Here is a 72,089-nt window from a genome sequence, read left to right on the forward strand (position 1 = left end):
GAGAGGGCGAAAAAGCAACTGACCGCCCACCCCCTTGATTTGTGCCCCCGCCGCTTTTAGTGGCCAGCTTCACACAGGGTGCCTGTCGGTATGCTCTCTTTTTAGGGGTCAGCGACAAAGATATAAGAGTGGCCGGGGGGGTCATTGGGATTTGGGTGGCAAGTCGGGAGGCGCGGGGTCGGGACAGCAGGCGCTAGGACCCGGCGGGATTTTCGCGGGGGCCGACGGAGGCGGGGCGGTGGCGAAGGACTGGGAGTCGGCGCGCGGCGAGGGCAGCCACGAGTTTGCTGCCCGGGGCTGCCGTAGAGCGGAGTGGAAGCCGAGCGGGCGCTATATAAAGCCAGGACAGGAGCCGCGCGCCGGTCAGTCGCTCCCCTTTCCCGGGCTGCCCGTCGTGCAAGGGACACGCGTGCGCTTCCTTCGCCGCGTCCAGGGCTCGCGAAGCTGCAGTCTCTCTTCGTCTGGCTGCTGCAAAAGTTACTCGCCTCGGCGACTTGCGCAAGGGAAAGCGGAGGCTCCCAAGCCTGGCAGCCGCGGTCTCCTGCCCAGAGAGCTAGGCGCGCCCTGCAGCCCCTCAAGCCGACTTTGCCCGCGCACCTACCGCTGCCGCTTTCAACTTCGCCAGCTTCCACCGAGGCTGTCCTGGGGAGGAAAGCGGGAAGATGCGCCTTCGCTCGGAACACGGTAGTGGCTGCTTCCGCCGCAGGTCGCTTCCCTGGGAAGTCCGCACGTGCTGAGGCGCCGGCTTGGTTTTGGCAAAGGGCGGGTGGTCGGCGGCGCGAGCCATGGTCCGCCGGGACGCGGGAGGCATCCCCATTGGATGAGCCCCGCTCACATGCTCAGCCCCTCTGCCGGCGCCCCTTGTGCACGGGCTGCTGTCCTGAGATGCGGCGCGCTTTGCGGGCGCCGCCCGTCTCGGGTTGCTGAGCCTGGCAGCCCTTTGGAGCCAGCCCTTTGAGGGATGGAGCAGCCTCGGCCCTGCCAAGAAACTCTGGACAGCCTGAATGTGTTCCACACCAATGACTCGTATCATTCTCGTAACTGCAGTGAAGAAGTGGCGACCTACCAAGATGCCACCCCTCTCTCCTGGAAGGTAGTGCTGACCATCGTCCTGGCCTTCATCACTTTGGCCACCATGCTGTCCAACGCTTTTGTCATCGCCACAGTCTACCAGACTCGAAAGCTCCACACACCAGCCAACTATCTCATAGCGTCTTTGGCCGTCACTGACCTCCTGGTGTCCATCCTTGTCATGCCCATCAGCACCATGTACACTGTGACTGGAAAATGGACCTTGGGCCAGATAGTCTGTGATATGTGGCTCTCTTCCGATATCACTTGTTGCACTGCTTCCATTCTCCACTTGTGTGTGATTGCCCTGGACAGATACTGGGCCATCACTGATGCGGTTGAATACTCGACCAAAAGGACTCCTAAGAGGGCAGCTGGCATGATTGCTTTGGTGTGGGTCTTCTCCATCTCCATTTCGATGCCCCCCTTATTCTGGCGCCAGTCAAAAGCTGAAGAGGTGGCAGACTGTGTGGTGAACACAGATCACATCTTGTACACAGTCTATTCCACAGTGGGAGCCTTCTACTTCCCCACCTTGTTACTGATCATCCTGTATGGGAGGATCTACGTGGAAGCCAGATCTCGAATTTTGAAACAGACACCAAAGAACACGGGCAAAAGGTTAACCCGAGCTCACTTAATAACTGATTCTCCCGGGTCAACTTCATCAGTCACTTCCATAAACTGCAAAGCCTCAGAGGCTTCTAGCGAAACAGGATCTCCCGTATATTTGAATCAAGTCAAAGTGAAGGTGTCAGATGCCCTGCTGGAAAAAAAGAAACTGACAGCTGCCAGAGAACGGAAAGCTACCAAGACACTGGGGATTATTTTAGGAGCCTTCATTGTGTGCTGGCTGCCCTTCTTCATCATCTCCTTGGTGTTGCCTATTTGTAAAGATGCTTGCTGGTTTCACATGGCCATCTTTGACTTTTTCACCTGGTTGGGATACCTTAACTCTTTGATCAACCCCATCATCTACACCATGTCCAATGAAGACTTCAAACAGGCATTCCATAAATTGGTACGGTTTCGATGCACAAGCTGACTTTTTGAATGCAGTTAAGTATAATTCTCCAGGGCAGGAGGCTTGACTGCATTCTGTGCATCTGGTTCTGCAGGTAGGTGCACCCTTCTTACCATGTTACTGTCTCTCTGGAAAGCGATACTGCAATGGTAAAGAGGAGCTCAGTGCAGAAGAGAGCCATGCAAATACTGCGTACCTATTTCCTTAGGGCTGAAGTCGCTCTCAAGCAGTGTCTCTCTGAGCCCATGGTTAAAAAATGCTGCCATATCTTGTTACGTTCCCGCTAATGTTGCAAAGGAAGTAGTTTTGGCCTTAACATTATTGTGTCTTCTGGATTATGCCTTGTAGAGCCACTGTGGTAGGAATTGGAAAGCTTTCGGACAACATCTTTGGAGAGTACTCCATCCAGTGTGACTGCTCATGAACTAAAGTTTATCATCCAAACTCCTCTGCTAGGAGATCTTTGCCTCTCAGCCATCTGTATGTTGAAAGCTCCTTGCTGATGTTTGTCACCTTTTTTCCCCCCAGCTAGCTTGTTTTAAAGACTATGCAGAGTGGACTATAAACTGTGCATGCTGCTCAAATCCTTAGTTTTACAGAGCGAAGATTTGGAAGAATTAGCATTGGTAGTCTGATTATAATGGCGCCTGGCATGTATAATGGGTTTGATTGGTGTTGATCAAGCAGGGATGGGGTGCTCTAATAAGAAACCAGCATGAGAGAAGCAACTCATTCCTGTGTGGGATTTTTTTTTTGTATAGATGTGTGCCACCTTATCTGTCTAACAATTTGTCAAATTGCAACTAACAATTCAAAGAAAGTGTGTGTGTGTGTGTGTGTGTGTGTGTGTGTGTGTGTGTGCACGCCCTCCCTCACACTCTGGTGCCAAAGCTTGCAAGCTGCTTTCCATTTTTTTTTGTTGGGCGCTATATGTCCCTGACATTTTTGCATATTTAAATAAGTGACTCACTCTAATCCGCTGTTATTTCACATACTGAATGCATACAGTATAGTTAAACAAATCGTGTTCTCTCCCTCCTTTCTTTAAAAGCTGTTTGTGCTCAAAAGCCAATATTGTATGTCTGTCCTAGGAATGAAAAGTTGATGTTTGATTGGCATCAGCAAAGAATAAATTGCCACAGTTGTGACTAAAAAGATACATTAAATGAGCCTTAGTATTTTCTTCTCTAAATACGAGATAATTTTCTCTTGCACAGATTTCAAATAGAGATACTTCCCAGTTTAAAAATCTCTTCCTTTTAGTCATCCTAGGGGACATCATCTGCTTTTAAAAATGCTCTCTAGTAAGAAACTTCATATACACACACACAAAATTTTGTATTACTCTCCATTCCCTTTCCCCTCCACCTTCTTCCGTAAATTTGATAAATTTGGAGAGAATGTTTAAATGCTATAAATGATTTTTCTGTGAGAAAGGATTTTCCTAAAGACAGACCTATTATCAGTATTTAGACAGCTGTAAAACTTGTCCTTCCTTCTGTCTTGTCAAATACTTTGATTAAAAGGTCAGTTTTGGTACAGTATCCACTACCTGGGATCAACTTTGCATTTTGCAAATTCTGTTATATGCTGTACTATGTAAAACTTGTAGCAGACGGTGGTGATTTTACTAATTGCCATTTTTTAAAGAGGGTCACATTCTTCTTAGAACTGGTTTGGCTATTCAGGAAGGCCCTAATCCCAAATACCTTTGAAAGAAAGTCTTTCATTTTTCCTCCATTAGGCTTTGGTTCTGATTTAAGAGTGGCATCAACTCTGCCTTTCCCACTGCTTGAACCTAATCCACATCTTTGTGCATTACAAAATACTCACTTTTAATACTCTATCTATCCATTGCCTTAGATGGGAACAAATCTGAAAAAAAATAAAAAGAGTCTTAGAAGTGGAAAGTTTGTCTGAAAGCATAAATTGTATTGTGACATAAAGCTTTCCGGCAGAGACATACTTTAATTTTTTTATTTATTCGCAAAATACGAATGTCAAGTACTCAGTAATTCTATGAATCTTTTCTTTTTTTTGACAGCAGACTCAAGTTGTTATTGCAAACATTTGCTGCCTGTAATTTCTCTTATCTAATGTCCATGATGTTGCAGAAACATCAGTGCCCCCAGATTGGTCTGCCACAAACTCAGTAGAGTGACGCACTAAGATGTTGTTCTAGTTAGTATAGATATCAGCTGCAATAACAGCTTGTGAGGTTTATGTTTTGACTGAAAAAAATTGTCAGATTCCAGAGTGCAGCATCTTCCAGTGTGAACCTACCTGGCGCTAGATTAGAAATTATTTGTTTTGCATAGTAAAGATAATAGACAGAGGTAACTGAAATAAATAATCCAAACTACGGTATATTCCCATGATGGTAAACATAGAACCATAAATTGAACAATGGACATAGAACTATAGAAACATAGAACTGCATACTGAATAATGGGCAATCTGCCATTAATTTATACTACCAGTTCTGCCACCTGAGGCAGGCTCTGTTTGGGCCAGCAATAAAGTAACATCTTTTCTCACCCTCTGGAAAGAGATTTTCTAGAAATCAGGATACCACTCACTCGAATAGTATGTGCTTTCTGCGGTCCCATAAGAAGTCAAACAGCCAGCCAAGAAGCAGGCAAAAGTGGATCAGTGAGAACAGAGGATCTGTTTGTTTCTTCTGCTCTGTTCCCTAGTTCACCATCCAACATGGAGTTCCGCTGACCTTTTTCTCATTGAAGCAAAAACAAAGTCATTAAGAATTGTGTTATTGTACTTTGTACAGAACTGTTAATGAGCATGGTGCTTTACAGAATGGATTTAAGAGTGAAAGATGTTATGCTCCTTGGGGTAGGAACCTATCTAAATTTTGATGATGGGGAGGGGGACAAGATGTAAGGTAAAGGCAACAAAGGGGAGGAGCAGGAAGATAAAAAATGTGAACAAACATTCTGCTTCAGCAACTAAAGCACAATTGTAATATGATTAAAACAGTAGCTTCTCAGTTGAAAAGGGAATGGATAACAAATACGTTATTGATTTTGCAAGCTTCATTTTTAATTTTTCCCCTGATCTGTATGGCTGAATACAAAAATGTTCAGATGTCTGTATCTGTGTATTGTCATGTTTGTTTAGTTTTATCCCTTTTACTTGAAAGAGTTGCTAATCTCACACTGAAGGGCCGGAAATGAAAATCAATGTACTTAAAATAACCATATGCTAAATGGTATGACTTCAATCAAGTTGAAAAGCAGAGGTGCATTCAAGAAATATAAATTTCAGAATGGCAGATGCTAGAGCAGTGAGATCTAGATCGCAGACAACAGCACTTGCACACATGGCTGAGTTTGCAGCAGAGTATGCAATCGACAGTCTATTTCCTAATAATTGGTACTGCTTGCACTACAGTTCTCTTCAAAAATGAAGCACCTTGCGCTCCTTTTTTGGGAACATAAGAGGAGAAACGTGAAAATCATATCCATGTCCCCCCATCAAACAACCTGGAATAAAAATAGCCATTTAATGTCGTGACTATATAGGGTTTTTTCCCATATTGGTGTCAGTTGCACATCCTTACCTCACCAAACACTGAGGAATCCAGCACCATTGGAAATGCCTGTCCTGTCTTGTGTTCTGATGCTGTAGAATACTAATGGAGGGGTTTTTCCTCTGCTACATCATCTCCAAAGTAAACCCTTAACAAAATCAGAATAAACTGATGTTTCTGAAGTTTGATCCTGCACCCTTATATATTTTTACTCATTATTTTTCTAAGGTTAGATATGTAATCTCTACATAAGCCCAGCAGTCAAAATTAAAATTCAGAACATGTTCCATCTGCTTTGATAGGATTGCATTTTGAGTGTTCCTCCTAAATGTAACTGAAAATCAAACAATAAAAAAGCTTTACTGTGTTCTCAAGAGTATGTGATGGAAATGGTGTTACTAATGATGGGGATATTTACTGGTTAATGTTTTTCACCATATTGTCTGTTTAAGCAAGGCTTGGCTGATGATGATGATGAGTCAATAGGAAATTTTTCGATGATTTCAATAGTGATCAATCAGATTTTGTGTGCTTTTTGTATGTGCGTGTGCGTATTTAAGGGAGATTTTGAGTCTTGAGCAATGCTTTATTTAAAGTATAACTTTGGTACAGCTGAATCAGACTAAGACCACCATTTAACAAAAGAGTATTTTATTACTGAGAATGAAAATGCCTTCTTAATTACATACAGAAGAATTATTCTCACAGTGCTTCACTAAAAATACTAAATTGTCTTCAGGGTAGTTGACAAGTATGATAAGACTTTTATTCCTCTTGACTTTCAGTTACTTAAATACCAGGTTTTGCTCAGATGTGAGAATTTCTTAAATAACATTGACATTTACTTCTCTGGCCAGCCAAATGAAAATCTGAGATTTTCATTCGTTGTGCACTCAAGAGTTCTATTAGCTGCTCCTGGGTCATTGTTTTGATTTTTGCAGGCATGGAGGTGGACATCCTCCTAGCAGTGAGATGCACCAAAATAACAATATATTCACAATTTTGAGCAGTCGGCATTCTTGCTATATAAAGCTCAATACTGACATTACAGCCTCAGTCCAGATAAAGTTAGTTCTGCTTAAATCCTCCGTTCAATTAGTTGAAAGTACTTTTTTCTGAACTAGGTTCTACAAACTCAAGTTCATTGTTCACATAAGAACAGTTGGTATAAATCGTGTGTGATCATCTTAATGCCACCTGTTTCTTTTCACAAGTAGAACTTCTATAAAAATAACACCTTATCCCTTTGAAACTTGGAATAAAGGAGTGTCTGTCAAAGACAGACTGTTATTGTAATCCTACATCAATACAATCCTGAGAGAGGTTTCCCATTTATCTAAGTGTATAAGTATTCACATATATTCAATCTTGCCATATCATTCATACAAAGGAGACTGTTCACAAGTGAAATTTAAAATACATGAACGATGCCTAAAGATAATTAGCTATGAGGAGTGCCAACTACCGTGTTTCCCCAAATATAAGACAGTGTCTTATATTAATTTTTGCTCCCAAAGATGTGCTATGTCTTATTTTCAGGGGATGTCTTATTTTTCTGTGTTCTGTTCGTCGGGCATGCTTCCAAACAAAAACTTTGCTACGTCTTTCTTTTGGGGGATGCCTTATATTTCGCACTTCAGCAAAACCTCTACTATGTTTTATTTTTAGGGGATGTCTTCTATTCGGGGAAACAGGGTAATAAGAATATCTTCAAGAGTTCTCAGGCACAATTGTTGAACACTTGTTCTAGTTTTCCTATTAGAAAAGATGCACATTTTTCAAAACACAAAAACAGACTTGTAGTGAATTAGTTAAAACATATTTTATTTTCAGTTTTTTTAACCAATTTTGTATCAAGTTTTGTTTATGTCTGTAAATCCAAGCAAATCATAATTTAAATTAGAATCTCATTCCTGTTTCTGCAAGGAAAATAAAATGATAAATGTGGGAATAATTATAATCTGAGAAAATAAAAGCTAGTGATTTTCAAAGTGAAACCGTAGAATAAATGTCGTAGATTTAATCTAATGTATTAGTTCACTCTTTACTTTCTTCGCTATCTTATAGTGCACAGCTGAGGGCCAGAATAGATGTGATGGCATCCTCTTGGCAGCCACAAGGATGCCTCTACTATTTTAAAGTCATTTAAACATGTTGGAAGGGCTTGATCCTGACTGGAATCACATTGTGATGGTCTGAGATCCTCTTATCCCCCCTCCCGCCCCCTTATGCCAACATGGTGTTCCCCGTGACTCTTTCAGTATTTCAGACGACTTGGAGGGGAACACAAGAGGGCTACACTCTGGGTCATTCAGGATCAAGACCTCATTTTTGAATGACTTGAAAATGGCAGTGGCGGCCTCATGGGTGCCACGAGGACACTGTCACATCTAGTTTGGCCTGAGTTCTGATTATTAGCAGATGAATTAGCAATGCAGAAAATCATATTGTTTAAATATGGTCTGGCCTATTAAAAAGCAAAGTCTCTTTTCTTCACCCACTGAAAAAGATTGTGCTCAACATAGTACTTTGTATGCTAGTATCGAGTTTGATAAACTGACTGAACTTCCAAACATTTTAAGTCTGGTAGCACTGGAAAGTGTTGTCAAGTCACAGTTGATTTGTGGCAATTTTTTTCTAAACAAAATATATTTTGAGGTGATTTGCCATTGCCTGTTTCCACATGGGCTGAGAGGGTTCTGAGAGAACTGTGATTGGGCCCAAAGTCCCCCAGTAGGCCTCATATGGAAGAGTGGGGAATCGAACTCGGTTCTTCACATCAGAGTCCACTTCTTTTAATGGCTACAAGATGCTGGCTCTTGTTTTTTAAGTAGATAAGTACAACTAAACTTATCATTAAAGGATTTTAGCTTCAGGGGCAGCATTTCAGTATGCCTTGTGTGCATGACGCAGACAAGACCAGTTACAGAGGTGAGGACTTCTGTGGCATAAAATAATTTTGACAGATTTAATATTTCATTCCTCTGCATCGTTGTGACACTGTAAGCAACACCTTCTGAAATGTCTCGTCCTCCAATGTACAAGTGCTAAAGATACATACAAGAGTCTTCTGCTGCATTCGGGCACCTGGGTCTGGTCCTCCAGTCACTGTCAGTTTGGAAGTAATGTAGGGAGTGCTGCAGAATACTGTGTCTGACAATCTGCATTTTGCTGGCACTGTGGATCAATTTCTGGATCTCCAGCTCTGGATCCATTACTTATCATATGTACCTTTGCATAATTGGGGAATGCTTTTAACTTAGGTAAGCATTTTACCTCACTATTTTTAAAAGTTGCAAAGAAATGCACTATATTTTTTAGAAGAAAAAAAAAATAAGGCGAGGGTGAAATAAACATAGAAAAGTTAACATACGACAGTGATCATCTTGATATAACTGCTTCAGCATTCGGAATAATTATTAATAGCACAAAATAAATTGAAACGCCTAAACAAAAACATGAATTACAGCTTGAATAGAATCAGAAAGTCCTTTGTAATTATATCAGTAAATTAAGATCTGGACCTTAAAGATAGTCATAGAAGCTCCACAAAGCAGCATGGTATAGTGGGTAGTGGTTGGGATCTGAGGCCCCTTCCCCACAAGCAAAATAATGCACTTTCAATCCACTGTCACAATTGTTTAAAAGTGGATTTTGCTATTCCACACAGTAAAATCCAGGTGCAAATTGTATTGAAAGTGCATTATTCTGCATGTGCGGAAGGGGGCAGAGAAACCTTCATCCTGTTCCTTTGCTGAGCTCACTAAGTAGGTAGAAGTTGCAGGTCATTGCGTTGATCTGAAGAAAAATTTAAAACAAAGGCAAAACAGTAACCTCTGTTAGGAGTGACCAAAATAACCCTGGATGGAAGTCTCCATAATGCCAAATGTTAAACAACAACAAAATGTGTGTGGTGTGTGTGCAGGAAGGGGGTGGGGGTGGGGGAGATGTTCAGATCATAATATTAAGACCTTGTGTCTATATCCTGTATAGCACTCCTGGCATGGTGCTGTGTAGTGTTGGAATTATGCTGCACCAGAATCTTTCAGGAGGAAGAAAAAGGAGAAAGAAGTCACTAACTGAGAATGTAAAAATGGCAAAAGCTTTTCTCACTTCTGCTTTCCTTACACATGCTTATAATATGTGAAATGGCAAAGAACTGTGACTATTCTTTAGATGTTCCAAATTAAATGGAGAAGGAAGAAGATCAAATGGTTTCTGATTTTTTAAAAACTTATTTTCTACAATAAAAACAGATTTTAGCCTAACTAACCTTGTATGTATAGAGCACACTGAATGGAAGTCATCTAGAGTTACACTCTTATGCACAACTGTTCAGAAGTAAGTTCCATGGTATGTAGTCATACTTCAGAGTACCTTCACACAGTACTGTCTTATCAAGTTCCTAGTTTATACCGAAAGGTATGTCCCAACGTCTTTGAGTTTAGCTCTTCTAAGAGACCTATCAGTAGTGCTTGGTAGTTAGTGTTCAATAGGCCACTTTATTTCATACCCCAGGTTTGATGGGGTAAGGCAGTGAACAAATTGTCTGACCAAAATAACTTGCAATCTATTTAGGTTCATGGTAGCCGAAACTGTGGAGACTGAAGCCAATATAGACAGCTCTTTCTTGGCTAAGCCTAATGATGTAAAAAGGTGGGAGGAATAAATGAAATTTTCTGCATATTGGGAAGGAAAATGCAATATTAAGCAAGCATACCTTTATGCAGAATGTGAACTAAGTCATTGGGGGGGTGGGGGGCTCAGCATTTAGCAGAAACATATTTTCTTAACGTAAGGCCTTTTCTCTAACACAATTGTTGCTGTCAACAGGAGAGATTAGTTTGCCCTCTGTACCTCAGCAAAATATTCACAAAGCAGAGAATTCTAAAATTTTTGAGTTTCTATTAAAATACCCAAAGTGGTAGGTAAATGTTTTTTCAGAACCTGCATGAAAGTGCACCTTTTTAAAAAACACGCGCCAAATCCACATCAGTGGGGAGGATCAGGGTTTCAATCTAGATTTAATTTCCCGCTGTTGGCAGAGCCTTCCAGCCAATCAGAGCACAGTGGGCTGTGCACGATTTGTGTGCAGCCCTTTTTTTGTTTTGTGCCAGGCTACATGGAAACATGGCAGCATGGAGCGTGATTTCTGTGCCAACTGTTAACTAAAATTACACTTTTGTGCCAGCACAGCTGTGTGGATAAAAAGTACCGAAGCCATGCATAAATGTAGCTTAGTGCGAAAAACAGCTACGGTTCTATCTACGCATGTGTGTGGTGACGTAGCTGTGCAAAAAAAAAGTTTTTTAAAAAATTCCCGCCCCAACACAGCGCAACAGCCAATCAGGACAAGGAAGAAAGAGCCACTGAGCAGATCGGGTGTGCGATTGCACGATCATGGGGAGTGCTGCACTGTATGAAAGCGTGATAGACATGGATGTCCTCATCACACCCTCACTGCAGTGGGGAGGGTGAAACCATGATGAAAAGGTGCCGTTTCTTTTGAAACCTGGTTGTACCTGAATTTCTTAGCGGGAATTTGACCTAAGTGGCAAGATCATATCTGAGATATTATTCATGAGGCCTGATGGTGCATGGCAGTGAACTTATTGTCCCTGCTTCGTGAGTGCACGCCCTATTGAAAGGATTCCCTGTTCGCTGACATAAGAATGTTTCGGCTGAAATGGACAGAGAAGATCACCAATAGAACAAGATCTCTTGTGGAATAAATTTTTCAAGCACTGCTTACAAGTGGGATTGCCAACTTTTCTGTTTGCGCAGTGTTGCCATGGGTCTGATGGGGCATGAAGAAAGCAGGATAAAATGTGTAAAAGTTTTTCCTTGGTGTGTTCTTATGCTTGAATGTGTTGCAGTTCTCAGGTATCTTTTATGCAATCTGGAAAGGCAAGCATCTCTAGTGGAAAATGATTGTAATCCCACAGAGGAAAAAAATGGCTCCCTACTGGTAATTGGTGCCTCTGTAAGGATAGGATGGTGCATTGAAAAGTTGTCCAGCTGCTGACAGACAAGAAAGACAGGAACAGTGTGGTGTACTCATCTTAGCAGCTTAGGACAAGTTGAGTGAAGATTTGTGCAGCAGCCATTCTGCACTCTCCAGACAGTTCTTCTCTTTCTCAGTAGTAATTATCTTTGCGAAGTGTATATTTGAGAGGGAGGGAGGATGAAGTGTGGTCATTAGCACAGTACTCACCTATCATGCCATGTAGAGAGATGCATTGGAACGCTGACTTAAGTGACTGCACGATCTGCTCCGTGTTATTTGGATCTGATATTGCAGGGAAGAATGAGTCATGATGGTTGACTGGCAATTCTAATAAGTAGAATGTTTTGTGCTCACCAGCAAAGGCAACTGTACTCTTCGTGGCCTTCATCTATGAAAATAAAAGCATGCCTTCTGTGTAAAATGAATATTTAACATGTGTTCCACATGAGGAATGGAGCTTGTTGTCAGTCCACGGTTTCCCTATATAAGGGGGTAGGGATTCGAGAGGAAGGCACTGAATGCCCCTGTATGTGAGTACTCTTTGTATTTTTGAATTATTTTGAAGTTCGCTTACACTTTTAGGAGTTTTAATATCACTAGTGGTATACTGTAACTGCAGTTAACTAGAATCCTATCTGCTATTGTAGCTCTTGGTAACAGGAAAGAGCAAGAAACAGTCTAGTTGGGCTTTTTGTGTTAATTGGAAATTAGAGCTGTTAACACAATTAAACAAATCTTACCCAGTCCTGAGGGCTGCTGAGGTGGAGGCGACTGGCCACCAGCACAGCAGTGGCACCACTGGTCCATTCCCTAAAGGGAACCCGGAGAGCTTGGGAATTGGGAAAATCCCTATCAGCAGGCTTTCAGGGGCTGTGACTGTTGCAGCCTCTTTCACAACAGCATCACTGTGTCCATAAGACACCATAGGAGCCTGTCAGTATAGCTGTGATGGATGGGAGAACCAACGAATACAGGGAGGCAACTATGGGAGCCAGCTCCAGGAAAGTGTGAGCGGGTTGGTGGGTGGGACTCACTGCTGGCAGGGTTGCTAATCCTCCAGTGCGGACAGGATATTCTCACCCCCAGCTCTCATTTGTCACTACCACTTGGTGGCAATGGGAGAAAAAAATGGCCATCAAGCCTATGTGTGATGTAACCTCTGGGGAAAACTTTGAAGTAGTTTTGCTGAAGGCTCTATGGTTTTACAGTAGAATTTCTGGGAACTCCTAGAGAGGGGTGACATCATTTCCACGGTTTTCCTAGAAGTGACACCAAGCTGTTCCTGATGGCTGCCCTCCCCGCCCCATATACCTGCCTCTTGCTCTCTCACTAGTTGCTAGGCTGGGCCTGGAAACCCTACTGCTAGGCTATGCCCCAAACCCGCAGCACACACCACACTCCAATAAAGGCGCAGACCTGCCAACCCTACCACTGTGCTACACCCACAGCACCCCATAATACCACACCAACAGCACCACAGGCCTCCATCAAGCAGACTGGAAGCAGCAGTACCAGGGCATATCCCACATGTAAGTAGCAACCCTAAGCTACTTACCCAGGAGTGACTCCCCCAAAAAGCAATGATGCTTACTCTCCACAAAAGTGGCACAGGGACAGCAAAAGGCACACAGGGTATGCCATGGGTGCTGGGCAGTCACCAGTGGAGGTGCTTCCCAGAATTACAGCTATGGTGTGGTGGCTGGCCTCAGGGTGTGCCTTAACTTCAGGGTGCTGAGGCTGACCTCCTGATCCCTAATGAAGCAGAAGGTGGGCCACAAGGGCAGGAGCTGACATGAGACCCTGGATTACTGCTGACGAGTTTGCAGGAGCCCCTCAATGCCTGGCTGCTGCCTGTCCATGTCCAAAATGGCAACTACTAACTGCATGAAGCCACACCTATTGTGGCTTTATGTGGTCCTCCAGAACACAGTATTCCTCCCTTTGTGCTCGATTTCTAGCCACTCCATTTTGATGGTCATCCACATGGATAAAAGGGTAAGATGAGCTGTGGACCCCATGCAAGAGAGTTTGGCAGCAACTCCACATCACCAGACCCACCAAGGATCTCAGTGGCTGCAGCATAGGGGGCCAGGTTAGGGCATAGCACAGCTCCAGCAACCTCCACCCATATCCTGCAGCTCCACCCCACCACCATCTGAGGACATAGAGTCCCACCCACTACAGCAGTTTTCCATGACAACTCTCTCTGAGGAGTCTCCAGTGCCCAGAATCTGGAGGATGACCACCCTGACCTCCATGGTACAAAGTTACAAAGATGACGCCAGCAGAAGAGGTCAGAGCAAAGGAACCTAAGATGGCAACAAGAAGCAATACATCAGTTTGCAGGGTCAATCATGCCCCAACTCATTGGCTGCTTCCATCCTTGTCTATCCTTTCAGAGGGCACGGTGGTGTTGCTACTCAAATAAATGGAGCATTCACAGAGCACCTACAGTTCCCAACAGCACCTGGCTGAAGCTGTTTTGCCTGGACAGGGTGGCCTTCCAAGGCCTCTGAGAGGAGTTCGGCCAAGTGTTACAGAACCAAGCATCTGCTCTAATATTTCATGAAATCTTATGCTAGAGTGAACTTTGTTAGTCTTTATTATGCCATTGGATTTCTGTTTTATAATCCTATGCAGAGCTGGTCCTATGTAACTACTTTGACACTAATGGTCTTAGACTGGAATAACTCTTAGTACTCCAGTCCTAGTCTCCTAGTAGTGCTATTTGAAAATGATGTTTAAAATTGTGATTTTACTGCTCAAGCCTATTTTACTAATATTTATAAGTGACTTGGTATTAACTTCGGTTTTCTATTACTGTCATACTACTGACAAGTACTATGAAGCTATTGAAAGGTGAACTTTTTCACACCTTACTTTAGAGGATCATCATGTCAGTGTGCTTAGATTTAGAGAAATAAGAGCAAAAAAATTTGTGCCAAAGGAAGAATGCTTCACAGTGGCCCTAGACAGGAAATAAAAGATGTTTCTCTGGGCTAACATAGAACATTTTGCACATGTAGAATAGAAGGTTGGCAAAAGGCTGATCTACTGGGAAATTGCTTCTTTCTGTGACAAAGAGGCAAATAATTGAATCTTAACAAGGGTACTGTAACAAATTATTATTTTTAGTATTGCTAGGTGACATTAAGAGCCTTCCAAATGTGCGGTTGCTGAAGTTCCGTGATCACCAATAGATATTTTTTCTATGGAAAAAAGAGAAGCATAAAAAAGGTAAGAGAATGCTTCAGAAATAACACAGATGAAAGAAAGTGAAGTAGAATATTATATTGAGAGAACAGACATTTTCCTAGCTGAATGAGTAGGAACACGGGGCAAAATGAACAATAAAAGTATAGAATGGGGGAAAAAACAATCCCTCTCTAATTCACAGATTCATTTGGTTGTTGTAAAGTTCCAGGATCCATTTGAAATGGGAAATCCCTAGTGCTTAGTCTGTTGCATGTTGCCGGAACTCAATACTGCAATAAAAGGTGAGCTTTTGTGAATGTTACTTTCTTAACCCCAAATTGGCACATCTGGGATTAGGGTACAAGCTTTCTGATAAGAGGTGTTGATTTCTATGAAAAGTTTGCCCTGGGACATTTCCGCTTAGAAATTAATCTCTGGAAAAGTGAAGCTTGTCACTATGAGATTCTGTGCACTGGTAACCAATTATTGGGGTGTACATCTTCCAGAGCTAGTCATTTACAGTAAGCCAAAAGCTGCTTTCTCTGAAGTAGAAATTGCAGAAGGCAAGTTGGTAGGGAGTGCAGGAGCCCTTTGCAAGAGCAGTTTTTGTGGGTTGAAAATTCCATTCTCCAAGGCTTTCAATATCAGTTCATCACTTTTATGGAATGATGCAGTCATTTACCACTTCAGACCTTTGAAACGGTAGATGCCCTTAAAGTCAAAAAAGTTTTAAAAATTAAAAAAAATCTATATATATAAAAAGCTAACAGTGTTTTTGTTACTGATGCCCTAACGCCGAAACGGCTGGACGGATCAGCCCCAATTTTTCACATGACGTTCCTCCCTGTTGCGGGCAGGTAATTGGACCTTCAAATTGCCAAAAGTCCATACCTGAGCCAGGTAAAATGTCTTTTTCCTGGCACACCAGGCCACGAAGCTGGCTGTGTTTAATTTATTTATTTATTTATTCATTTATTTTTTCGATTTATAAACTGCCCCATCCCCTATGGGCTCTATGGGCTCTCTGTCACCCTTAGAATGTTTGTGCAGCATGTCTGTGGCCTGAGGGGTTGGTATGCCCTTAGAATATCTATGCAGATGGCCAGAGATGAGCAGTGAAAACAGTAAATAGGTAATACTGTTAGGTAATACGAGTGGAAGTGAAACACATACACACTTTGCTGTGTGAGACGTCAGATGGGGTTCCCCCCCTCACACGCAGGTATCTTTCACCCACTGCTACCACACAACCCACATACTCTCATACACATCTAGCTCATCCTCACACACCTCACTCTGCCCTCCCTCACATCCAACCACCACTTATCCACTTCCTCACCCATATTCGCCACAGCTCTCTTTTACTAAAAGCGATCTGGAGTTTGCCTTTTTCTACTGAGAAAATCCACGGGGTGAGGGCGAACCAACACTCCTGGCTGCGATTCTTTTGCACATGGCCCTTTAAGAACCCAGGGAGCTGGCCTCGATCTGAGCGCCTCACCACCCTGCCTCTGCTGCCTGACTGGGATAGCCTGCTTAGCCCAGTTCTGCCTTACCCAAGCCAGGACTGTGCATGTCAACCAGCCTCATGGACAGCGGGATTCGCACTCTGGGCAGTTCCGTTATGGAATGGAAAGGGTTATACCTTATACTAAAAACCAAGACACCACCATATAACAATGTGAATTGAAAAGAGAAAGACGGATTCCATTTGACCACCCCAAAAGGCTATTCTGCGGATCATTGGACCTGTGTTGATATCTGTGTGGGTTGCAGACTGTGATGAGAAGGACAATTGCCACAGCAACGTGTGGCCGGGCCCCGCTAGTTACAAATATGTATCTTTCAAAGTAGTGGTTCTATTTCCAATGTCTGCTTTGTAATAGTAGTACACTGTTCTAGTACATTGTACATTGTTACGTGGTACATTGTTTTGGACTATTTATAAAAATCCAAGGCAGAAATGGCTGTTGTTGTTGGAGCAAAGACCAATGAATGACTATAGCTAATGGATGAGTCATACTTTTACCCAATTAATGCTTTCATCAGCAAAAAAGCTTACACATTGCCTTTTGGAAATATCCACAGAACTTTAATGAACCTTGCATTTAATATAGTCCATTTCTGCTGCCCTAAAGGATGATAGAGATGATCTGTGCCCGTTTCCATAATTTGGGAAATACATTGATTGAAACATAAAGTGGAACCATATTACATTTTATAGCTAATTTGTGAAACCAGGTTTTATTATGCAGATGATTGTTCAGTTCCTAGTTTACCTCAAAAGTGCAGTTTCATTGCCTGCACTCTTTCCCCACCTTCTTCAGAGAGGATTGGCTGACATCCTGGTAAGGCACTGCTGGGAAACAAGCCAGGATTAAACCAAGAGGCCCACATTCATAAACAAAACCTTAATCCAGAATATATGTGACTCGCAAACCACCTTAAAACTCATGCTTTCAGATCCTGTTGTGGTATACCCTGACTAAACATTCTTGCTTTATACAGTAGTATTTAATTTAGTGCTCACAGGCAATCACTTCTCTGATTCACACTTGGAAATGAATCTCATTGATTTCCTAGGGCATGGATCTAAGTGTTAATTTTACAGTGACAGCCCTACATGAAATCAAAGAGTAATAAGAATATTAACTTCCCTACCAATAGCAAAAACCTGAATTTGGAGTCACATGTTGTCAACAGAGGCTCCATCTCTGCAAGCTAAAAGCCTAGAAAAAAATCCTTCATGTATTACTAAAGTTCAGATTTGCACGCGCCATTCATTCAGTGAGCGCTTATCTGCTCAAGATTACTATGTGTCTTAGAAGGATGGTGTCATCCCTCCTAATTGGAACTGAGATGTACCCTGAGAAAGACTAATTTTGTAAGGGAAGGGGGGGAAACTTGCTCATTGTTAATAAGGCCTAGAAGATTCTGATTAAAAATGTGCCTTCATTGGTCAACCAGTCAGCCTAACCCATAAATCCATACTCAGTGTTACCCAATTACCTTTCCTCTTGATTCTCTTCTTATCCTCCACTCTACATGCGTGGAACTTTACATATGCACTTGAAACATCTAGTTTCTGGTGAGAGTCTACTGTGATATTTAGAAGCTAGTGTTTGTTATTTTCTGTTGTGTAACTATTTGAACCTTGATGCATTTTACTGTTATTTTAAGTTGGTATTTCGGAAGATTCGCTTTAATAAATTTTTAAAATATTTTTGGCATCTTTTGAGTTTCTGGTTCAGAGCCCATAGTGCTCAAAGTTGCTACCACCCCCAGGGCTGGGTTAGGTCCTTGACACATTTTCAGTAAGTCGTAATATGGAAGATATCTTATGAGAACTGAGTATGAGGGAATAGCTTTTGTCGTTTCTTTTGCTCCCAGATAGTACAAGGACATATCTTTTCATGTGTCCTGTGGGGGACCTTCACACATTTATTCAAACAATTCCATATCCCACTTATGCTGGAGATAAAGGAATGCCAGTCACTTTGTCCTTATCTGACACACCGTACTGGATGAATTTTGGCATTTGCCAGAAGAATGTTTAAAAACCTTTAATGTGTTTATTTTATTTTTATAGAGAATGTATGGAATTACAACCAAAGGCATCAGCACAAACAGAAAGCTGAGCCTAGCATTGTTCTAAAGATAAATCGGAGAGATAGAGAGCAAAAGAGAGACTTTGGTGTTGTGCACAGTATTGCAATTAGACTGGAGAGACGTGAATTCAAACTTCCACTCTGCAGTAAAGGTTTGTAAGTTGGAATAGTCTATCTGACAGGACAGTTGTGAAGCTGTGAAGATAACAGGAGTCGTCTTTTATATGCCTCCTGGAGTTCCTTGAGGAAAGGGCAGGATACACAGTCATTAAATCAATTTAAAATGATACCATGTAGAAGCTTATATGTTGTTCACTTCCAGCTTTCCACCAGTGACACAGTAGGCATTGTTAAAATGAAATTATCACTCCAAAATAAAAAGGATGCAACACTTTGCATGTCTATTGTTGTGCATGGGAAGACAGAGTAAAAAGGCCCTAAATCACCTACTATTGCAAAAGGATTATATGAAACTGCCCCTAGACAGAGAAGTTTAAATGCAGTGGATGACTTCATGATCTTTATTGAATGTTGGGAAAGGGAGGGAATAATATATGATAAATGCTGAGAGGTTGAGATTGAGGAGCACTGTGTACACAGTCTTCTCTCTCTCTCTCTCTCCCCCCCCCCCTCCATACACACATTGAAAACTTTTACTTAAAGGTAAGGTAAGGTGGATGGGTGGGTGGGTGTGAAAGAACAGGGCTGGATTGCCTGCTAAGGAAGGCTGGGAACATCTTCCTTGTCTGTTGTCAGTATTTAGCCTGGATGTGTGAGCCAAAGGGTCAAACAGCTCTTGGCTCTTGTAACATCTGCCCCTACCAGAGTTGTGCTACTGACACGAGCATTTGCCCAGATCATTGGAATATTGTAGTTTATATATCTTAATTTGACAGCCAGCATAGTGAAGTGGTGGAGAGTGGAGGGCTCCAATCTGAAGAACCAGATTTGATTCCCCACTCCTCCACATGCAGCCTGCTGGGGGACCTTAGGCTAGTCACAGTTCTCTCAGAACTCGCTCAGTCTTACCTACCTCACAATGTGTTTGTTGTGGCAGGAGGAGGGAGAAGATGATTATAGGTCACTTTGAGACTCTTTTCAGTAGAGAAAAGTGGGGTATAATTACCAACTCTTTTTCTGTAACTTTTATATAGTTCTTGTGATTATTCTCAAGAAGCTGAGGGGCAGCATACATGGATTTAACTCCTTCCCTTTTCTCTCTGCTCTCCATAGTTCTCTCGATTCCATCTCTGTCATCAACCACTTGTTTTTGTTTTGTTCTCCAAACAAGGCCTGTCCGCAATCCTCATCTCTCTGTGGCCTCCATTCTTTCAATTCTTTTTGGACTTTGTTTCTGGCCCCGTTTCTCCTTGTTTTATCTGGGCACAGTGGCAAAGCAACGACTCCTAAAGCTTTCAGTCTAGAGCAATTCACACTAATGAATGAAACATAGACACACACAGGTTATGCAGAACTGGCAGAAAATTCTGCCATAGAGTGAAGAACATGGTACATCCTCTATCATGTGATTCTGAAGCTAGGAAGGAGGAATGGCGAAGGGGTAATGACAGAGGCATCCTCCAAACCATAGTTCCTTTGTAATGGGTTTGGGCAGGCTATAGAAAATGTCCCCTAGTATGGGAAAGGATATAGACAATGTCCATTTTGGAATTCACCCAGCGGGTATAGAGAGGGTGAGAAGACTGCAATCATCTTGCAGCCACAATGGATAGAGCCAAAGAAGACTAAATATACACTCCAATTTAAACCATGGTATTGGAACTTAATCCAGCTTCCACTAAAGGGGCAGCTGTCAGGATTAGATGATAAACTGTGCCATTAAAATATGTTGAAAAGTATACCATTGCAGTTTTTATTATCCAGACAGAACTGCATTTATATTATATTAGTGCCAATGCAGCACTGCTTCCTGCATGCAGAAAAAATGGTTTTTCACAGATTGGTCTTCACAGCAGTCATTTTCACAAAAGATGCAAAGTGTCAGGCTAGTCTGCATCACCTGCAAATGTTGCTAATGCCAGATAGGAAGTAGAAAAGAACCATTGTCAGATCAAATACATATTGAGATAAGTACAGGTTTTACATCTGAATTACAGGTATGGGAAATGCAAGGAGTCACTTTGTCATTGTTATTATTATTATAGTTATCATACCATCAGGTTCCTATTCCAAGCAACTTGCATAAAAGCTACATAGATGCCACTGTTTATGACCTCATAGTAACACTGTGAGGTAAATTACAATGAGAGGGAGAGACTGGCCAAGTTCCTCCAGGGAACATCATGGCTGAATAGAATCACGATCCTCCAGATCCTAGCTTTAATCACTGTACCACACCTATAAAGGACTAAACAAGAAGAGACAGTAGAAGGTCAATGAACAGATGCTCCATTTTTTAAAAAAATTCTGTGAATCATATCAGACCTCAGGAAGAAGCTCTTTTTTTCCATTAAAGGAAATCTTTGGCCACATTCCAGCACAAATTTGTTTTCGATGGACTGAAGATTGTATTACTCTGTGCTGGATTGGGAACTTGGTATTTACTCCATATTTTTGAAGTACTAAACGTACTTTTCAACAAGGAATGTTGGCTTTTTTCCCAGTGGATGATCTTGCTGTGAAGCCATAATGTCTAATCTGAATTATGGCACTTTGTTACCATACCATTAAAATATAGATTACAACTATATTAAACCATACATTATCATTTAATATATAGATTACATTAAACTATAGATTATCATTTATTATATAAAGGGTTGAATGGTTGCAATAGAGCCAGCTGAACCTGAATCCACTGAAGATGGAGTTCCTATGGTTGGGTCAGGGTGGATCAGATGGACATGGCCAGCTTCCAACTCTTGATGGTTTGCAACTAACACTAACAATACTAGTCAAAAGTCTTGGAGTGATTCTGGATGTCTACCTGTCTATGGAGGCCTAAATCGTGAATGTAGCCTGCCTGGCATTTTACCACCTGCGCCAAGCGAGGCTGCTAGCCCCCCTATCTGGCCTAGCCTAGCCTAGCCATGCAACAGTCATCTTCAGGCTAGACTACTGCAAATCACTCTATGCAGGGGTACACTTGAGGCTGCTTTGGAAGCTCCACCCGGTGCAGAATGCGGCGGCACAGGTGCTGGCTGGGATACCCTGGCAGGCCCATAACCAACCAGTGCTCCACCAGCTGCATTGGTTCTAGGTGGAATTATCAGATCCAAAGTTGGGTACTCATCTTTTAAGCCCCTTTAAACCGTCTGGGGCCTTTGTGCCTGTGGAACCACCCCTCCAGATACACACTCAAAGAGCCTTATGCTCAGTAAATAACCTACTGGTGGTCCCTAGCCCTAAAGCAATTTGGCTGTCCTTGACCAGGGCCAGGGCTTTCTCGGCTGGAATACTGTTGAATGGGACCAGGGGCCTGTGGGCCTCGTCACACAGTTCTGCAGCGCCTATCACATAGCGCTATTCCACCAGCTCTATGTTTAAGGACAGCAACATTACATCAGTTTGGCCTTCCCTTTCCTCCTCTTTTCCTTCCTTACTATTTTTATTATTTCCCTTTCCCTCCTTCCCTCCCCCCCCCCCGCCCAAGCTAGTATGAATGCAGTTGTGGATATGGTCTTATCATCCCTCCCCTAAGGATAGTGATTTGTAAATATGAATGTTATATGATTTTAATGTATTATGTTTTTATGTTGTATGAGGTCCTGAGCCCATTTGGGGAAGGGCATCTTATACATTCAATAAATAATAAAAACAAATAATAATAATAAATTATGAATTAATTAAAACTGAAGTTTGAAGAAAGCATGAAAGAAGATGGGGAAAGGCTTCTTACGAAACCAGAATCTCTATTCATTATTCAAATGCTTAGCAAAAATGATATGTAAAACAAAACATTTTAACAGAAAAGAACTACTCAGTATTTTCAAACATTATAATCACAATTCAATCCAAATGCCAATACACGGTAGTCATATCTATTTTTTACTGAAAGGCACCACACAACATCATATTACCTGACATTTAGACAATCTTGATAGAATGGTTATATCTAAACAGATGGACAGCATTTGTTCCTTTCTGTATGGAAAAACAGTTGTGGAAAGTTTTTCCAGTTAATAGTATATTGTCTAAAACAGACTGAACTTGGGGTTCATTTTGATCTCATTCTACATCCTAAGAAGTAAGAGCCACTTCCCAAGAAAAACAAAAGTCAACAGGCATCCCTTCACCATCAAGTGTGTGTAAAAAGGGCTGAGTGAAAGTGCTTTCTATCTCACATTACCATTATAGGAGGCACTTCAGTCCCTGAAGTGGAAAAAGCTGGGAAAAATATGATTCATTGGTTTCCCTGCCTTGGTATGGTAGAAGACTGAGTAGGCACCCGTCTCAGCAATGGCGAAACTGCAACGGGGAGGGGGGACGCTGAACCCCGGATGTGTGCTCTTGGCATCATGTGGGGGTGGAAAATTGCCCCCCAGCATGGGCAGGGCATGGGCGGATCAGGGCAGGGTGGAGGCAAATCAAAGTGAGGGCGAGACATGGGCAAGGCAGTATGGGGTGTGCGAGCAGGTTGTGCCCCAGGTACAGTTTCCCCTCCCTCAAACCCTGCATCTCAGCAGCACATATGTTTTCTATATAAATAAATAATTATGTCTATGTTATATAATAAACAATTATACTATGGGCAAGACCTAGTTGTGGCTTGCATAATTAATTTCTGCTAGGTTGCACCTTTTATTTCAACCAGGTGGAACTGGACACAATTAAAGCAAAAGTCTATTTTCTTTTTTTAAAGCATTTTAATTAATTGTAATTTTATTTGACAAACAGTACCAAAAAGATAAAAAATTATTTACATGAAACTTGCTTTTCTTACATTTTCCAACTATTACAATTCATATTATTACAATTCATATTATTATTTCACAAGTTGAGGAAACATTTCATTTTACTCTTCATTTTGATCATCTAACAGCATATATCTACTATATATTCTTATTCATACCCACTTATAATTTATTTATGAGTTTCTAATTCTACAGTTTACTTCTTTACTTTTGTCCGCTTTCCACTTTGAGGCATATTCCACTCTGGCAGCAGACACAATATAGTTAAATAGTTCACTGTACCTTTTTGGCAGCATATTTAATAGCATACTCTTCAAATCTAATAGTAATTTGATTTGAATATCTTCTGTATCTCACTATGAATCATTAACCAATATTTTCTTGCTTTCTTACAAATCCACTATCTGTGATAAAATGTTGCATCTGTAATAGCCTGTATACAATTATGCATTTGTTATCCAAAATTATTCAACACTGTCTACCCGAAGTACAAAGTCTTCCATTAATACGCCAATCCAGACAGTCTGCCAGGCAAATTTAAAAGGTAAGTTTGGCAGAGATATGCTATAATCGTTTCTCAGTGTTTCCATTCGTGATGTTATTTAAATTCTTTAGATTTTTATGAAGCAAGTTCCAGTATTTATCAAAAGTCATTAACTCGGACTGGACAACATAAGAATAGTGTTGTTTGTCTTCCCCCACTGCATCTTGATGGAATCAGCAAGTGAAGAGCCATAGTTTAAACCAACTCAATTCTTTTAATTTGTATCTGTCAATATGGCCCTTAAGAGATACTTAAGGGGACTGGGAGTTTTTCTACTCCTCTGCCTCACCCTTTAGGTCCACAAAATGGGAGAGAAGCAAGAGCTCATAATGAAGGGAACTCCCTGACTGTCACCACATTGGTTCTCCCATCAGGTCTATTTTTCACAATGCTGTCTAATATCCACAAAAATAACATCCCAGTTATGCCCCTGAGACCCTTAATCTGCAGAGATCCCCAATTTGTTATGACTTGTTTCCCTTCTATATACATGTACACCTAAATGAAGGCCTAGAATTTATAGAATGAGCCTGAGTAAAATTTTGGATCAAAAGGCACTGAGTCATGCTGAAGAGGAATCATAGAATCATAGAGTTGGAGGAGACCCCAAGGGCCATAGTCTAATCCCCTGCAATGCAGGAACACATGATCAAAGCACTCCTGACAGATGGTCATCAAGCCTCTGTTTAAAAAGCTTCAAAGAAGGAGACTCCACCGCACTCCGAGGTAGTGCATTCCACTGTCGAACAGTCCTTACTGTCAGAAAGTTTTTCCTGATGTTTAGGTGGAGGATTCCCAGAATCCCTCTTAGGATAGTTTTTTGCATGATTGACAGAAAATTCCTTTCCTTGCTTTAACCTTTGAGAACTCCTGGAGAACAGGAGAAGTCCCAGTGGACTGGAGGAGGGCTAATGTTATACCCATCTTCAAAAAGGGGAAAAAGGAGGACCCTAATAATTAAAGGTCCAGTGAGCCTGACATCAATACCAGGGAAAATTCTGGAGCATATCATTAGACAGACAGTCTGCCAGCACTTAGAAGGGAATACTGTGATCACAAAAAATCAGTGTGGGGTTCTGAAAAACAAGTCATGCCAGACTGAGCTTATTTCTTTTTTTTTGATAGATGACAAGCTTGGTAGATGAAAGGAATTCTGTGGGCACAGCATACCTTGATTTCAGTAAGGCTTTTGACAAGGTGCCCCATAATATTCTTGCAAGTAAGCTAGTGAAATGTGGACTAGGCAATGCTACTGTTAGATGGGCTTGTAATTGGTTGACTGATCCAACCCAAAGAGTGCTCATTAATGGCTCATCTTCATCCTGGAGAAAAGTGACTCTCCCTTTCCACATAGACAAAGAAATTATTTTCAGAATGCATGTGCATTCAGTACATTCAAGCTGAAAAAATACCTGAGAAATACCTAACCAGTATTTTTCAGGTATTTTTTTGAATTTAGGTATATTTGACCTGAAAAATATTGGTATGGGATGCAGTTCCAGAAAGCTGGTTCAAAATTGAACCCTAATCATAGATGAATAAAATGGCATAGGTTTCATAGTTGAAAGAGCCCTGAGGTGCAAAGTGTTTAGCTACATTGCTGTAGTCCAAACTCTGCTCATGACCTGAGTTCAATCCTGATGAAAGTTGGTTTCAGATAGTTCAGGGTTGACATTCATTCTTCTGAGGTTGGTAAAATGAATAGCCAGCTTGCTTGCTGAGAGTAAAGCGTAGATGACTGGGAAGACAATGGCACACCATCCCATAAACAAAGTCTGCCTGGTAAACATTGCAATGTGATCTCACCCCAGGCGTCAAGAATGACGCAGTGCTTGCACAGTGGTCTACCTTTACCTTTCTTCATAGTTGACTTCAATGAGGTGCTTTGAAGATTTTGTTTTTGTAATGGTTCTCACAAAAGAAATGCTACCGCATCGCTTATAAAAAGGGACATGGTAGACTCCCAGTGTCATATGGAAAGATAATTTTTGGAAATATAATTTTTCCCCAAGCACTCAGATTGTCCTGGCACAGCTATAGAATGGTGATGCCACCCTTTACTTATCACTTTTGTCTGATATGTAGATTAATAGCTGATTTGATGGGAGAAGAGGAATTGTCTGGCTTCTGCTACTGAATGCTGTCGGAACTGTCGATAGAATATTACTTTGCAATCTAAAATGAGTCCCTTTTCTATAACTGTGGAATAAAGCTAATTGTGCTTTGAGCTAGATAATACAATATTTTCACCAATGGAGTGAAATCAGTTATCTAAATACTTTTTAGTGTTCATAGTTAAAACACAAGAGAATTGATTGCAGCACTTTGTCTGTTGAAGTCTCAGTAGGAAAGTTTCTTAACAGAGTAGGAAATTATGGGTGGGGAGGAGAATGGAGAAAATTGCCACTGGCTTGCTTCTGATTCGGCTCCCAGGATCAAACCAATTAGTGTCAGCCAGAGTAACACACAGTTACAATATCATGGTGTTGCTAACAAGCATTAAGATCAGGGGCAATACAGAGGGGCAATAAAGGGGAGCAGTACAGAAACACCAAAGAAAGCAGTTACAAGGGAATCACACTAGGAAAATATGCAATCAGATAGAATTTGTATTCCAGCTAGAGTCCTGCTGGAGTCTCTAAGGCAGACTGAATTAATCTCCACATGTATGTATCAATGTTTGGTGCATAGTCAGCAGTTCTTCTGACATATGCCATAGCTCTCTAGGCAGGGCATTTCTCCATGGGTTATTTGCCATGGAGGCAATGCTGTTGGGAAGTGGGGAGAGGGGCTACTTCCCTACAGCACTGTGGAGCATTCATGCACCTCCTGGGGTTTCCCCAGCTTTGCTTTGAATTGATTTGCTGTGAAATTTTGGAAAAGAAATGCCTAGAAGGTATGTATGACTAAGACTACGAAGGAGGAGGAGGAGGAGGAGGAGGAGGAGGAGGAGGAGGAGGAGGAGGAGGAGGAGGAGGAGGAGGACTACTACTGGTGGGAACATTGTCCAGAGAAAGTAATGGAAAATGAGGACAAGATCTTGTGGGACTTGTGGGACTTTCGAATCCAAACTGACAAAGTGGTGAAACACAATACACTAGACATCACTATGGTCAAGGACAAGAAGGTGGCCATCATCGACATAGCAGTACCTGGTGACAGCAGGGTCATTGAAAAGGTCATTAGATACCATGATTTGAAAATTGAGCTTCAGTGTCTATGGCACAAACCAGTTGAGGTCGTTCCAGTGGTGATCAGCACCCTGGGCACCATTTTGAAAACACTAGGGCAGCCCTTGAAACATCTTTGAAATTCAGAAGGCAGCCCTGCTGGGATCCACACAAATTCTCTGCCGATACATTACAATTGTTTGGAGGCGGTTGCTGGATGGTTGCAACAGAGCAGGTTAAAACTGAATCCATCGAAGACGGAGGTCCTTTGGCTGGGCCGCAGGGGGGAGGTGGGGGATTTTCAACCGCCGGAGTGGGAGGGGGCGACATTGGCACCAGCCTCCTCTGTCCGCAGCCTGTGGGTCCACCTGGATTCATCTCTTTCAATGGAGACCCAGCTGGCCCATATAACCCGGGTTGCGTTTTTTCATCTTCGACAGGCCCGGCGGTTGGCCCCCTTCCTCTCCCAGGCAGACCTCGCCACTGTGATCCATGCAACGGTCACCTCTAGGTTAGACTATTGTAACTCGCTCTACGCGGGCCTTCCCTTACGTCTGATCCGGAAGTTGAAGCTGGTACAACATGCAGCCGCGCGAGTGCTCACGGGCGGTGCCTTTAGAGAACACATTCAACCTGTGTTATGTCACTTGCATTGGCTCCCGGTTGAGTTCCGAATCATTCTTAAGGTGTGGGTGCTTACCTTTAAGGCCTTACACGGCCTGGGACCTTCGTACCTTCGGGACCGTCTTACCCCATATGTCCCCTTGCGGCCTCTGCCTTCGGCAGAGGCCAACTTGCTGGTTGTCCCTAGCCCCTCGATGATGCGGTTGGCCTCTACCCGGGCCAGGGCCTTTACAGCCCTGGCCCCTGCCTGGTGGAACACTTTACCACCAGCTGTCCGAGCCCTGCGGGATCTTGGAGAGTTCCGCAGGGCCTGTAAGACCGAATTGTTCCACTGGGCGTTTGGAAGGGCCGACCGCTGATGTGCGCCCCCTCCTCCTCCCCCCCCTCTATGGGGCCCTTAACTTTCTGGGTCTGTTCTCCAGGGTGGGTTTATTATGTTTTATGAAGTTTTTGTCGGATGCCGTAGTATTTTTAATCAATTCGCTGTTTTAATGGGGATTTTAATGTTATTGTGCTATTATTATGTTGTTCACCGCCCAGAGCCCTTCGGGGGAGGGGCGGTATACAAAATTGATCATAAATAAAAATAAATAAATAAAAATTTCCTAGGTTTCTGGGTGAGGCTCAAATTGTAATGAAAGGCCAACAACCAGCTAAAGAACTGGCAGCTGTGAAATCAACCCATGATAATAGTGAATGAAAGTCAAGAACAGACAGTTACTGAAATCCCAGAGTACCAAACAGGAATACAGAAAATGAGAACTGAAAGCTGGCATAACAAAGCTCTGCACAGCCAATTTCTGGAGAAGATCAAGGACAAGGTGAACAATGAAAATACCTGACTGTGTTTAACAACTGGAACTGTGAAACACGTCAGACTGAGGACAAGAAAGTAACCACAGTGACCAAGGACAAGAAAGTGGCCATCATAGCAGTTCTTGGTGACAGCAGGCTTGTTGAAAAAGAACATGAGTAGGTCACTAAATACCATAATTTGAAAATCAGGCTCCAGCAACTATGGCACAAACCAGCTAAGGTCCTCCCAGTCATAATGGGCATCGTGGGCACCATTTTGAAAACACTAGGGCAGCACTTGAAACATCTTCAAATCAACATGAGTGAGACTCATAATGCAGTCCTGTTGGGATCCACACGAATACTACATGACAACATCCTAGGTCTCTGAGGCTTGAATTGTAATGAAAGGTCAACAACTAGCTAAAGAACTGCCAGCTGTGATAGCAAACAAAATTTAATAATATCCATGATTTGAAGATAGAGATTCAGCAACTATGGCACAAACCAGCTGAGGTAGTCCCAGTGGTTATTGGTATCCTGGGCACCATTTCAAAAACATTCGGGCTGCAGTTAATACACCTTCAAATTGATAAAATCAACATCTCTCAGATTCAAAAGGCAGCACTGCTGGAATCCACATGAATTACATGCCAATACATTACAATGTCCTAGACCTCTGTGTGGGACTCAAATTGTAATGAAAGGCCAACAACCAGCTAAAGAACTGGCAGCTGTGATAGTAGACAAAATTGCATAATAAATTATGCGGATGGGAAAATCTGCATTTCCCCATCCACATGGCAACCATTTTCCTTGCTAGCATCCCTGCCTTGGCCATTTCTTCCTCTGCCACCAGTGATGGGGGGCAGGGTTTTAAATGACAACTGCATATCATTTACACACACACACACACACACACATTCTGTTACACCAAAATGTGTAATGGGTTTTCTGAATTCTTAGCTTTCATTTTAAAATAAGTTACATTTCTAGCCCCGTTGGTTGTGGATTTTTAAGGGAAAAGGCCTATCTCTGCAACCAAAGGGACTAGGCATCTACTTTAAAACCATGTTAGCAGAAAATTCAGTGAACGTGACATAGATTGCTCTAATTTTCTAATGAACTGATGATTTGAAAATTGGGGGTGGGGTATAGTGGGCCAGTAGTATTTTGCAGCAGAGTTTTCAGAACAGACTTCAGTCCCTGATGGTTTCAAATTATTGCTGTTCAAACTTTTGTACATTTTGGAAGCACAGACGTTTGGAATTTCCACTAGCTTTGAAGCTTGGACACATCCGGGTTCTGGTTAGCTTAGTAGACTTTTATTGTATTACACATGAACTTTGTACTACAAAGAATTTTATCAGTGTTATTAGGGTCTGTTTTTCAGATACCTTGTGGTACTGTTGTATTGTTTGTAGTTTTATTATACTTATAACAATACTTCATTTGAAAGTAGACAGCAATTGCTGTGAGCCTTCTTCAGTGTAATTTCTGTTGGGCTGTACTGTGTGCACTGATTCCCACTTAATTCAAATGGTGGTATCTCTAGACCCTGCCTGGAGTTTGGCAACCCTAATTCAAAGAGACTATCCATGCAATACTAAGCAGGTCTACTCAGTACCCCATGACACCTATCTGTGACACCTGGCTTCGCACCAGCGGTTGCATACCACCTCCAGTTACCCTGACATTCTGGGGGAGTTCCAGGGATGTTCCAGGGGCAGGACTAACCTTAGTTGCCCTCTAGACTCCTCTCTGCCCCCTGTACACTGGCAGAGCTGCCAGCAGACATATGCTGAGATTTTCACGGTGTATCTCTATTCTCCCTCGTAGGAGAGTTGGAAGGGTTGTTTTAAAAAAAAACTTTTTCGAGCTTCCCATGCCGCAGGAAAGCCCTGTGGTATGGGTGTTGCAGCTCTCAAGTGGTGCCGTCCCTGTCCACCTCACCTCTGGATTGCATTGTTAGTAACACAATTTCATGGGGAAGACATCATTTGTAATAAATATTTAATGTTGACAGATTGTTTTGAATAAGCCAACTATATTGCAATAATACTTTGACCCAAAACTGTTCTTTAAAAAAAACTTGCAGCAGTTGTTCAATTTTTAAAAAGATTGCTATTATAAATATCAAAATTTTGAGACAACAGGTTTTAATTTTTTTGGTTGTGATCCATGGGGCTGACTTCTTAAACTAGTGTCTGTATAACTATTACTAGTGATAGTTACTGATACTAATAGCATAAAGGGGATCACAAAATTATACTTGATACAAGTTGCTGACATGTTAAACAATAAATAGGATAGGCTGTTATTGGCCAAGGATGTGCACAATACAGTAAAGTGCTGATGAATAAATAAATTTTTGTACATTAAATGATGGGAAACAGATGACAGTGAGAGGTTGTATGTCAGAGGAGAACTATATAGCTAGTTCATTCTGACATTTTGCTTAATATGGTAGTCAATTTGGAAACACAGGCTGCATTTTAATCATGCCAATAGTACTTAAATCCTAATCACTATAAGTTGCTAGCACATTTATCCTGCTAAAATCTAATTAAGTTCATGAATAAGATGTAGATGATAACTGGAGTGGCACAGGAATAGATATGAACTCTAAATCTTTATAAATTATGTCACTGGAAAAGGCAACACTTTCAGCAAGATGCTGTCTTCATCTTTAAAGCTTCCTCTAAGACTTCATTTTAAGGGCAAGGGGACCCTTTCCTTGAACAATATAAATTGTATTGCTCTGTGCTGATCTTCATAGCTGCTATGCAGTTTGCAATGGTGTTTGTGAATAAATCTTAAAAATGGTGGTGATGTCTAATAAGGATAGAGAGCATAAGGTGTAGGGGGAGCATAGTGACTCTTGTGTGGTCCCTGGACATTTGAGAGGTTAAAAAAAGCACTGCAACAAAATGAATGCTTACACTTCTTTTCCCTCAAGAGCCTCCACTTCCAAATCTCCAGAAATTTCACAGCCTGGAGCTGGCAACCCTATGGAAAACATTTCTGTAGTTGGGAGATCTGTGGTCATTCTGAGAGAACTGCTGCCACTACTTCTGCTGTGCGTGGTGGATGGGAGCAGGTGCACAGCTAGGAGCACCACCACTACCACCACTGTTGCTGTGGAAGGGAAGAGGAAGCAGGTGGGAGGCTTGGGGAGTAACAAGGGGTTGGGGAGTAAAAAGATAGAGTGATGGGGTGGGTAACAGAAACAGAGAGAAAGCTACAGGCATGGTGGAGAATAAGAAAAGGGGTTGTAGGAGGGAGAAAGTGAGAGACTGAGAGAAGTAGGGAGAGGGAGGAGTAAGCAAAAGTGGAAGAATGTATTAGCAGCTCCCGCATGTTTCTTACAGGTCCTCACTTATCTAATAGCCATTGATAGATCTATCCTCTAAGCCCGTGGTGGTGAACCTATGGCACTCCAGATGTTCAAGGACTACAATTCCCATCAGCCCCTGCCAGCATGGCCAATTGGCTGAATGGGAATTGTAGTCCATGAACATCTGGAGTGCCATAGGTTCGCCACCACTGCTCTAAGCATTATATAATCTGCATATAACAAGTTTTGTTGCAATCTCTAACTTGATGCATTATCCACAATGAAAATGTAATTGTTATTGTTGTTCATATCACAGGATTAACCACTCTTTCTAGAGGCAGCACAGTGGATCTCTTGTCCCCATGAATAATCTAAAGATAATCAAAGATGGTTATAAAGTCGCATGTTTTGCACATGAATGACATTGATAATTGGTGCAATGGCATTCCTGTAGTATTGTTATTTTTAGAAATTTTATTTTTATGCTATTCTTATCTTAGTCTAATTTAAATTGTAATGAACGTTTTCATTTTTTTTCCCAATATGTAATATTGTGTGTGTAATAATATTAGCTTTTATTCATGCTTCCCAATTTATTAGCACAGTATAAAACTCCTTCCAACCCTGCTCTGATGTTTCAGCTACAGTTCATATAGTCAACACAACTGAAATTATTTACAATTATATTTGATTATTTAAATTTCTCTGTACTCACAAATGTTCAATCCCCACCTGTTTAAAGATGGACAGTCTTTTGTTGACCTCAGTGTGACTTGGGTCTGATTCAAAACGATAGAAGGACCTCAGGCAATGTTGCAGGGAATTCTATATAACAAGGGACTGCCATTAATTCCATATGACAAGGAACTGACAATTACTCTGTGTCACTTTCTCCTTTCTCACTCCTCCAATGGGTAGCAATGCAAAAGATCACATCACATCATACATTTTCCCACTCCCTATCCATATCATTGTGTATTCCATTCTCATTGCTTCTAAGCAAACAGCGAACAAAGACGCAACCTGATATTAATCAACATATTGCAACTGATTCCATTATGCATCAGAAATGAACTAGAATAATTTACACCTGGAGAATATGCCTCGAATATTTAAAAACCTACAGTTTTACATATAAAAATTAAAGGAAAAACTGCTTTAATTTTCATGTTATTTAATGGGTTTGCTAATCAAAACATCATAGGTGTTCCCAGACAAAGTGCTTGGAAACTATGCACTCTGAGTGAGTCAAATCTAGCCTCCTTTCACATCAGGGAATCCTTGATGAAAGCATGATTTGCAGAGGGAAATGTTCCTTTGTTCATTCTCTGACCCCCTCTTTTGTGAAGTCTGTAAATTTACAGGGTCTCATAACAAATACCTGGCATCAATAAGAAATTTCACCCAAAGTTACTATGATTCCAAGCCAATGTAACTTCAAGAGTCATGTTTTCTAATGTAAATAGACTGCCACCAGTTAATCCCATGTTTCTAGTATTTCCTTTGTACTGAGAACACAGACAAGAAAATATGTTTGTTCTTAAGGATGATTTCCTTGGAGGACAAACATTTTCCTTGTCTCTCATATTGTTAATGGCCATCATGAATTATCAGACAGGCCCCTTCCGCACACGCAAAATAATGCATTTTCAAACCACTTTCACAACTTTGCAAGTGGATTTTGCCATTCCGCACAGCTTCAAAGAGCACTGAAAGCAGTTTGAAAGTGCATTATTCTGCATGTGTGGAATGAGCCTCAGATTCTACCATACCAAGTATATTTAATTGACTAAAGAGATTCTCACTTGGCCTTTCCCTTATTAGTAATTTACAAGTGGGGGACCTGTAAGGAAAATCTCATTTCCCCCCTCCTCCACTATTTCTTCTTTCCTCCTTCCTTCCTCAGCAACCTCTCCGTTGAAATGCTGGTTCCGGCTATTGCATAGTGCTAGTTGCCAGGGTAAGCTCAGTTGGGTAGTGGAGAATCCTCAAGGGCTTGCAAGATGCCCCTCAAGGGTATCCCCCTTCTCACACTATTTCCATTTTTTTCTCTAGCAACTTCATGCCTCATGTTTTCATCCTTTCTTTTTTCCTTCTCATCCTTCCATCCACCAACTGTTTATCTGCTCCCTCCTCACTTTTTTTACTTCATTTATACCCCACCTATTTTTACTTCATTTATACCCCACCTTTCCCACAATGTAAAGAAAAGGACAGATATAATTTTAAAAAAATAGATAAATAAACAATGGTGACTGAAAGCAGTTGATGGTGGCCCCTTCCACACATGCAGAATAATGCACTTTTAATCCACTTTCAATGCACTTTGAAGCTGGATTTTACTGTGCAGAATAGCAAAATCCACTTGCAAACAATTGTGAAAGTGGATTGAAAGTGCATTATTCTGCATGTGCGGAAGGGGCCAGTGTTCTCCGTTCCTCCATCTTATTGTCACAACAACCCTGTCAGGGGCCTAGGCAAATACGCTGCTGCCTGCAAGCAAAGAACCTTACCCCAGAAGACACTCAAAATCGTGACCTTTGAAAGAAACAGTTACAAAACTGACCCTGCACGTGCAGGAAACCAGTCCGGAGAGAAGAAGAAGTATTCTTTATTTAGATAGTCTTCATGGGAGGAGTCAAAGTCCTAAGCTTTCAATATTATTAAACCGTTTTTGAACTGTTACTTATTTGCATATGGGTCTAAGGCCCCTCCCGCACACACAAAATAATGCGTTTTCAAACCACTTTCACAACTGTTTGCAAGTGGATTTTGCCATTCCGCACAGCTTCAAAGAGCACTGAAAGCAGTTTGAAAGTGCATTATTCTGCAAGTGCGGAATGAGCCTTACATTCTATTCTGGCCAAGTGCAAGGCACCTGGATTTTAGTTTGCTTGGGGAACGAACAGTAAACGTATCTGTTCTGCATTTGGCTGAAATGGGAGCAACTCAACCTGTACTTACCCTTGTGGCTCATTTAAATCTGTCTTTCACTACTTTAAGTTGAGCTTATAAATGGAAGTGGCTTGAGTAAGCACCAAAATTATTGCACAGAAATATGTCATGATTTCTTATTTGCTGCTTGATGTTTTCCCCAAGAGCTGTGGAAACGAATTTCATTATGATATATGGGCACTACTGATATAGAATTGTAGCTTATAAACCACAGAAAAAATGTAGCATCAGATCTTTCCCATCACTACTGTTCCTGACGCACCCACTCTCCATTATCATTGTACACTTACACATTTATGAAAAATTGGGGGAAAAAACTGTGTACAACTGTGTGTGATTTAATCAAGATTTTTTTATTCTAGAAACACCATGGAGTCTGTTCTCCAAATCTGTCATTGTACTGTTGTGTTGATGAGAAAATGCATTCCTGTGCACTGGCAAAAATGACTCTTGATATTAGGGTATGTATTATCTCAACAAGATTGCTTCCCTCCCCCCATAGTTTTATCCATGCAGACAAACTCAGTACAATTTCAAAGCACTACCCAAAAAGAATCTTGATGCAACCATACATATGATTGCTTCAAAATTCTTTCCAATGTGGGTATCTGTAATGTATTTATTTACTTAATTTATACCCCTCTTTGGGTTTCCCTTGGAGAAAAGGGGTACAAATTAAGAGTGAATAAATTAAATTAAAGCCCTTTGTCTCCATTGGGAACCCAAGCTGTGTACAACATTCTCCTCTCTTCCATTTTACCCTAATAACAACTCTGTGAAGTATGTTAGTCTAAGTGCGTGGGACTGACCCAAAGTCACCTGTAAAGCTTCCAAGGCAGAGTGGGAATTTGTATCTGGGTCTCCCAAGATCCTAGCCTGATAGTCTGACCACAACACACCACTGAGGCTCAAACCTAATGTAAAGGAAGCAAAGTTCCAAATTAATTGACAGAATGAAATCTGCAAAAATCTAAAAGCAGTGTAGTCTTCACCATGCCTCATCATGACCACTTACATGTAGGCTCAGTAATCCATTGGATATAGTTGTTTGTGACATTTTAAGAGACATATTCTGTATACTAGTTAAGTTCTAGTTTAGTTGCAAAGCAAGTACAGTAGTAATTAACTATCTGGGGCTCATTTATTTCTGTTTCTTCCATCAGTGAATGTTGCCCCGACTTCCATTACATCATCTGTCTTTCAGAGCATTCTGCATATACATTCTCCTTCTTTAAAGCCTGGCATAAGTCAATGAAGACTTTCTTTAGGCTGTACAAAATGGCTGAATGACAATCTGATGAAGGTTCTTTGTGACTCCGGAGCCCCTGCACAAGTATCTATTGCTAAGCAACACACGCTGATGGCAAGGAGTTTTGCCAATTGCAGATGGTGAGTAGGTTTGTAAAAACTTTAAAATCCTTTTGGTATAAATCTTCCACATTGCTTTTAAAATAATAGTTTTGAAGTACAGACAACTGATCACCATAAAGGGCCTTGTGAAAAGGAAACAGAGGGGGAAAGGTTAATTTAATAACCTTCTCTTTCTGCATGATTGTTCTCATTTTTAAAGAGCTACTTTAAGGAGAGATTACCCACATTGCTACAGCTATGGAAAGTGTCATGAAGTGAAAACTTAACAGAGTCCTTGAGTGGGCAGGAAGGAAAAGAGGCTGCCTCCCTAGAGTTCCTAGTATTATGGAGGGGATGTATTCCTTTGCTCTTTTTAAAAGCTCAGTTCTTACTTCCCAGATCATTCCATTTCTAGCAAAAACCCAGACATGGGAACCTGGTGAGAAGTGGAAAAGATGCCGGGGTTTCTGTCAAGATCGATTCTTGTTGCCCTTCCCTCAGCCCACATATTTTTCTTTGCACACACAAGAAAAAGCAGTCCTAAAACGAAAGAAATTGAGAGAGAAAAAAGAGAGAGGGCAACACATTTTGGGTCATTTCAATTTGTTTTTTAATGCAAGGTGATGTTAACTGTACACACTTTAGACAACTGTCCAGGCTTTTCCACTTTTATAGCCAGAGGAGGTTTCCAAGTTTTCACAACATCATTTATACAACCTGTTTATCACACTTGGGCATCACTCAGTGACTGAAGGATGAATGAGTGAAGTGACCTCATTGAAATTCAATATCTGAGGAGAAATGGGAACACATGAAAGTTCTGTTTATTGATTAGCTTTTCCAAACCTTCCTTACCTGCCTTTCTTGCTTGTCACCCTCTCCTGTCTGCACTTAAAAATATGATTTGTTTTTTAAATAAAAAAACAGAACAAAGGAAAGAAGAGTACACCAAAAAAAACCCAGTACACAAAATTCATGAAACATTAAAAGCAGAAACAACAGTCCTCCATCAATTCTATCTACATATCCAATACATAATAGATCAATTATCAATATCTACTGGTATTGAGATTAATACCAATATATATCAATACTTAACAGTTAAAAAACCCCAAACCACAACAAAAAATGAAAAACTTCCATTGTTGACAGTAGATTCCATATACGGTATATTTTATACAAATATACTTATATTTTATTGTCTAAATCCTCTATTTATTAAAATTATTACATATTTTCAGTTTTGGAAATTCCACTGACTATTCAAATTCTTCTAAAATCATCTTCCTTTTTTCTTCTCTGTATTATTCTAACATTATTAGTTAATTTTTCAATATTATAAAACTCCTTATTTTAATCTGTCATCTCACTAACAAAATATTATTTGGTTTTTTTCTAGCTTGCAGTAATAACCATCCTGGTCAATACTACAAGAAAATTTATAAGCTTTTTTTTGCTTACTGTGCACATTACCATTAGAAAATATGTTTATCAGTGCTAGGTCAGTCGTTGGTTCTAACTGTTCTTTACAATCGTACTAATCTCAGCAAAAACAGATTCCCAAAACTTTACTGTCATAGGGCAAGACCACCACATATGCATAAATGTACCCAATTCCCCACAATCTCTCAAACAATGTTCATTTCCAACTTTCATTATATGATAAATCCTAACCAGGGTATAATAACATTTTGAAGTATCTTTAACTCATATCCGTGTACACTCCTCAAAATTGACTTGAATGAAACTTGCTGAAATATTCTCTTTCATCCATTATCATTATAGTTGTATTTAATTCTGTCTTCTAGTTCTTTTAAATAATCTGAGATGGCTTCTGCTTGTGATCCAGTAATATATATTTTTGTTATTCATTTCCTTTTTTTTCCTTTTCTATATTATATACTAGTTCTTCTGATTTAGTAATGGGTATATTCATCTGGTCTCTAATCTTTTTTTCTTTTGCAAAAAGGTTGAAATTTGAAATTTTTGTATCCAATTACATCCTATGGGAATGTTACTTTCAAACCCTGTTGGATCCCCTTTTTCTAAGATTATATTTGCCTTTTTAAACAATACCTGTTCAAAAAAAGGCTATTTGGGCAAATACCATAATTTTTAAGTAAGCAAAATTTTGAGTGATACAGAATTGGAGAGAAAGATTATATTCCTGGATATAGAACTCTTCTCCATTTTTCCATACCAGAATTGGACTATGAAAGGTTGTTAATGAACTGAAGTTTATTTTTGAAGCCCTCCATCTATATATATAAAAAGCTAACCATTCGTTTGTTGGTCTTGCCCTAACGCTGAAACGGCTGGACGGATCACCCCCAAATTTTCACATGATGTCCCTCCCTGTTGCGGGCAGGTAATGCCAAAGTTGCCAAAAGTTGCCTTCAAGTTGCCAAAAGTCCATACCTGAGCCAGGTAAAACTTCTTTTTCCTGGCACACCAGGCCATGAAGCTGGCTGTGTTTAACTGTCACCTTTAGAATGTTGGTGCAGCATGTCTGTGGCCTGAGGGCTTGGTATGAGGGCTTAGAATGTTCGCGCAGATGGCCACAGATGAGCAGTGAAAACAGTAAATAGGTAATACTGTTAGGTAATACGAGTGGAAGTGAAACACATACACACTTTGCCGTGTGAGACGTCAGGTGGGGTTCCCCGCCCTCACATGGAGGTAACTTTCACTCTCTGTGCCTCACCCACTGCTACCACACAATACACATCCAGCTCATCCTCACACACCTCACTCTGCCCTCCCTCACATTCAACCACCACATACCCACTTCCTCACCCTTATTCGCCACAGCTCTCTTACTAAAAGCGAGCTGGAGTTTGCCTTTTTCTTCTAAGAAAATCCACGGGGTGGGGGCAAACCAACACTACCAAAGGAGCTGGCCTCGATCTGAGCGCCTCACCACCCTGCTTCTCCTACCTGACTGGGATAGCCTCCTTGCCCCAGTTCTGCCTTACCCAAGCCAGGACTGTGCGTGTCAACCAGCCTCATGGACAGCGGGATTCGCGCTCTGGACAGTTCCGTTGTGGAATGGAAAGGGTTACCTTATACTAAAAACCAAGACACCACCATATAATAATGTGAATTGAAAAGGGAAAGAGGCATTCCATTTGACCACCCCAAAAGAAGAAGAAGAGGAAGAGGAAGAAGAGAGAAGAAGAGGAGGAGTTCGGATTTATATCCCCCCTTTCTCTCCTGTAGGAGACTCAAAGGGGCTTACAACCTCCTTGCCCTTCACCCCTCACAACAAACACCCTGTGAGGTGGATGGGGCTGAGAGAGCTCCGAAAAGCTGTGACTAGCCCAAGGTCACCCAGCTGGCATGTGTGGGAGTGCACAGGCTAATTTGAATTCCCCATATAGGCCTCCACAACTCAAGCTGCAGAGCTGGGAATCAAACCCGGTTCCTCCAGATAAGAGAGCACCTGCTCTTAGCCACTATGCCACTGCTGCTCCCAAAAGGCTATGCTGGGGATCATTGGACCTGCATGGACATCTGTGTGGGTTGTGGACTGTGATGAGGACAATTGCCACAGCAACACGTGGCTGGGCCCCACTAGTATTATATAATATCTGATATTCTTCCATTTCCTCCAAATTAATCTACCTATATCCAGCTATTCCTTTCTTTTGAACATTACAAGTAAGGAATTAAATGTAAGGAATTAAATGCCTTAATTGGTAAGCATTATAATACAGTAATATATTCAGAATACCACAACCTCCTTCTTCAGTCAGATGATTAACATTTTTCCTGTTCCCAGTTTCTAGATTTAAAAACAAATCTTTCTGTTTCCAGCTGTCAGTGTCTTAAAGTGTTCTCTGGGATATGCCGTTGCAACACATAAAATAAACATGATTGTTAAGGAATTACTGACATTTAAACCATTGCTATTCATATAAATACTGCTATGTTCTGTTTACCCCATCTTTTCATATCCATTTTTAAACTGTTCCACATTTTATGCATTTTATTTAAATTTTTCATAATAGAAATTCCAAGATATTTGGAACTTTTATGTACCAGTGGAATTCCTAAAGTATGAGAAGCTTCTAATTGTCCAATTGGGGAAATAGTACAACATAACATATTGGATTTTTAAAGGTTTATCATTTAACCTGAAACCTGACTAAATTTTAGAAGTTTCTCCTTCAAGGATTTTTAAGCTGCTTTCAAATCATTTATATATATTAATATATCATCTGCATACAGATATTCTTCTCTTCAACATTTAACTCCTCTTGGTTAGATTTTAATGTATTGACTAAGGGCTCCAATGCTAAAATGAAAAGCAGTGGAAAGAGTGGCTGTGTGCATCAATCTTCGTTGTGATAGGGGCATGATCTGTAATCTTAATCAAACTGATTGACATTTTATTAACCCAATATGAGGCTTCTTTAGATATGAGAAGAGCATTCAATCTAGAAAATGTGAATGTGAATTATCAAATGGATATAATTCTGACCACAATTCACATAATCCATATGTTTTGATTATCTTCAATCACTTACATACTTTCCACTGTGAAGATGCAGTTCTTGCCTTCAGATTATTAACCAACTTATCAATTTTGATGATATTCCTTGCAAATAACATTCATATCTCCTCTTATTATTTTTATAAAAGAGGAGAGTTTTCCCAATTTCTGAAGAAAAAGTATATGCAAATGCTAACTGCCCTTTATTCAGAAAATATATTGATACAAAGTAACAACTTGCAATATTCCCAAAACACTGTCTACAAAAATAAATCTTCCATTTGGATCTTGTAAGAATTTTTGAGGTTTAAAATCAACCACTGAATGTACCACAATTGCAACCCCTTGACTTTTTGAAGAGCCTGATGCCACAACTTTATTAACCCAATCAGATCCAGAAATAAGAACATCTTTTCCCTTACTTTTATGAGTTTCCCATAAAAATGAAATCCCAGCTTGCTGCTCCTTAATGTAAACACCAATTCTAGCTCTTTTTATAGGATCTACTAAGCCTTTAACATGGTACGTTAATATTGCAACAATTTTTATTGTCTGACTCTCTCAATCCTCCATTTCCCCCCATCTACTTCTTTCTCCCAGGGACCTGATTCTCATTCTGTTGATGACAAACTGTTGCCTTCCACAGCCTTGCTTCTATAACTTGCTCTTGTTTCTCTAACTTCCCAGCTGCCTGAGGGAGAGTGCAGACAAGAGAGGGGAATTATCTCAGCAAGGGAGTAGGCAATTGCATGTGGCAGAGTGGTTTAACTTTACCTCTGGGAGAGGATAAAGTTGTGAAGCCTGTCTCTGGTGAGGAACAGACCTGGTAACTACAAGTTTTAGTGAGAATTCAACATACAACCTGTACATTAAAAACCTTCTTTGTTGTTTTATTGAACCTCCTGCTTCAGTGATCTCTGTACTCTTCAGGCTCAATACAAAATTTACCTCACTGCAGTGACCCATTTGCTGTCTTAAGGACATTTTGTAACAAAGGGAAAATCTTATATCAAAAAGCCAACGAGTTCCACCAAATTGATTAGAGAGGCGGTGTTGGTCCCCTGAATTCCAAGAAAGGGCCTGTCAAAGGAACCAACCAGATTTTGTCCTGTATGGTCAATTCTGCACATCATAATAGGGGGTTGCATGACATCTGTTATTTTTTAATCTGGTCCTACTTTATTCTGTTTTTGTCCTTCACATGGGTGATCATTTTCCATGAAGAAAACCATTCATTTTCTTTCTGTCCCTTCACACAAACCAGCTTTTTTCTTTACAATGCAAAGCACAGGTGCAAATACCCAATTTTACTTGTGTTCTGATTGGCTGTTCCATCACCACAGTCCCCCTTCCGCCTGATCCTGCCCTCTGCTAAGGCAATGCTTCCAATTGGTGGAGAATCTACATCAACCCCGGGAGTCCAAGCTTCCCCTCTCTGTGAAGAGGGGATTGGAATGTTGTTCAGTTTCTGATTAACACCTGCTGAGAAGTTGTGATGTCTGTGTTATCTGTACGTCTTGGCATTCTTCCCAGACTGGCCTGGTCCGGTTTGTGAAGGTTTCTGTGGGGGACGGGCCAGAGTTCTCTTGGACACTTTTCTACAGTTTTTATATCATTGCTTGCAAGCCTTTGAATGGAGACTAAGCCTTTCAATAAATATCCTATTCTTCTATAGAGATTCTGATTGTCTGGACTCAGTTTGTTACACTCTCATTTCTATAGCGGGGAAAAAAGTTTGGGACTTTTAAATCACGACACATGTAAAAATGAGGCATGCAACCTTCCTGTTAATGTTATGATATACAAAATTTTTAAAAATCTGTCCAAAAAGGAAGCAAATCAATATGTCCCATTGACATCCAACAGTGTGCATCTGCCTAGCTACATGCTCTGAACACCCAAAAATAAAAAGAAAAGGAATCTGTTTTGAATTTGTTGCTGTACACATTTGGGTGAAATGGTGCTCACAGTCGCTGCCAAGGGGACATTTCCAAAATGGCGGACTATCACACCGGTCAGCAGCTCAGCAGAAACTAAACTGACATGACATAAAGTGGGATAACGTGTGGCAGGCCAGGACAAATACAGTGGTTTGGCATCCATGCAGTTCCTTTGGTAGCAGGTTCAACCCGGAATTTTTCAACAAGTTCGCAATTTTGGCGTTTTTTTTTAAAAAAACCCAGATTGAGGGAAATATCACGAGTCAATCCTGCTTTGGGAAAGGGACCTATGTGAAATTTTTCCCCAAAGTGGGATATTTTCCTTCATCAACCTATTATATTTGTACCATGTGGAATCCACCTATATTTAATATAATTATCATAATGTATGACACCACAACTGCCAAATTATATATGTTACCAGCAGCAAACCCCATTATGGGGGAGATGCAATGGGCCCTAGAAAACGGTGGAGGGAGAAGCATCTCCCCCTGCAATGGGTTTTACTGGTTCTGTAGCTCCCCTTCCTCCTACTCCCAGTGTGACACTTTCCACATACTTGGTTCTGGGTCTGTTGCTCGTGGATGGGGGATGTTAAACAGGTGTGGCTTGGGATAGGTTGGAAAATGAAAATAGGGGGAGGGTGAAGAGAGGTGGCTTGTAGTGGGAAGAAGGCAGCAAGGTGAGGCTTGGGTGGGGGAGGATGGAACAGAATGGTTTGAGGCAGGAGGAGGGTTGGAAGGTGAGGTTTGAGGTGTGGGGAGGGTGGAAATGTGAGTCTTGGGAAGGAGGGAAGGTTAGGAGGTTTAGCTAGGGGTGAGGGGAGGGTTGGAAGGTGAAATTTGAGGTGGAGGAGAGTTGGAAAATGAGGGTTGGAGAGGGAAAAATGAGGCTTGGGGTGGGAACAGGTGGCTCCCCCACTGGTGGAGGGTTCATCATTGTGACATTCCATTTTCTTAATCCTTTATTGTTTAGCATAAATAAAAATAAATATGATGGAAAAACTGCTGATCCGATTATTTTATTGGAGGAACTGAAAGGGATCCAAATGACTTCTGAAAAAGTTATACGGCCTTACACCTAAATTTCTGCTTTGTTGCATACAATGGCTTTAAAATGAAATAAAGTTTAAAACAAAATTTAAAATTAAAGCTAAATCAAAAATTAAAATTCCTAAAAATAACACAATTAGGGATGATATCTTTTATGACCCCCTTCTGAATGCACATCTTAATTTGGTTAGGGGGGTTGTCTAGATTCTGTAGGGGTTCTAGATTCTGTGAAGTGGTTAAACTAATAGCATAATCACTCAAGGAGAAATGTTCACAACTGAGACACCAGGCTAACATGAATCTACCCTCCTTGGGGATCAATGTCCATATCAGCAGAAGAGGACAGTTAAAATTTTTATGGGGGTGGAAGAATCTTTAAAGCAACAAACAACAAGTATGGTCCGCCACCCAGCAGGGATTTCACCACCTTTCAACATTGCTGTTGGCGAGCATCAGGGATCAGCACTTTCACCATTACTATTCATACTCTGCATGGACACTGCTACAGCAGATTTGCAAACTAGGCATTCTTGGACACTCCTATATGCAGATGACATTGCACTTGGCCACCAAAAACGTGCAGTCCTTCAATGACAGCTGCAGGCATGGAGTGATAGATGCAGTGAAAATGGACTTCAACTGAACATACCCAAAACAGAGTAGCTACAATGTGACTCTCAAACTAGAACAACAATTCAAATTAACGGACAAACACTGAAGAAGGCCACTCAATTTAAATACCTAGGGTCTCTGGTCTCCATAGATGGCGACATAATGCCAGGCGTACGGTCATGAATAAACGCAGCATGGTGGAAATGGTGGCAAACTACTGGCATTCTATGTGACTCTAAAATGCCTGAAAAACTCAAGGCTAAGATCTACATTACAGTTGTTCTCCCAGTAGACCTCTATGGGGCAGAGTGCTGCCCAGCAACAAAGAAACACGAACAAGCCCTTAACAAAATGGAAATGGAAATGCTGAGATGGACACTTGGCCTGACACTCCTTGACCATGTGCCAAATGATGACGTCCATCAAAGACTAGGAATAAAGGCAATTAGCAAGAAAATGCATGGAAGCCAGACTATGGTGGTATGGCCATGTCATGAGAAGAGAATCAACATCAGTAGCTCAAACAGCACTACATTTGGAGACAGCAGGATGATGACCACGTGGACGGCCAAAGAAAAGATAAATGGACACCATCACCAAAGACATGCATGCTGCCAACCTGAGCCCTGTGGATGCACAAAACAGAGACCTGTGGAAATGACAGTCACAGTGCTAAGCCCTTCACTGGGAAAATAGCCTAGAACAAAGGAAGAAGGCGGAGGAGGAATCTTTAAAGCATAGCTGCATTGCAACAGTTCTAGTGGAAGGTGAGGCTGGCAGAGGAAAATATGTATACAATGGCAGGGCCACTTCAACTGTCCCTGAGTAGTACTGTGAAGAAAACGGCAATGATAACCTTCTTCTGACCAACGCCTACCTTGAAAACCCTATAAGACAATACAAAATGGGGGAAAGGGATATAGTGCTGAAAAATAGAATCCCAAGTTGAATGGCACTCAATCAGTTATTGGGGAGAGTCAAGGACATGTATGAGTAGCACTATTCTTAATGAAGTGAGTGGACTAAAACCAAAAGGACATTGTATTTTTGACGTGAATGGATGCAAAAGGAGAGTCCAAAGTTGTTTCACACATATAATAGGAACATGAAAGAAAGCACGAGAAATGGAATGCTTAAATATTTCAATCCTTGGTGTGAGTAGACTAAAGTGGACTGGATTAGGATGCTATCAGTCAGAAAATTACAAAGTGTTCTATTTAAGGAATGATAAATGCAGAAGGAATGGAGTTGCTTAAATGGTGAGGCAAGATGTAGCACAGATAGTCAAGTGATTTAATGCAATGTCTGACCAAACAATATCAATCAGATTTAAGGGAAAGCCTACCAACGTAACCATTATTGAAGTTTATGCCTCAACTACAGATGCTGATGAGGAAGAAACATTATGCAAGTGTCCAGGAAGAAATTGCTCACACACTGAAACAAGATGTGTTGACAAGCAAAGGTGACAGGAATGCAAAAGTAGGAAACAAAGAAAGTACTGACAGAAAACAGGGAAGACTTGAAATGATTACTGGTGAAACTTAAAGCAGAAAGTCTCAAAGTGAGACTGCAGCTGAACATAATGACTACTTAGGAATTTTTCAACTTGAAGGTTGGCAATGAGGAAACTGAAATTGCTCAAGACTTTGTATTACTTGACTTCATCATCAACCAAAAGGGAGACTGTAACCAGGCAATCCAAGAGAGACTGAGACTAAGAAGGGCATCCATGAAGGAGGTAAAAAAGATTCTTAAGTGTAAGGATGTGTTACTGGCAACCAAGATCAAGTTATTTCATGCTGTAGTAATTTTTATTTCTTTGTTGAGGTGTGAAAGTTGGGCAATGAAGAAAACTGACAGGAAGAAAATAGATCGACTGGCTACAACCAATCTCCATGTGAAGATTGGAGGTAGCGAGTCACTTGCCGGTGTTCAACTGCACTCCTGCACCAATCTCCACGTAGAGATCAGGATGGGGGCACAGTCATGAGGGAAGGGGCACAGCCCTACAGTACACCCCTAAAAGTGACACCTGGGGCTCTAGCCCCTTATACCCCAGCTATGCTACTGCCACCATAGAGAATAATGGCTCTTTAACATTCAAAGAGCCAGTATACCATGAATCAGAGGGAGACCAGAGAATTCTTCCTTTCCCTCTCTCCTTCCTTCCCTGGCCCATTGCCTTCCTGACATAATTTCTAATTCTGAATTCAATTGGAATTTGGGTTTTTTTTGGGGGGGTGCCAAATCTGATTGGCTGACCCAATACCAGGTTGGTGGTATCTAACTGAATGAGCCCTAATGAACATGTGCCAGTTATTCCTGAATGAAATCATTTCTATGAAGAAACACCTGATAATATGGTCATGATGGGTAAAGAATACAGTGAAATATTAAGCCATGCTGTTCTGAAACACTGCTTTGATTAATCAAACAAGCTTTAACAACAAAAAGTTGGTGAACACAGTGGATCTATGTCCTCAATTCCCTTGAGGTAATTAATCAAGTTCTAGTCAATTTACCTGCCTTTGCCATGAAATGAAATCAGTGTTATGTACGTGCAATTGTCTTTTTGCATAAACATATGCAAAGTGACTGAACTTGTGTATATACAAGCACCCAAACATTCTTTTCTAAACAGAATCATTCTTATTTAGTTACATTATTTTTTTTAAAGGTAAAGGTGGTTCCCTGGCCGAACACCGGGTCATTACTGATAGGGGGGTGATGTCACATCATGATGTTTACTAAGCAGACTTTATTTATGGGGTGGTTTGCCATTGCCCTCCCCAGTCATGTACCCTTTATTCCCAACAAACTGGTTACCCACTTTACTGACCTCGAAGGATGAAAGACTGAATCAACTATGAGCTGTCTACCTAAAATGGACTTCTATTGGGATCAAACACTGGTAGTGAGCTGAGCTTTGACTGCAGTACCACAGCTTACCACTCTGCCTTTTTTCTGCCCTTACAAGGGCTACCAACACAGCTAGCTATTTAAAACATGCAAAACAAAATTACATCATAAAACCATTAAAATCAACCCCCTATTAAAACAGTTTTTAAAACAGTTTAAAAAGAGTTCAAATGCTTACAAAACAAAAAAAAATATTGGTTAGGAAGAAGGGATCATCAAGAGAATGCCAAATGAAACATAAAAAATCTTCTATTTCTGATGGAACATAGCAACAGAAGAGGACAAACTAATCTCCCTGGGGAGGAAGTTCCAGAGTCTTGGTGCCATGACCAAGAAGACCCTTTCCCTGGTTGCCACCTGCCAAATCAGAAGGTGCAGTTGAAGTAAGGTCTCCAAAGATGACTATAACATTCAGGCAGGTTCATAAAGTATGGTGTGGTCCTTTATGTATGTTGTTTTCAATCAGTGTGAGGATTTCATGCTCAAGATCAGCACTTTGAATTGTGTGTGAAAACAAAATGATAGCCAGTATAGGTGGGCCAAGACTGGAGTGTTATTGTCCCTATGATCTGCTCCAGTAAACATCTCGGCTGCAGCATTCTGTACCAGTTCAAGTTTCTGTACTTTTTTCAAGGATAGCTCCATATAAAGTTAACTGCAGTAATCTAAGGCAGTTTCCGCACAGCCACGGGAGAGACCCTGCATTGGCATTAATCATGTGGATGCAGGCTTTGGGGTCATTCGCACAAATGGCCCCATGGGATGCGCAGCTGTGGGAGCAAGCTCCGCACAGCTGCGTATTCCCCTCCTTGGCCCCAAACACCTCGTTACCTTCTGCTGGCAGCCGCGTCGCTCTATCGCTGAAGCATCAGAGACCAGGGGGCATGTCCCCTTCCCTCCTCAGAGTGACAATAGAGAGACACAGCTGCCAGCAGAAGGTAACGAGGCGTTTGGGGCCGGGGAGGGGAAAACGCCGGCTTCCACCCGCTGCTGTTCACATGGCAGCGGATGGAAGCCGGTGTTTGTAGGAAAACTCGCTCCCCAAGCAAGTTTTGAATACACCGTTTTGGCAGGCACAGAGCGCTGCTGCATCGATTTGGCAGCGGCGCCTGTGCAAAGGGTCCCTGCCAAAACGGTGTTTTACCGGGCTGAAGCCGTTTCTTTCAGCCCGTGCAGAAACCGCCTAAGTTAGATATAATCAGGGCATGCACCACAGTGACAAGATCTTTTCTATCTAGGAAAAGTTGCATTTGACTAACCAGTTGAAGCTGGTAAAAAGCACTCTTGGCCCCAGCTTCCACCTGCTAATCCAGCAGTAGATGCCTGGGTACAGGAACAGCCTCAGAACACAGACCTGTTTCTTTAAGGGCAGCGCAACCCCATCCAAAACAGGTGATACCTTAAATCCTATCTTAGACCTTCTGTTCACCACTTCTGGCTTGTTCAGATTTAGCTTCAGGTTTTCTGCAGTCTCCCTGGCATCATCTGGAAGTGAGAGTTAGAGCTGGGTGCCATCTGCATATCGATAACATTCTTAGACATAATGTCAATGTAAACTTAACAATGTGCCTGCTGCTTAAAAATGCATTACATTTGTGAGAGAAAATGGTGGATTCTGCTCAGCACATGTATAACAGGTTGCAGTCTTTATAAAGGAACCTGTTTTCCTTTTTCCCATTTGGTTGTGTGCCTTTCACCCATTCAGGCAGCAACTGGAGCTCATGGAAATAATCTGAAGTTGCTTTCACCCCTTCATATGGAGACTATTCTCTCTCTTTAAAAAAAATCCCTGTAACACATACATAGCTGCGCAGGCATACAGAGAGGAACTCCTGCAGCCATGCTATTTGCATAGCTGCACAAAAGGGGAAAAAAAGAAAAAGGTACCTCCCTGCAATGGCCAGGCAATAATGAACATGTTGCTGTAGATTGATCATACTTGCTGCCACAGGGAGAAAACATATTTGGGAGATTTTCTACACTGTCAGGTGTCCAGAGAATCTTCCCACAACCTGCACGTAATGGTGGGTGGGCGGATTCTTCCTGGCAGTGGACAGCACACAACCTAAAATGAATGGGTGGAAGGGAGGGGGGAAAAGTGTCTCCTGCCTGTTGTGTTTGCACAAGAGCACCTCCAACCCAGAATTAGGCAAAAGGATTGCTGGTTTAGCCATTTTTGAATTCTGGGTTGAGGGAAATAGAACATGCCAAACTCATTTTGAGAACAGGACCTGTGTGAAATGTCCTCCCCGCCCCCAATACTTTATATAACATCCTACACCCATTCTGTTTGGCCCGTGCGAAATCCACCAATGTGAGGGCACAGGTTTCCATGACATTATATGTATACTTGTATATCAATAATATAAAAGTACTTGGAAGGGTGATTGTTTAGTGTCCCACAAAAAAATTGCCCTGAGCTTCTCAGAGGAAGAGGGGTGCACCCATGTGATAAAGTAAACTTAGAAGAAACATAATTTAATATGTTTATTATCTAATCTTTTACTGTTCTAAGTCTTTCTCTTCCTGTGAGGAGAACATATTCGGAAAATACTTGCAGCAATTGATTTATTGATTCAGTTTAAAGTCTGTGGGTTGCTTTCAGTAGTCATTCCAGTCAAATGAGTAAGAAATAAAATTTGACATGGGTGTAATGGAGCTGTACAAGGAGATTAAGCACACACCCTTTTCTATTTGAACAAAGGATAATTTAGCTCATATTACAATGGTTCAGATAGGTGCTAAATTCCAAAATACATAAAAGAGCTCAAGAGATGGGAAGAATAATATACTTTATAACAACTTGATTATATTTTATTACAAAAAACTTCCTGCCTTTTATTTGCTAATGTCAGTATTCAAAGAGAGAGAAAGCTACCTTCCCTTTGGCTGGTTACAATTCTAACCTGGGAAAGGAATGAAAAGCATGGCCATAGCCTGTCATTGTGGGCCAGAAGGAGCACAGCAAAAGCCATTTCATTGCCTTAGGTAGGGCAAGGCCGCAGCTTCAGGACCCGGCCCGCACATGCATGGAAGCCAGGTCCTGGTTGGCAGCCACATGTGGCGAGCTCAGTATCACTCTGGACGCTGAAGATTGACCCACCCACCCATCCCTGTACTACTTTATGCTGTTGTATTATGTTTTGTTTGTTGATTGTTTCTGTCATGGCCAGTTGGCAGGTTGCACATGGGGGGTGATCTGTTGGGAAAGGGGAGCCGCGGGATCTCCCCTGTTATAACACCTCCTTAAGAGGTCAGGGTGGAGCAAGCCAATGGTCAGGATGCCCAACAGGGCTTACAAGGCTTGTGCCCTAGCGGCAGAATAAAGCGGGCACCAGACAGGGGTCCACAGCCCAACTGGCATGCACCACTCCAATCTTGCCATTTGCAGTCAATTCATCTAGCAGGCAGGCTTGAGGAATTTGATGGGCTCTGGGGGACAGCACTTGTGATGCCCAGATGTTTGGATCACCCCTCCCATGCTGTGCCATTTGCTTCCTTTTAATTCCTGTGTCAATAAACACCTCTGGCTATGGTCAAACATTTTCTACCCACAAACAGTTGTATGTTTTTATTGGAATGGGGGTGGTTTACTGTTAGCTTGAGCCAGCGGGCTCACTTCCTGACCCACAAACCCTGAGTATTTTTTAACTTTATTCTGTAAATCTCCATTTCCTTTTATTTATTTCTTCTTGAGAGACACTGTATATCACAATTACTTGTAGAAGGAGAGTATCAAGAGAAAATATTTTTTCTTGTTTTCTGAGTAATTTTTTTTCTTGGTATCCTTCTGTACTTTGCTGCCAATATATGAATATTTTGTATGGATTATACTATAAAAACAAATAGTATATATAAGCCATCTATTTTATAAAGGTGGTAGAAAATATGGAACGTGTGTCAAAAATCCTGAACAGTTCCACAAATACAATGTTTGGCATGTCTTAACTTGCTTTTTCTTTGCTTGTTTTGTTTTTTCAAACCAATTGTAGGACATTTCTGTCTTATAAGTGCTTACAGAAAAATTACGCCTGGATCATAATGAAGATAAGAAGTATTTGTATAATGTTAATATGGTTTTATCTCTAAGAGGAGGCACTGGAAGCGCGATGAATGGAGCTCCCAGCAGTTTCATTTCCTGTAAAAATCAGGTGTGCAGGGATTCATTTTCAATGGGGACGTAGCACAAGCAAAAGGATGGGCTTAAGCTTCCCCCTTAAATGTTTTCCCAGTCATAAATACTCCTTTGGAGCAACTATTTGCCCATTGGCATTTTTTTTCTAGCTACTGGAATTATATGTTCCAAAGGAGCAAACAGTGGCTTCATAAGGCTGTTTTAAGTCAGAAGAACAGCATTTGGAGAAGGGTTAAATCTGCCTTTCCCTTGCACCATAGCCCCAGTTAGTATTGGGTCTGCACATTAAGATTTGTGTTTTGAAGGAAATGACCCCAAAACATTCAACAGCAGGATGAAATGACCCTCACTAATTAGAAACCCAGCTAGAATAGTGTGTTTATGCAATTGATACTCATCTGGATTCCATTTAACTTAATAAGGGCATCAAATAGAAACTTCATTTCATTTGCAAGAATTTTAGTCTCTCCACGCTTTTGAGGCGTTCAGGATTCAGCTTGTCCCTTTCACTCATCATAGAACTCTGATAGGATAGGTTTTCTCCCAGGTCACTCAGGAAACTTCATGGCACAGTATAATTCAAATCTCTACTGTCGTAGTATGATATTTTAAACCAGTGAACCACATTGTACAATCTAAGGTCACAAATAGCAAAGCATAGTTATGGTTATTAGAACCTTAGATATTCATCTACCAGAGGATATAAAGAAAAGGCTAATTTGTTTATAAGTCTTGAATTTGGACACAGTTTACTAGTGTTTGTTTGATGTGCTCATCATATTGGAAAACCTGGTGTTTTAAAAGGAGCAGTGCCTTTTGAATTGTATTCCTTTATAAACAAAATTGTAACAAAACATATTCTTAGAAAAGGAGCCCAAAATACTGCAAGAAAAACATATATCAATCCCAGGCTGCAGTTTTACTTTGAAATGCTGAATTGACTGATCCGTTGCACCTTGCTGAATGTAGCTGGGGGAAAATTAGATAAATGTCCAGCATTATGGAACAGTACAGAATAAATCAGCAACAGAATAATTTTGCTAGAAATAGTCATTTTCAAAAGGCCAAGCTTGCTAAAAACCATGTTTGCCTGTTTGTTCCAAGCCCCATTAGTCATCAGTACATAGCCTATGAATACAATTATTGTCAAAGTTACTAATGGAAAAACACTTGGAAATAACCATCTAGTAATTATGGCTTTAACAGACTGAACGCTGAATATGTTAAATCCCAACTCAGTAAAGCACCACTAACAAACACAACAGCCACTGAGAGCCAAATAGACATAAAAGCAAAAATTCAAGGCAGGAAAATCCTGAGCCGAATATGGGACCCAAGCACTTGATAATGGGAGACTGTAATTTATAATGTAACCCTGTATCTGAGGAGATAAATGATAAAAACAATAAGGCATACTTAAAGCAGAAATAAATGCCTAAATTGTCAGGCTAATTAAAATAGGTTTGTTAGTTTGAAAGGGGAGGAACCACATGCCAGAGCTATGATGAGTATCATTTGATTAATATGCCAAAAATGCTTCATTTCAGTCTGAATGAGCCATATGGCTGCTGGGGTATCTCTCCTAGAAGAATATGCTGTGAGTATCAATTTTGACAAGTCATAATGGAAATATTTTCATCTTCATGCCTGATTTACAAAGTCAGTCAGACAAGAGTTTTGGTTAGAGTTGATAGGATTAGCCAAGGTTCCTAAGGGATCCTATCCAAGATGTTCCACTATCCATTTGTCATGTAAGCTCTAAGCTTTTGCTTCACCTTCATGGACTACTCTTTTCACCTTTTGGTGCCATATATTCTTTTTGATCGTTTAATTTTGTGCTTTTCTTGTTTGAGACAGTGTGTTTCCTTTATTTTAAAAGGATTTGGCAGGTGCAAAGTTTTACTTCAGCCACAATAGCTTTAAGCAAACCAGCATCCATAGCCCATTCGAACAAAACAGGAAGGTAATAATATTGACCTGGAATGTTGTAAACGTTAATAGGCAGTTGCACATGTAGCTGAACACTCTGACTGATGCACATTTTGAAATCATATCAAAAATTCATGATGTTAGACAAAAAATAATTCAAATAATATGAGTAGGAAGTCTGAATACATATATTTAATACAATTATCATAAGAACATAAGAACAAGCCAGCTGGATCAGACCAAAGTCCATCTAGTCCAGCTCTCTGCTACTCGCAGTGGCCCACCAGGTGCCTTTGGGAGCTCACATGTAGGATGTGAACGCAGTGGCCTTCTGCGGCTGTTGCTCCCGATCACCTGGTCTGTTAAGGCATTTGCAATCTCAGATCAAAGAGGATCAAGATTGGTAGCCATAAATCAACTTCTCCTCCATAAATCTGTCCAAGCCCCTTTTAAAGCTATCCAGGTCATATTTAATATAATTATCATATTTTATATAAAATGTGTGTGAATGTTAGTTATGCACACCACTAATAGTAGAAAAGTTGTGCACACATATTAAATCTTTCGCAAGTCAGTTGGGATAGGGATTATCGTTAATATTATGAAGATTATTTATAAATCATATCAAAAATTATTATCAGAAGTGTTCTAGGAATTACACTAAAATAGAGGGGAAATAGTTCATGTTCAATGACCATTGTAATCGAAGGTATTTTACAAGACACAAAGTGAACTGTTCATCCTACTACAAGCCAAGAGAGATTTCTATGTATTTTATTATGTAATTACATTAGAGACTTTGGAGCTGCTATACATTTTTAACTGTGACTGACCAAAATTGATAGCTAAATAGTAAAGTTATCAATTAATATTTAATTACTTCTCAAATTCAATACAATTTTTTTGGAAAAATGTAAACTAGAAGCAAACATGAGCTATTACCACAAAAGGCAGATTCAAGAAACTGTAAAACATTTCCATAAGTGGAAATAAATATCAGGCACAAACTAGCCAAAGTTCAGCAATTTCAAGTCTCATTGATTTCTGGAAACTGCAGACATCAGAAGAAAAAAGTTTGTTGTGACTGAGAAGTATAAAATAAAATATTAGAAATATTAGTATACTCCCTCCCCGCTAATAACATTTTTGATCTGCTTTATTTTCTAGTCCTAAGTGATATTAACAAAAATGTAATAATGCACTGGTAACTATATAATGTAATAATGTGGTGTTAGATGGGAAGAAAAAAACCATATATTGCACTATACCAAAATTAGTCACTAGCCAACTGGACAAATTTGTTAACATACATGGAAACTGTACCAGTAGCTCCCAAAGATCATTTATGCTAAGATAATGCTATAATAAAGTTGGAAAATTGTGCTGAATGATACTGCACCTAATTTCATGAAATTATCACAGTATTGAACAGGGAACTGATTAAATAAAACAATGTAATAAGATTACAAAACTCCAGGTGGCACCTGGAGATCTCCTACAATTATAATCCATCTCCAAGTGGAAGATCAGCTCCCCTGGATAAAATGGCTGCTTTGAAGCAGGACTGTGTGACATTATGTCTTGCTGAGGTCCCTCCCCAAATCTCACCTCATATTCTATCCCCAAAATCTCCAGATATTTTCAACCCAGAGTTGTCAATCCTGCAATGAAAATGTATTGAACCAGCAAAGATAAGACAAGACAATAATCAACGGCTCTGTGTATTTAAAATACAATCGGCTGTTACTTCAAACCCCATGAGTCCCAAAAACTCACACAAAGTCTACTGTTAAAAATTATACAGGTTTATACCTTATCTGTGCATCAGACTCTACTGTTGCCGTGGCCAGGAAGACTTCCTAATTCAAGTTAGAAGATGTACCACTGAAAGCTTGCTATTGAAGTCCACAATCGCTTCTGGGCAAAGTTAAAGTAAAATGTTCATTGAAGTGAGAATGTCCCAGCTATTGGCATTTCATTTTCTATTGGAATACAGTAGTTGCATTTAAACTGAATATTTCTGTAAGGTAATCCATGAGTTCTTTGGCTTCCCGGCCAGCTCTCAAGCTTTCTTTTCCTTGAGTGCTAAAGCAGTGGAGAAGCATGTTGAAAGAATTTGTGCTACAAAACACTCGGTAAAAATAATTGACTGAATGAATAATTTATTGAATTTACTGAAAATACTGACCTAGATTTATGCTTCCATATTAAGAACATGGAACACGTATAATAATACGTGGTTGCAAATGGTGTGTCAAGTTATGTTAAGGGAAGATTGTCTGATGATGATTAATTTAAAAGGAGGCTGTGCAACAAAAAGGGCTTGGCAGTAGATTGCTTGTGCTGTGCTGCCATTGTTTGTCACAAAATAAGCACTTTGTCATTCCACTAAGACTGGGCTCACTTTGAAAGATTTTGGAAAAGCAGAAATATTTTATGAGACTGGGACAGCTGTAGATAAATACTTCAATCTGTGATGTACCACATGGCAGTGAGGAGAGAAGAGGAATAGGATAGCCTCTGCCAACTGTTCTTGACTCAAGAGGAACATTTGAATGCGCTGTGTGAAATCCTGATTTTGGAGGGTTCTCATTTGTGTGTGTGGTGGTCTGGCAATGACCTGCCGGGGCGGGGGGGGGGCGGTAAGAAGACACACACCTGGGTCCAGCAGCAAGACTGACCTGGGTGGAGCATGGTGGGACCAGGGACAGGAGAATGCAGCCAGGGCAGTCTCAATAACAGGGCAGCTTCAGAAATCTGCTACAGGGGGACTCTAAGAGGTGGTAATAGGTGAGCATGGAAGAGGGAGCAATGACTGTCCGAGCCTAGGTGGTTCATGGTTCCCAGGCAAAGAATCGGGTTATACCACTGTAGCTCTTTTCCCTTGCAATACAACCCTGAGGAGTGTGAAGCTAATGACACCTTCAGGTGCTGGAAATAATACCACTTGTGCAAGGAAGTAAGGACTGGGCTGGTGCTTTCAAGACTCCGTAGACTCCAGGTATGCTGTTTCCTGTCCCTAAAAAGCATGACTGCATGTACCAGAGCTAAAAATCCATGTGTTGTTACATTCAGATAATGTGGCAGCCTCAGGTGTTGGAAGGGTCTACATGTATTTGCTGGTCTCCCAGTACATGTGGTCTGTAATGTCTGAAAAAAGGCTAATGCCACACCAGCTTCACTGGTGTTCAGTTTCCTTCCATGACACCTGAAGGACTAATGTCTCCAACATGAGCCTGACTGTATTTCCACATGTTTGTTTCATATGCCAGTAGCTAGCTACTTGTGACATGGCATTCCCTCTGGTGGCACTCAGATAATGGAACCATGTCCTTTATAAACCTTCTCGGGCAAAATCATGTGAGAAGATGGTTCTAGCAAGGATTGAGTGGGGTAGGGTTGGTCTCACTCGTCTCTTAAATTGCTGTGCTGAATATTGTAAGAGGAACGAACTGGTAATTAACTATGAAAAAACCAAAATAATGGTCTTCGCTAGAAGACCCCCTAGTCATACATGGACCATCAATAACAGACCCATAGAACAAGTTAACCAGTTCAAATATTTGGACGCCAACTCTTACTAGCAACCTTAATTGGGCAGTACATAGGAAATTAGCACTCGCTGCAGCTAACAACAGTGCCCTAGCAATTCAGCGTTTCTTTTTCACTGTGGGCCACCAGTATATACCATCCGCATTGAAGGTGTTCAATGCTAAATGCGGCTCTCAGCTCCTCTATGGAGCACCTATTTGGATCGGAGCTATAAACAAAAATATAAACACAGCCCAGTCCCGTTTCTTCCACAAAATTATGGGCTTACCAAATTGTGCTTCATATGCAGCCCTATGTTTTGCAGAACTTCGAGGGCAAATAACATCATATGCCCGCGATGGCCTGGCTGAGAACTTGTCAGATACTGGCTCACATTATCCACTATTTGCAGGATCACTCCAGTTTGTTACACCTCATGCTTTCCGACTATGCAAATTCTAGGTGGCTGAAACTGGTTGAGGGAAAAAATCAACACTCTTGGCTTTTCATTAGAGTCGTTGGTCCCTCTTTCCCTATCAGAAGCATATAGCTGCTTGAAAACTAAGCTATTAGGAGGAACAAGAGTATCGGGATATGATAGCAGCTGCTGAGGAAAGCGTGTTCCCCCCTGACCCTGCTTATTCCAATTGAACAAGGACACATGGCCAATTATTTACAGTGGATCACCAACCCTAAATTAAGAAGAGCTTTAACACTGTAGATTCAATCTAATGCCTTCTATGCTGCTCTATGGCGAGATATCAACAAATTGATAAACAGAGGAGGCTATGTCCATGCAATATGGGTCAGGTGGAGAGCACTTTCGATCATACCCTCTTTCATTGTGTAAGGTTTGCAAAAATCAGAATGTCACAATCTGCACTTATCCCATTTCTGTATAACAATCTAACTGATAACCTTAAGATACCTATGCTTTTTGAACAACATGGATCCCACAGTGTGTGAGAATGTAGCAAAATTTCTGCTAACAATAATAGACGTAAGTCTAGATGAATACCAACCAATGTCTATGTATTATGACCACATATAGCCAGCAGTAATTTTTCTAGCTTCTGTCAGTATCCGATGACGTTTAAGTGAGTTAACTTAGCTGAAGGAATGTCCTATAGTTACAGAAGGACCATGTATATATTTTAGTATTTAGTATTTTAGTACCAGTGTCTATAATTGTGAGCAATAATGGGCAAATTTTGTATGCTGATTTTGTATGTTTATTTTATGCCAATAAAGGCTTGTGATGATGAGTGGGGTAGGGTGGGGTGGGGAAGGCTTTAGTGTAGTATGATTCAGTGACAGCTGTTGTTGCTGCTGTGGGATTTTGTTCATGCTGCTCATTTTGTTTTTTGGTAACCTTCTTTATTCAGTTATTCTTGTTCTGCAATTTTATTTTAGCCTTTTAACTATATTCTGGTTTTACAGCGCAACCTAATCAAAGTTACACCTGTTTTAAATCCTTTGAAGTCAATGAGTTTAGATGGATGTATCTCCATGGGATCACACTATTCCCAGTTTTAATGTTGGGCTAGGATTCGGAAGACTTGGGTTCAAATCACTATTGAAACAAGAAGTTTATTAGATGACTTTGTAGCACAAGGAGAGTCACTTTCTCTCCTTGTGATTACCTACAATGTAATTTTGGGGATAACATTGCAGAGTGGAGAACCTTCTTGGAGGAAAGGTGGTATTAAAATGTGACAGATAGCATTTGATCTGTTTTACTGACATCAAAGGAGTTAGCTTGACTTGGAAAGATCTGATCCAGCTGAATGAGCTGATAAGAAACAAAACATTCTGTCTTTTTGATATTTTAACACTTCTTGATTTTACCAGCTGGGCTTGGCAGACTTTGGACTTAAGCTCAAATTGGCTAAACCCAAATTGGCTAAAACCATCTGGTGACACACATCAGTGGGGACTTGAAAAGATGCTGACCCACTGTATGCATGTGTGCATGAAGCAGAAGAACCAGGCTTTGCATGTATCTATCAGTCAACATCCACCATAAGAGGAGGAGTGATGCTCAGGAACTGTCAGTCTCCATATTCTTTCTTTTTCTTAGCCTGCATGCTAGAACTGTACTGTACTTACTCATGTGTCTTGTAGTAATAAAGCTGATTTTCTTATCTTGCCTTTTTATGCATCCATGTCCAGATTGCTTCCCCATGCTACTGAGTTAACCCCTGAGCAGCTGAACTTCTGGGAAGATGCTGTGTAGCAGGGAAAGGTCCTTAACAAAGGTGGGGGCAGTATTCAGAGATTGTGGTAGCCAATCCAAAGGAGCACTCTGAAGTGCCACAAGGGGAATTGGAGTGTAAAACAAAAAGTGTTTTTCTGCCCAAGGCTTCTAGCAGGGCTGAGTGACAGTGAACAGATCTCACTTGGGAGCAGGAAATAAAATTAATAATAATCTAATCACATACAAATTAGCCTCTCCCACAAAGACAAATTACAGCTTGGAGAAATATTAGTAATCACAATCCAAGCACAACCCCTAATTCCTCAGTGACAGGTCAGATCTCATCACTAGACCTAATAGCATAATGGATACCAATTTGCAGCCCCAACAGTAAATGCTCTGTAAAAATAGTACAAAAATGGTGCCCTGAAATGGGCCAATTAATTTTCACACCAGACTGTTCCTCTGCCTTTTAAGCATAAGGTTTGGCGGTTTAAGGTTCAGCTCCATCACCACTGACATTCCAGAACAGAACTTTCTTGCCCTGCCTGGATTGTTCCCTTACTACATTGGAATTCTGCACCTCTATTTACGCTGCAGTGTCTGGGACTTTGGTCTTTAATTGCACTAGCTTCTCTTTAATCTCCACTCCCAAGCCCCACTTCTCTGTCTCCTGCACTTACCTTCTAGAAGTCTCATCTGAAGAGAACCTTGATCATCACTCCTTTTGTCAACTTTCCTCTGCACTTTCTGTATGCTCACAACTCCTACAGAGTGTTACAATTCTAGGACCAGGCAAGGGAGCTCACATCTAGCATAAATAGCGCCCGAGGCTTCAGCCGGGAGGTGCCATTGCGTGGGGGGAGGAACGAATGGAAGCCTTCCCGCCGGCCGGCCGAGGCTGTCACATGGCCGGGTGCCGGCACGTGGCAGGGGCCTTCAAGCCGCCTATAAAAGGCGGCGTTGGCGGGAACCGGCCTCTTTCGAGGCCAGCTGCTTTAAAAGGTCCGTGGTGGCGATAGAGCTCTTGAAAGCAAAGCCTTGGGGCCGCGCTGAGAGCTCGCTGCCCGGCAGGGAGGGGTGTCACAAATTGGAATTGCGTCCATGTGGCACCTAGTAACTTCCTGTTCCAGTTCCCTCGGGGGATGTGCCGGACAGGGGTTCTGTCCGAAGGGCCTAAGGGGTCAGCTGGGTCTGCCCTATAACCAGGTTCAGCGGTTCGCTGCCTGGGGGCCAGGATGTGCTCTGTTATGCTCGCCCAGCTTCAACTTTTTGGTTAAATAAATTTGGGCTGCGGCCGATTTCTTTTCCAACAAGTATGTGTCAGTGTTTTTGTTGGAATGAGTCTCCACACATCCCCATGCAAATGGAATGGATTTCACTAGCAGTCTTGTGGTTCAATTGTCACTCCTTTTGCCAACTTTCCCCTGTACTCTCGGGGGCACTGTATGCTCACAACAAACCCCAAAGAGGATTCAGTTCTGGGACCAGGTGTGGGAGCACACATCTAGCATAACTGGAATGGATTTCACGAGGAAGCGTGTTATTTGCTTGTTGAATGCGTATTCTCCAAATGCTTGTGTGACTTTACATGCCACACAAATGTAATATATTGCATACTGTATAGCGCATTGCCTGCTTCCCCTTCATTTTTTACACTGCCATTTCTCCAAAGAACTCATTATTCTCCAAGACCAAACTTCAGAAAAATATGCACATAGAGACCTACAGGAAAAAGACAACGATGTTCAGTGAAAAGGAGATGACAGGGAGCAGGGAGCAGGAAATTGTTGTGGTGAGTATCTGCTGTGTCCAGGCTCTACCTCTTGTCTTCTCAAATATGCAAGATCATGAAGCTGCCTTGTACTAAAACAGACCAGACTGTCAAGGTAAGGATTATATTCTGATGGGCAGCAGTTATCAGGGTCTCAGGTAGAGTTCTTTCCCATCATCTTACCCAATTCTTTTGGCTGGAGATCCCAAAGGACTTTTTGTGTTCTAAACAGATGCTCTACAACCCCATCCTCTCCAAAGCTTTTCTATTCTACCTTTTTAGAGATTTTTTTTCTATTCTACCCTTTCAGAGATTAGAGAGGAGATGACAAAGCACTTGAGCTGAATTATCTGTTTCAACATAACACTTTCCGAATCTAAACATGTTACTAAGCAATAACTTGTACAGGCAAATACTAAGCAATAACTTGACAAAATGACAAGCACCATCCAAATGCCCTGTTGTGCTCTTTTGACTTCAATTTTTTAAACTCGTGCCTCTTATTTATATTTTTATATGCCAGATGTTTCTGTTCATGCTGTTAATAAATTAGTTTTTTTATTTCTTCAACAATTTTAAATGTTGCTGCAATAAAGTCTTGCTGTCATGCTAACATTTATCTTGTGTTTTATTGTTTTTAATTGATTTAAATCTGTTTATTTCAGGTATGTCATCCCAAGAATCATTCAGGTTGGTATGGGTGAATAAATGTCTTTAAAATAATGCTCAATGAAAAGAAATTTCTCCTATGAGGTACCAGAAACTCACACAGCACAGTTTGCTTACTTGAGCAAAAATGGAGAGCAAGTCCAGGCACTACAGAAAGCATTCATTGTTCATATTCTGGGAGACAGCATTTTCACTCTATACTTTTTCTCATGATGGAAAGGTCCACAAGATCAGGATAGGAGGAATTTTTAACCTGGGGATTATTTTTTCAAACTCTCAAAAATAAAATTTATCACTGTTCATAATTCTTACAATCTTTTTCGTTAAGTTTTGTTTTGTACTGTAATCAGTACCACGTAACAAAACCACATTACATATCAAGTAAGAACAAGAATGTAATTTCTGTCTCAACTGCTATTAAGCTGTGTTAGATATGGCCTTACAATTAAGAATGCCTATGAAGCTACCTTATAGCCAAATATTAGTCCATTTTACCCAGAGACACTCTGGATGATATTGTAGCAGTGACCCTTTCTAGCCCTGCTTTCTAAGATGCTGGTACTGAATAAGGAACTGTCTGCATGTACAGTGTGTATACTATTTGGTTCAAGGGCTAGCATGAGAACAAAGTCCTTACAAAGTAAAGCACTCAGTTAGGAGTATGAACTTGTTATCTAGGCTGTTTGCTGTTCTATGAGTCATTTCAAAAATGTAGTTATAATCAAAAAATGTCTTTATGAGTCAATATGTGCCCAAGTTTGTGTGCTGAGGTATTTGGCATGGCAAGCCCCATAAATATCTATGTATAGCCAGTATTTCCACACCTTTGCCATTTTCCCTGTCAGCTCACAACAGGTTGCATATACCAGCCATGTAGTGACTCAGTTCTGTTAATAAACCCCCTAAAAGAATCATATGATAAATAAGGGTCAAGTTATATTGCTTTTCCTACTACTAGTACTAGGCAGTTTCTAAAAGTTGGGAAAAATCAATATTTTTCTAATAACAACCACCAAAAAAAAACCACTTGGCAATCTGGACACCAACAAATAGCCAAAGGCCTTAAAAAGTCCAAAAGTGTTTAGGCTCTTTCAGCTTTCAGTTGTTTCTCCAAGTGGACTTCACAGGCAATGGAGCAGCCAGTGGACCAACATGCAAGGATTCCTGACCCTAAAGTCCAATTGAACATTCAGCTCTGTAGCTGGGAATGTTTTGAGTTCAGCTTCAAAATAACCAAAAAATTTTTTTTGTTCTGTTTTCAAAATTGCAGGGTATTTTAAAGCTGAATAAAAAAAATACCCCCCAAATTTGTGCACACTCCTAAATGACTTCATGTGACATCATTAAAAAAATAATATGAAGACATGCATAGTTCAGAAAACACATACAGTTTTTATTTTTATTTATTTATTTTTATTTATTTTCTCGATTTATAAACCGCCTCATCCCCAAGGGGCTCTGGGCGGTGCACAACATTGATATATATACAATTAAATCAGGTTCACAATAGTGACCACACAACAATCAGTATATAACTAAAAACTATTAAAAACTATTAAAACAGCGGTTGACACATCAATGTTTTCAGACATTTCATGTGTTACCCTTCATTTTGGTAATCTTTTCCATTCTGACAGGATGGTAGAACTACAAAGTGGCTGCCATGGAAGGCAGGAGCAATCGCAAAATGTTAGCGAGTGAGTACATAACTTCTGATAGTAGTTCTTCAGTATTTCAGGCAGCAGCTTTGTTTAATGAGATGCCCTATAAAATTAACATATTGTTTAAAATATTTTTGCATGTACACAAAATAGGTATACATATTGAACTATTTCAATATGCATACCTATTTTGTGTGCATGCAAAAATATTTTAAACAATATGTTTATTTATTTATTTGTTTATTTATTTTTCATTCTTATATCCCAACCCCTCCCCCAAAGGGCTCTGGGCGGTGAACTATGTTTAGTCTGAATCAAGTCCTACTGTGTTTTTAGAATACCACTCCACAATTTACACATTGTAAGTACTTTACATCAAGCCATACAATAAATGTTAGAAACCAAAAAGAACTTACCTGGCCCTACCCAAGTGCTATGACAGGTGCTATGATGATTCTTAGTGCCATAATGGAGACATTTCGTTTGAGTGATGGAAAGAAGAGTACTATGCACCTATTACTGAATTATTCAGATGATATTGACCCAAATAAGTGTTTGTATTACAAGGGAATTGTAGGTAACTAGTTCTGAAACCAATAGTTGGAATTGTAGGTGAGCAGCAGGAGTCTTTTCAAGTAGTTACAACTACCTTGAATTTTTCTTTACATAAGCCGACTCTCTTTTTTTGGTAGCACAGGCACCTATAAGATGGTTACTGAGCTGGTGTATCACAATAGCTCTGAGTGTAAGCCATAAACTTGTGGTTTTTAAAATTGTACTATTGTATTGGCTGTTTTATTATTTTTACTGTTTTATTGTTCGCCACCCTATGGGGAGGGTGGGATATAAATCGAAATACAAATAAATAAATAAATAAATAAATAAATAAATAAATACATACATACATACATACATACATACATACATACATACATACATACATACATACATACATACATACATACATACATAAAATGCATGACTCACCTAGGCTTGACTACTTGCAAATGTTCAACAGCAGTAGTCAGAGTTTCAGACAAAAACCACAAATCCCCGTTTGGCACTGGATATTAACTGGGTGACCTTGGGTTAATTATACATTCTCCATCTAATTTACCTCACTGGTAGGAGTGCATTGGTCATTAAGCAGCCTCCCAGGGATCCTTCACCCCACCTTGCTTGGACAATATTGTGACAGAAGGGCTGAGCTTAGACTGCCCAAGCCCCATACAAGGTAGGAGAGGTGACATCCGTTGTCATCCCCGCAGGGTCGTCGCTAAGGAATAGGCGAGACGCGGAGGAGGTTTCATCTGGTGGAGAGCGTCAGCAACAGGAAGCGCGGGATTTCGTGATCCTGACAACTCTGCCCTGTGCTGGTCTCTGGCACCTTTTATTAGGGTTTCATAGTGGGCGTGTAAAGGAGGTGGGTAGGGAGATGAGCGGGAGACCGGGAGACCTGGAGATCATCATGTGATGCATGATCTCACCTGGCTACGTGCGGAGAGGAGCGTAAGCGTCTGAGCCTAATCCTCACCTGGGGGCAAGACCATTGTCCCTGCGCCCGGTGACTGAGCCAGACAGTTCATGACCCGTGACTCATAGGGGGATGAGGAGTGGGGGTGCGGTGCGACCAGAAGGCCGTAGGTCCGTTGGCGTCCCAACGTTCTACCACGGTGCTGCTGGGTCAGCAGTGCATTACTACATCTCCTCCTTTTTTACATTTTAGAAGGGGGACCGAAATGCTAAGGGGTGATTTAAAGGGACGCTTGTCTCCTCCGCCGTCTGGTCAAGCTGACCGAGCTGCTTGTGTAACATTAGAACTTGGTTGCGGGGTAAGGGAAATTCGAGGGGCTTCTTACATAGGTTACAGGCAATATTAGACATACATTGAACGAAACAAGATCCGATAACGAGGCATACAATTAAACCAATGCAGAGCTGTACAATAGCACTCAACCATCCTCCCGGCAGCCAGCTCCAGAGGGCTGACCACCAATGGGGCAAAACATCATACTTCAGATTAGATACAACTTCCAGCAATTCGCGCACTTTCATATGAATCAATTGGGAATTATCAGAGAGATTAAAGCAACATATATCACGTACATTCTCACAACCTTGGTGATGCAACAACAATAAGTAATCAATAGCGGCACGATTATCTAAGGTCGCTTGACGAAGTTCCTGCTGCTCGGAGGCCAGGGCATCCAGAGCGGTGGAGGTAGAGTTGCCCCCCCCCAGACTCATAGGGGGATGAGGAGTGGGGGCGCGGTGCTTACCAGAAGGCCGTGAGGGTCCGCTACGTCCCAACGTTCTACCACGGTGCTGGGTCAGCAGTGCATTACTACAACGTCTGGCTTGCTTGAGTTGAAACAAGATGGGAAAGATGATGCCCAGCCCAGCCTTTTTCAGGTAAGATGGGAAGATGGTGCCTTGCCCACCCAAGGTGAGATAATAGAGGTAGTGCTTAGATTGGTCTGCTCTAACCGAGACCTAGCCCCTAGCTTGGCCTACCCAAGCCCTGTGTAAAACCAGGGAAGGAGCTCCCATCCCATCCAAGCCCAATTTGTTAGACAGCTCTTGCTTCCTTCCTTCTTCTATCCTTCCATTCTTTGGTGAGGGTAGGGTGGACTGGCAGACTTCTCTTTCTCCCTCTATTTTCCGGGGGGGGGGCTCAAGGGAGTGCTAGGAAGGGCCTTTACCAGTGTTTTTTTCCTCCCAGTCTGCTGCTGCTCACAGGGTCATTCTGAGAATAAAATGGAAAAGAAGAGAACAGTGCAAGATGCTTTGAGTCCCTATTGTGGGAAATGGTTGGGTATAAATAAAGTAAATAATAAACATGACATTGAGCAGATAAAAATTAGGTTGGTATGTAGATGGAAAGGAGAGAATGAAGCAGAGAGGGGCGAGAATATGGAGTGTTGCCAGGGGACGGGAAAGAGGAAATAGTGTCAGGATGAGAATATGGGGGGGTGGGGAGTTTCAAGAGAAAGGAAATAGGAAATACTGTCAGGAAGATGACACATGGTTTCCCCCTGAGCAACTGAGCTCAGCCTGGCCATTGTCCCTGTACAATTGGGCCATACATTGGGCCATGTTTCTGGACAGAGGCTGTCAGAATGGGAAGGAGCAGAAATTGTAGACAGGAGGACATAGAAAGCTAGTTTGTCTGGTAGGTGAGAGGAGGAGGCAAGAAAACATACGAACCATGGGGGCTTTCAGGGAAGGGAAATAAGAAATAGTGTGGAGAGGGGAACAAGATATGGGGTAGTCAGATGGGGGAAAGAGGAACTACAGTGTAGAGTACAGGGGGAAGTTCATCTCCTGTAATCAATTTTTAGTTCCCTACAATGTAAATGGGCCTGGCCCAGCAGCTGACACCTTAGAACTGGGCTACAGTTTTTCTAAGTAGAGGCTTCTGAGACAGGGGTAGGAGGGAAAGTTGAATATGGGGGGCATATAAAGGTAGGCTGGCTATTGTATGGGAAGGAGTGAAAGAGGCAGGAAAAGAGGATATGTCAGAGGGGTTTTCAAAAAAGATACCCTTGCCAATCCTTGTAGGTCCCCTTGTGTTTTCAAATACTGTTCATTCACACTTTACATCTTTTAGCTGTATACCTAGAAACACATCTTTAAAAGTTATAGGCAACATGGTCCAGTTTGATGCCAGCTAAGCCATGTTAAAATTACAGATGGTCTGATATTTGAATCTAGTTACTCTTTCAGCTAGTATAGGCAGAAATTGCCGAGGACTTCATGTACTGTTTGAATAATATTTGATACCCTTAGGTATCAGTTTGTCTATCAGAAAGCAAAGAGCTCCGATAACAGCAGCAGTTCCACCTTTTAAAAGCTAAGACGTTTATCCAGCTATCCATGAGAACATAAGGGTGGCATATGTATATTGTCACTCACTGGCAATGTAGGTAGGTGTTGAAATTTGATTCTCATGAAGCAAATAGCATGAGTTCGTTCTCCTTTTTTTCTTCTTTTAGAGTTTTGCAACTTTAATTTCCTAACATGTTCCCTTTGTTGCAATTTTTGTAGCAGATAAGTTACTAGCTTTTTGCTGACCAGGCTTTCTTCTTATATGAAAGAAAATTATATGCTGCTTCTAGCAAGTGATTATGGCTCTCAAATCTATTTTAGTACTCCAAAAACATGGTTATTAAACATGGTCTGCTGGAGTAAAAAAAAACCCCCGATAAATGTAGACGATTACTAAATTTCTGAATGCTGTGGTTTCAGTCCTTAAACCTTGCCTAGATGCTATGGAGAAGGGGCTAAGGCCTGAAGTTGAGCCTTGTAGAGATGATGTCAGTTTGGGAGACCAGCATCATAAAGAGAACAGCACTGACCACCTGTCCAAACAACAGTACAAGTTAGTGCAATTGTAAATCTATTACAAAGATTAAGCCGTGTTACTGACCAGTTTCCAATAGAATTATTTTCTGAAGGTTGCTCCAGGACATTTGCTCTGCACGCTCTGATCCTGGGTGCCTTTTCAGCCCAAAGAATACATAGTTGTACTCAGCTCATCCTGCTGATTCTTGCAATGTAAAGTTTTCCTTTTTTTAAAAAAAATGGAGTTGCTATATTCAAAGATATGTAAGATCGGAGCCTGCAGAACAAACGTCCTATGGCAAATTCAGCAGCTCACAAAATGTTGGGTCCAAGCTGAGGAGGAAACTGACCAGAGATCTTAAGAGTCAGGCAGGGAAAAAGCCTCTTTTCTTCTCTGATGCCTGTGTTGTCTGTTTTTTTTAAAGATGTCCCCAGAACATCTTATTTTGGGTGTGCAGAGGAAAACTCAAGATGGCATCCAAATAGGTGCTCTGGTTTCACTGTTCTGCATGTTAAACCTTTTCTTTTTGCTCTACCAGGTGATTTGGACAATTAATTCAATACTGAAAGATATTTAAGATTAAGGGGGGGTATACTGAGGGTGAGACAGCTATTTTGGAATGCACTATGAGCTCTAAATTGGGTGCTGGCAAGCACCCAAGAGACACAGAGGAAGCTATCTCTCCTCTGGCTAGCAAGCAAACGAAAATAGCTGACTATTTTCCACCCGGGAAGTCTACTAAGTACAATATTCCTGTTTTCAACCACTTTGCCCCCTTGGAGAATGACTTAGATGACTCTATTAATATTGAAAAGGAAGAGCTGGAGCTGGTGGAGAATTCTAATGTCTCCTTTAAGGGCACAGCCATCAAAGAGAGAGTAACAGAAGCTTTGTTACTGATTTTCCTGAATTGACTGCTAGTACAGTAGGCCTTATGTTAAATAAGGGGAAACAATATTGGAGGATATGAGGAAACTGGAACAGGTAGTATGAAGGCTGGTAAAGGAGATACAATCGTATCTGATTTCTAAGGAGCTTTACTCATACCAATATTTCCCATACTCAGCGTTATCCGTTGTAAAGGGGGAGAGGAAAAAGATGCAGTGGTGATAAGTTGCAAGAAAAAAGCCGTTGACAACAGCTGAGTTGGCAACCACATAAGATTTAACAGTATTCAGATTCAGAGAGTGTTTGCCTCTAAGGAATTCTAAAAGTTTGGTTATAAATCACCTGAGTAACCTATTAAGGAAGAGAAGCTCTGAGATAAATTTACTATGGATGGAACAAATAAATAATTGGAATCTGCTCCAAAGAGTAATACTCACATTTAGGTTTTCAAAAGTTGTTGTTGAAGCAAAGGGCAGAGTTGTTGTTGAAACAAAGGGCAAGGATGGAAAGCAAAGGAATTTTCGTGATGAGAATTTTTGTTAACAGTATAATTACTGATCTTTTCCTTAATTATCCTCTGGTTTGTGGGAAGAGGAAAAGATAGCTAGTTGAAGAGGGCGTACAACGGAAGCAAAAAACAGTGCCGAATGGACTACCAAGCTAGTCAAGAAAGGCCTCAGCACAAAGAATGATTTCATTTCATTCTTACCCGGAGAGTGAGCAGCTTCATCACTCTCTGGAGGAAGTCTTGGTGAATTCCTTTTCAACCCTCCCAGCTCTGAAGCAGGGTGCAATTATGAACAGACTGGAAGGCTTGAGGAAAAGTTTATTAAAGATAAGAGAGACATCTGTGAAACAGAATCCAATTATTAGCTCTGAGTCTAAAGGCCCCTTCCGCACATGCAGAATAATGCCCATATAGCACAGGTTTGGCAGAGGCACAAATGAGTGCCAGTGCCATCCAAAGGTTTCACTGGGGCAGAGGAGGAAGGAATGCAGCAGCCGCCATTAAACAATTTTCTATGTGTTTTAGTACAACTCCTTTAAGGGGCACCCCTCTGTATTGCTGTTAATAAGATTATGCTTGAGATAGTTCAGCCAAAATTCTTATGAATCATACTTTAAGCTTCTCCAGGAGTCTCAAATGCTGCCATCCACTACATGGTTACAGTGGAGGCAAGACTATGGATCGCTGCATTTTCTCTATGGCTGAAATTGTTCTTTTTTACAAATGGTTTTGCTCACCTTGGGCCTTTCCCCACTTACCTTAAGCCCCGCACTACTTGAGGAGAGTAGCGCGGGGTCCCCTGGCACTCCCCACGACAGGGGCGGCGACAGTGCAACCGCCCCGATGCTGCTGCTGTCGTGCCCCCTCAGCACGCGGGATCCCAGGCGCTCTTCTTAAGGGCACCTTTTGATGACCCCACGCAGAGCGCAGGGTCGTGGGGACGCCCGGGCGCACACCTGGGATGCCGCGCGCTGAGAGCAGCGTGCGGCATAGGGGGGATGGAAGAGAGTGGGGAAAGGCCCCTTGTCTTATTGGACCTTTTATTTCCCCATGGTGGAAGGTATTGAAGCAGAAATTGAATTATTATGGGTTATCACAGCTATTTCTTCAATCTATGAACTATATTCAAGCTAAGACATTCGTTAAACAGAGTTTTAGATGTGGAAAGATAACATGATATTAATAGTATTAAGAGCCCCCTTTAGAAAACCTGGAACATGGGGGAATCTTTACCTTAACATTGAATGTCTTTCCCTCCACCATACTTGAGGTCAGATACAGAAGACTTCCTTTTAAAGAGTGTGTCTGTCCCTGTGGTGACAGGAGTATCGAGACACTGAAGCATACCCTATTTGATTGTAAATATTGGGGAACTTTTTATTAACAATATAATTGCTCATTCTCTTGGGAGAAATAGGAAGACTCTTCTTTCGTTCATTGTTGCCAACAAGAATCATGACCTTACTTTGAAGGTCACTAGATTTGAATGAGCAGTGTATAATATTAAGAAAACTGCTGGGAATCATCTGTAAGTTTTTTAACTACAAATTTTATGAGATATTTTTAAATTATCATTTGGAATTGCCTTTGGGTGGTTTTATTTGTTTTTGTGAGACACAGGAACCTTTTATATATTTTAATTTAAAGTATTTCATAAGTTTTATGAACTATTTATTTATTTGTGGTGGGTCAAATTCATAAATAAAAAAACAAGACAGGTAGTGGCACATAATTACTATGGAATACTGTCATCTGAAGGATGCTTTTCTGTGTTTTGCACCTCTTCCCACTACTGTTGATTTTTTAATTCAGATAATTGAGTATATGCATATATACCTGCTTACCAACTGAGGCTACACTTCATGCATTTTGTGTATCTTGAGTGTATCAGAATTTTATGCAGGAATTGTATTGCTGAAGTAATGCTAATTTTTTTAATTGCTGCTCTAAGACCATCAATAAAGTTATTTGTTGTTGAGGGTATGTGTGGAGTAAAAAGAAGTTGCCTCTTTGTAAGATGTCCCCGAGACATCTTCTTGTGGTGTGCAGAATGAACCCATATTTCTCCCACACAGAGCTTATTGCAGCATTGGAAGGCTGCTAATTTGCATCTAATAAGTGTTACAGCATTCATGCCATGGCTGTTTAGGTCCTAAATCATACCTTTTCCTCTCCTCTATAGTTTTCACCTCAGAAGTTTTCTCCTCTCAGAAAGCCTTAGTATTTAATTATGTTATGGATGCACTCAGTTATGGATGGTAACTTTTCTTTCAGTTATGTGTACTCTAAATAACACAGAATTCTGTGTGCAAGATGGTAACTGACTGAAATCCCAAGATCATACAAGGAGAAAATAGCTCTTAAGCACTAATTCAGATTCTCATAGACTAACCTTCAATTTGGTTGTTTTTCTGCAGTGCTTGACTTTTTTCCTGCGGGTAGGTGGAAAATTAAATTATTAGATAAAATACTGTCTGCCCCTTGGATTTGTCCTGTAAGACATTGGAGGGCATTGCTTTGTCAGTAAAATTAATTCTGTCCAGCAAATCAAGAATAAGAGTTGCAACTAAAATAAAATAAGCCCAGAAATAAGAATATTTTCACTAAACAAAAATGATATAGAGATTTCTATAGGAACTAATGACTAGCTTTTAACACAAAACAATGTTTTTATTGTTTAAGTCTTAGTGTTCCTTTATGTTAAATGTTATTGAATTATATGCATGATTAGGAAGCTGTTTTATTTGTTGGTTTTTCAAAACACAAATTAATTTTTAAATTCAGCATTAACTAATAACTGAATTTTTTTCTCATTATGCTGTTCTTGCAAAGTTGCTGCGCCTTCCACTCCTCACATTTTAGTAGTAAAATTACAGCCCCATCCAAAGCTGGAGGCAGTGGGACATGGCGTTAAATGTGGTGCAACATTGCTACCTCCAAGAGAGCTTCCTGGAGGTGTGAGAAGCAAAGAGAGAGAGAGAGAGAGAGAGAGAGAGAGAGAGAGAGAGAGAGAGAGAGAGAGAGAGAGAGAGAGAGCACTCCCCCAAAAAACCTCTTCTGGAAATCCAGATAGAACTTACAGGTGACATAAGTTTGAGTGTCAGGGTGCTGTACTCTTGGCCTAAAACCCCAGGAAGGAGTTGACTAAATCCTCTGCCCCTGGGAATGCCATGGCCCACCCCCTCTCACTCTGGCATCCATTTGGGATACCAGTGTAGCTCCGCAACAGTCTGGTCTTCTGGCTTTCATCATGGCGGGGCTGAGGGGTGGGAAGCTGCCAGTGTGATTACTTCCTCTCACAGGGCAAGTGTCTTGGAGAGGGCAAATGTA

General features: G+C 41.1%; 1 protein-coding gene across 1 annotated transcript; it reads left to right on the plus strand.

Moving 5' to 3' along the window:
- Positions 1 to 628: 628 nt before the first annotated feature.
- Positions 629 to 35,212, plus strand: HTR1B (5-hydroxytryptamine receptor 1B). The gene is made up of 2 exons (XM_048495574.1): positions 629 to 2,189; positions 35,114 to 35,212. Exon 1 carries the CDS (start codon positions 962 to 964, stop codon positions 2,114 to 2,116), a length of 1,155 nt encoding a protein of 384 aa, XP_048351531.1. The 5' UTR covers positions 629 to 961; the 3' UTR covers positions 2,117 to 2,189; positions 35,114 to 35,212.
- Positions 35,213 to 72,089: the final 36,877 nt, after the last annotated feature.

This window comes from Sphaerodactylus townsendi, linkage group LG01 (genome assembly GCF_021028975.2).
Source record: "Sphaerodactylus townsendi isolate TG3544 linkage group LG01, MPM_Stown_v2.3, whole genome shotgun sequence".
Classification (NCBI taxonomy): domain Eukaryota; kingdom Metazoa; phylum Chordata; class Lepidosauria; order Squamata; family Sphaerodactylidae; genus Sphaerodactylus; species Sphaerodactylus townsendi.

Bases quoted from the DNA above. Each gene is read 5' to 3' on its own strand.
- HTR1B (XM_048495574.1), top strand. From the start codon at position 962: ATGGAGCAGCCTCGGCCCTGCCAAGAAACTCTGGACAGCCTGAATGTG.